This window comes from Primulina tabacum, chromosome 6 (genome assembly GCF_025594145.1).
Source record: "Primulina tabacum isolate GXHZ01 chromosome 6, ASM2559414v2, whole genome shotgun sequence".
Taxonomy (NCBI): Eukaryota; Viridiplantae; Streptophyta; class Magnoliopsida; order Lamiales; family Gesneriaceae; genus Primulina; species Primulina tabacum.
The window spans coordinates 37,688,003-37,744,630 of record NC_134555.1 but is presented as its reverse complement, the minus strand read 5'-3'; the positions used below and the strand labels follow the sequence as shown (position 1 = coordinate 37,744,630).

General features: G+C 35.4%; 2 protein-coding genes, 1 long non-coding RNA gene and 1 pseudogene across 18 annotated transcripts; 2 read left to right on the top strand and 2 right to left on the bottom strand.

Moving 5' to 3' along the window:
* The first annotated feature begins 11,212 nt into the window (after positions 1 to 11,212).
* On the top strand, positions 11,213 to 15,438 carry LOC142548182 (biotin carboxyl carrier protein of acetyl-CoA carboxylase 2, chloroplastic-like). Its single transcript, XM_075656505.1, has 7 exons — positions 11,213 to 11,545; positions 11,984 to 12,046; positions 12,170 to 12,303; positions 12,388 to 12,721; positions 13,809 to 13,880; positions 14,579 to 14,644; positions 15,106 to 15,438. Exons 1-7 carry the CDS (start codon positions 11,408 to 11,410, stop codon positions 15,127 to 15,129), a joined length of 831 nt encoding a protein of 276 aa, XP_075512620.1. The 5' UTR covers positions 11,213 to 11,407; the 3' UTR covers positions 15,130 to 15,438.
* A 76-nt stretch (positions 15,439 to 15,514) lies between these two features.
* On the bottom strand, positions 15,515 to 17,246 carry LOC142548181 (UDP-glycosyltransferase 83A1-like; annotated as a pseudogene).
* A 1,451-nt stretch (positions 17,247 to 18,697) lies between these two features.
* On the top strand, positions 18,698 to 45,912 carry LOC142549355 (uncharacterized). 16 transcript variants are annotated; one of them, XR_012821188.1, is made up of 9 exons: positions 18,698 to 18,817; positions 22,768 to 22,826; positions 38,893 to 38,996; positions 39,082 to 39,247; positions 39,930 to 40,094; positions 41,829 to 43,400; positions 44,326 to 44,476; positions 44,572 to 44,679; positions 45,120 to 45,912. XR_012821188.1 is itself a non-coding variant. In XM_075658270.1 (6 exons), the coding sequence occupies exons 3-5, from the start codon at positions 39,152 to 39,154 to the stop codon at positions 42,015 to 42,017; spliced, it is 450 nt and encodes a 149-aa protein (XP_075514385.1). In that variant the 5' UTR covers positions 18,698 to 18,817; positions 22,768 to 22,826; positions 38,893 to 39,151; the 3' UTR covers positions 42,018 to 42,048; positions 43,675 to 44,319. The 16 variants fall into 16 exon arrangements, 2 of the variants coding, with proteins under 2 accessions (XP_075514385.1, XP_075514384.1); XR_012821187.1 differs by lacking the exon at positions 38,893 to 38,996; XR_012821186.1 differs by having other exon boundaries at positions 38,893 to 39,247; positions 44,326 to 44,492.
* On the bottom strand, positions 36,086 to 38,964 carry LOC142549356 (uncharacterized). Its single transcript, XR_012821198.1, has 2 exons — positions 38,882 to 38,964; positions 36,086 to 38,851 (listed from the first exon to the last, which is right to left on the bottom strand). It is a non-coding gene; the product is annotated as an uncharacterized LOC142549356 (long non-coding RNA).
* Positions 45,913 to 56,628: the final 10,716 nt, after the last annotated feature.

The window sequence follows — 56,628 nt, the reverse complement described above, 5'->3', positions numbered from 1 at the left end:
GCCAAATGAAAGAGGGGATTAGGGGCTCTACTATATTAATCAAGAGGCAACTTGAGGGTCAGATTTTTTTGTTTCTTTATTTTGGGTGGCAAAATATAAATACTTTTTAATTTAGAAAAAGTATACATGTATAGAACCAGACACACATGTATAAAAATAAAAGGTTTAGTTGTTTACAGTGTGTCTAGGGATGGCAATGGACGGGGACGAGGGCGGGGGCGGGTTTGCCATCCCCATCCTCATCCCCGAATTCGATCCTCACCTCAATCCCCACCCCAATCCCCGTTTTTTCGGGTTCAGAAAATCCACAAACCCGAAACTTCGGGGATCAACTTACCATCCTCGTCCCCATCCACGTTTCAAAAATATTAATATTGTAAGACGATAACGAATTCGGAGATTTTCTCAAACCAAAACTTATTATTATCTATTATTATTAGAAATAATATTAATATTAATATCAATATCAATATTAATAATAATAAGATTATTAATATTTTAAAAAAAATAATATTATTATATTATTAATATTAATAATACTCGGGGATTTAAAAAAATCCCCGAACCCAAATTCGAAAAAATCGGAGATCCTCATCCCCTTTTCGGGTTTTTCCTGCGGGGCCCCAAACCCGTGGGAAAAGTTGTCATCTCTGAGTGTGTCTGATATCAAAATCTCGAGATTGAGTTAAAATCTGTGATCTAATCTAATTATAACAAATCACTCACTCATCTGCTGAACAAAATCAATAGTATGTATCTTGTAAGATGGGCTCATTGATCTTTCTTCGTGAGACTGATCAACACTGTTCATATTTACAATGAAACGTAATATTTTGGCATAAAAGTAATTTTTTTTATGAATAACCCAAATAGAAGATTGTTTTACCAAATTGACACATGAGATATTTTTTTTGTTTTTTTGGAAAATCAAATAACATCAAATTTTAAAAAACAACCATGAGAAATATTTAATCAACCCCTTGTTAAAATGCTCTTATGAGTGCCCTCGATTCCACTCTTTGTCGTCGACGGTTATACTTTTTGACTTTTTGGCTCTATTCATTTTAAATATATTTTTTTCAGTTTATTTATATAAATTAAAGAAAAGATTAAAAATTCTGGGTGGAGCCCACCTCAACATACTTATTCTTGCTTCGAACCCCAACAAGAAGGCATGAGAACAACTTCTTCCTATGCATATAATATAATATATCATTTGGTATTTTAGTCTTTTTTTATGTATATTGACGTGTTATCAATACTGCGTTGATGTAGAGTTGATATATGAAATCGTATATTAGTATTTCGATGAAAATAATTAAAATTATAAAAAAACAGAAAATACACGACTAAAACTGAACTTTAATAAGTGATATCACTATTTCGTTGATGTATAGTTAATATATGAAATCTTATATTAGTATTCCAGATTAAAATAATTAAAATTATAAAAAATAAAAAAATACATGATTAAAACTTAAATTTAAAAAAATAGACGATCAAAATCACAAAGAAAAAAACACACATTACCAAATATAAGAATTGTCCTCACAAAATTATTGGAAAATGAATTGAATAAACCAATGTAAACCAAATTTATATAATGTCGTTAAATTACGTTATGCTTGGGTAACTTGGTTCAAAATATTGTAATATATGTTTGACTATAACTTATTCCAAATATCATTTCATAAGTTTTCCAGAACTTAGAAGGATTTTTAAATAATTTATAGTCTATTTGACTATAAATTATTCCAAATATCTTATAAATTATTTTGTTAACTTGTAATTAATTACTTGCATCTTATATTTAAATTAAGCTCTCGATGTTTGATATGAAATTATGAGCTGATTTTAAATATGTATTTTTGAAGGAAAAAACCGATAAATATTGGTAATATTTTGGTTATCTTGTATAAATCAACCAAACAACCTCAATAATTGAGCCTAACAAAATAAGTCACTTCATGTATTTTGAATAATGTCAGCAAATTTGTTTTAAAAAATTTTCGAGTTAGTGGAATAGATGAACATTTAATCAATAATAGTGAGTTGAATTCTTCTCACCAGCATTTTCTTGGACGAGATTGTTGGTTATTGGTTCCCACATTAGAAAAAATAATAAGAATGTCACACTTTCGTATTTTATATGTTTTGATAACGATAAGTGTAAATTCTGGGTAAATGTTTTTCACCCATGTAAATATTCATCTAAATATATAAAATAAGAGCCAAACATATTTAATTTAGATGGTGTCAGAGCAATATTTTTCTTTTCTTGATCAGTGGAGGAACCTCCACAACTTACGTACCCAAAAATGGTGGTGGCATAGTGCATCGGATATTACGATTTATATGTAATTTTGAGTAAATTTATTTAAAAAAATGAAAAAGATCTTTATTGGGGAGATCAGCGAGAGATTTATTATGTAAAATTTGAAGCAGAAATCATATATATTTGGATTTGTTGAAAAATATATTTAAAATGTGTGTATTGAATATTTGAATGTTGAAAATAAGAGTTGTAAATATTGAAAATTAGTGTGTGATGATGTAGGTAATGATGTATTTTATTTTTAGATTATTTATAAAGATTTCCTATAAATAGATCTCTCATTTGTGAAGAAAATCACAATTGAGTAGAGAGAAAAATATTGTAAAGTGTGTAGTTTGGTAAATTTTGAGAGTTTGAGATTTTTACTTTTTACTATAAATTTTTACTTTTTCACAACACGTTATCAGCACGAAGCTCTAAAAGTCCTCCATCCTTTTCCAAACTCCAAACAGAAGAAAAAGGTAACAAAAGTAATAATATTTATTTTACCGTTATTTATTTATTGTGTATATATTTAATATATAATATAATGTTATTAGAAATAATAAAAATAATTTTTTCAGAAACTTGTTATAAATCCTGGGAGGATGTTAAGACGACATCCCACACTCCCGGTAAGGGATACGACAAGTATAAAAGCCTATAAGATTTTTAAATAAAATATCTTATGACACATCATTATAATAATATGATATGATATACATAATTATTTAAATATGTCTAATATTATATACACCATATTATTACCATAAAATTATACAAATACATACCTTTATTTTTTTATACACCAACGGTCATAAACGGTAACAAAACGGCTAGTTTTTGCCCTATAAATATGATCTCATAAACACATTCAATCACTCCAACTTTCTCTTCTTCTCTAAAAATTATTCTTCACTAAATTTTCGAAGAAAAAAGAAGATGGTTTTCTCAATGTTATTTTTAATTATTTTGGTTATCATACTCACGAGTCTTTTATTTATCGGAGAATATCCTCCTCGTGTGTTTTCTTTATTTTTACAAATGCTTGTACTTGTTGTTTATCCATTACTTTGTATTGCAATATTCATTAACTAATAAAATGCATCGTAATTTTTTTAGTACCACCATGTCAAATTTGACAAAGCTCGAATTTGTTGCGCTCGACATCACGGGAAAAAATTATATGCCATGGACTCTCGATGTAGAAATGCATCTTGAGTCATTGGGTCTAAGTGAGACAATAAAAGAAAATGGCATATCGACATCACAAGAAAAGACAAAAGCCATTATATTTTTGCGTCGACATCTCGACGAGGGATTGAAATGTGAATATTTAATTGAAAAAGATCACATGGCTTTGTGGAAAGGATTGAAAGAAAAATTTGAACATATAAGGGAAGTTATACTTCCGACCGTCCGTGATGAATGGAATATGTTAAGATTCCAAGATTTTAAGAAAGTCAGCGATTATAATTCAGCGATGTATCGAATAATCTCGCAGCTAAAATTTTGTGGACATGAGGTCACAGAATCGGAAATACTTGAAAAAACATTTTCCACGTTTCATGCATCAAATATTACTCTACAGCAACAATATAGAGTACGTGGATTTGTGAGATATTCTGAACTCATCGCCTGTCTTCTTGTGGCGGAAAAAAACAACGAGCTATTAATGAGAAATCATCAGTCCCGACGCACTGGATCAACAGCATTTCCAGAAGTAAATGCTGTAAGTAAAAATGAATTTAAACCTGGAAACCAAAATCAAATTCAAAGACAAGGTTTTGGTCGAGGTCGAGGTCGTGGACGTGGACGTGGAATTGGCCGTGGTCGTGGTCGAGGCCGTGGTTTTGAAAACAATAGAGATAGTTATTTTATAATTCATCTCAAAAGAGCGTCCCAAACCATCCACAGAAAAGGCATCATGAGAATACAAGTGTTAATGAGAATCACTCAAAAAGATATGAAAGTTCTTGTTTCAGATGTGGTACTCCAGGACATTGGTCCAAAATTTGTCGAGCCCCTGAACACCTTTGTAAACTTTATAAAGAATCATTAAAGGGGAAAGAAAAGGAGACCAACTTCACTGAACGCAGTGACCATTTGAGTGATTCAACTCATTTTGATGCTGGTGATTTTATGAATGATTTCTCTGGAAATGATCAATATGTTGGTGGGATAGAAATGAACAATATTGATACTGCAGATTTTCTCAATGATTTCTCTGAAAATGAACAATATAGTGGTAGAATATAAATGTACAATAATTTATTTTTCATGTATCCATATAATGTTTTATTGTATAATTATGATATGTGTTATATTTAAATATTTATTGTCAGTAATTTTATTTCATTGCATATTTTTTTGAAGTTCAAAAAAATGGAAAATGCTATGAGCAAAGCTGAAGTTTGCATACCCGATAGTGGTACAACGCACACTATCCTCCGAGATAAAAGATATTTCTTGGAACTAAAACCAACAAAAACAACGGTGAATACAATATCAGGTCCTGTAGACTTGATTAAAGGATGTGGTAAAGCACAATTTTTGTTACCTAATGGTACAAAATTTTTGATCAATGATGCTTTATATTCACCACAATCGAAAAGAAATTTGTTGAGTTTTAATGATATATATTCCCATTGGTATGATACTCAAACAATGAATGAAGGGAATGAGAAATATATGTGTCTTATCACATATAAATCAGGAAAGAAATATGTGATTGAAAAACTACCACTGCTCCCTACTGGATTGCATTATACACATATAAGTCGGATTGAATCAAACATGGTAGTTGATAATTCCTCAATATTAACCAATTGGCATGATCGATTGGGACATCCTGGTTCAACAATGATGCGAAGAATTATAGAAAATACACATGGTCATCCGCTGAAAGACCAGAAGATCTTTCAAAATAATAAGTTTCAATGTAAAGCATGTTCTCTTGGAAAACTTATTATAAGACCATCACCAGCCAAAATCCAAACTGAATCACCAATGTTTCTTGAACGTATTCAGGGTGATATTTGTGGACCAATCCATCCACCATGTGGACCATTCAGATACTTTATGGTATTGATTGATGCCTCCAGCAGATGGTCACATGTATGTTTATTGTCAACTCGAAATGTTGCATTTGCAAGATTACTTGCTCAAATAATAAAATTGAGGAATCAATTTCTCGATTATACAATCAAGAAAATTAGACTTGATAATGCTGGTGAATTTACTTCCCAAACTTTCAATGATTATTGTATGTCTATGGGAATCATTGTTGAGCATCCTGTTGCTCATGTACATACACAGAATGGATTGGCTGAATCATTGATTAAACGTCTGCAAATGATTGCTAGACCAATGATTATGAAAACAAAGCTCCCTATTTCTATATGGGGACATGCAATTTTACACGCTGCTTCATTAATTCGCATCAGACCAAGTGCATGTCATAAATACTCCCCATTGCAGCTTGCATTTGGTAAAGAACCAGACATTTCTCATCTGAGAATTTTTGGATGTATGTTGTATGTGCCTATTGCACCACCGCAACGAAAGAAAATGGGACCTCAAAGAAAGGTTGGAATTTATATCGGTTATGATAGTCCATCAATCATTCGATATCTTGAACCTCAGACAGGCGACGTGTTCACAGCACGTTTTGCTGATTGTCATTTTAATGAGAAAATCTTCCCAATGTTAGGGGGAGAACATAAACATAGCGAAAAGAAAATTACATGGCATGTATCATCATTGTTACATCTGGATCCAAGAACAAAACAATGTGAAAAAGATGTACAACAAATTGTACACTTGCAAAGAATAGCCAATCAAATACCAGATGCATTTGCTGACACAAAAGGGGTAACTAAATCATATATACATGCTGCAAATGCCCTTGCTCGAATTGAAATTCCAAAGAAACAAATTGAAGATACTCATGATGTCATTAAACGCCTGAAGCGTGGAAGGCCAGTCGGTTCCAAGGATAAAAATCCTCGAAAAAGAAAATTTATAGAGAAACACGATGATCACAAAATAAAGAATGATGTTCCTGAAGAAACACATGATGATCACAAAATAGAGAATGGTGTTCCTGAAGAAACACATGATGATGAAAATATTCTGTCAGAACCACAAACTGACGAGAATCGTGAAATCTCTATCAATTACATTAATACTGGAAAAATATGGAATCGAAAAGATATAGAAGAAATTGATGATATATTTTCTTATAATGTGGCAATCGACATCATAAATGATAATGAAGATCATGAACCAAAATCTTTTGGTGAATGTAAAAATCGGCAGGATTGGATAAAATGGAAAAAAGCCATCCAGGTTGAATTGGATTCGCTAAATAAACGTAATATTTTTGGACCTATAGTCCTTACACCTGAAGGTGTAAAACCTGTTGGATACAAATGGGTTTTTATTCGAAAGCGAAATGAGAAAAATGAAATAGTGAGATATAAAGCTCGACTTGTTGCACAAGGTTTTTCTCAAAGGCCTGGAATTGATTATGAAGAAACGTATTCTCCCGTGATGGATGCAATTACGTTTCGATATTTGATTAGCTTGGCGGTATCTGAAAATTTAGAAATGCGTCTTATGGATGTTGTTACAGCTTACTTATATGGATCACTTGATAGTAATATATATATGAAAATCCCTGAAGGATTTAAGATGCCTGAAGCACAAAGTTCAAAACCCAGATAATGTTATTCTGTGAAATTACAAAGATCATTATATGGGTTAAAGCAATCTGGTCGAATGTGGTATAATCGACTAAGTGATCACTTGATGAAAAAGGGATATGTAAATAATTCAATATGCCCTTGTGTTTTCATTAAGAAAACAACATCCGGATGCGTAATTATTGCTGTATATGTTGATAATTTAAACATCATTGGAACGAATAAGAAAATTCAAGAAGTTGTGTCATACTTGAAGGAAGAATTTGAAATGAAGGATCTTGGAAAAACCAAGTATTGTCTGGGTTTACAAATTGAACAAAAAGAATGTGGAATGTTTGTTCACCAGACAAATTATACAGAAAAGATCCTTAAACGTTTTAATATGGATAAATCAAATCCTTTAAGTACTCCAATGGTTGTTAGATCATTAAACATAGAAAAGGATCCATTCCGACCATGTGAAGAAGATGAAGATATTCTTGGTCCAGAAGTACCATATCTAAGTGATATCGGTGTCCTTATGTATCTTACAAATTGTACAAGGCCTGATATATCTTTTGCCGTAAATTTGTTGGCAAGATTTAGCACATATCCAACAAAGAGACACTGGAACGGAATTAAACATATATTCCGTTATCTACGAGGAACGACAGACTTGGGACTTTTGTATTCAAAATATGCTAATCCAAGTATAATTGGTTATGCCGATGCTGGATACTTATCTGATCCACACAAGGCACGTTCCCAAACTGGATATGTTTTTACTCGTGGAGGCACTGTAATTTCTTGGCGTTCACAGAAACAAACGCTCGTAACAACTTCATCAAATCATGCCGAGATTATTGCACTACATGAAGCAAGTCGTGAATGTGTGTGGTTAAAATCAATGACCCAACATATCCAAATCTCATGCGGATTATCATTCGACGAGAAGCCTGTGATACTATATGAAGATAATGCTGCATGTGTTGCTCAAATGAAAGAATGATACATAAAAAGCGACATAACTAAACATATTCCTCCTAAGTTCTTCGCATTCACCAATGAGCTTGAGAAGAATAAATGTATTGATGTTCGTCACATTCAATCAAGTGAAAATTCATCAGATATCTTCACAAAGGCGCTTCCTACGTCAATATTCAGAAAGCATATATATAATATTGGGATGCGCAATCTACGAAATTTGTGAAGAATTGTTCGTGTCAACATGAGGGGGAGTTTACGTGACTGCACTCTTTTTCCCTTGCTATGGTTTTTATCCCACTGGGTTTTTCCTAGTAAGGTTTTTAACGAGGCAGTATAAAAACACGTAATGAAGACAATCATTATGATCATCATCACAAGGGGGAGTGTTGAAAAATATATTTAAAATGTGTGTATTGAATATTTGAATGTTGAAAATAAGAGTTGTAAATATTGAAAATTAGTGTGTGGTGATGTAGGTAATGATGTATTTTATTTTTAGATTATTTGTAAAGATTTCCTATAAATAGATCTCTCATTTGTGAAGAAAATTACAATTGAGTAGAGAGAAAAATATTATAAAGTGTGTAGTTTGGTAAATTTTGAGAGTTTGAGATTTTTACTTTTTACCATAAATTTTTATTTTTTCACAACAGGATTATATATATATATATATATATATACAGATTAAAATTAATCCAGCCAACAGACGAGCTACGGAAATATCAACTAACCATAAACAGTGACAATGATTGCCGCTTCTTTATAAGCCGGTTTTCTTATTGCACAAATCCAACTTTTAAATTTTTATTGTTATTGTTATTAATATACCCATTTTCAGCCTGCCGTTTCTCTTCCAAGATTTACAATCTAATGTTACCTTTGTACTTTTTCATTTAAAAAAAAAAACATCTGAGACGATTTTATTTGTCAATTTTATGAGACAAATATTCTAATTATGTCACATTTTCAAAAATATTATTTTTTATATCAAAAATATTATTTTTATTATAAATGAAAAGAAAAATTGAATTATCTCACAAATACAGATATACAAGAACGTTGAATCAAAATACATCAGCGCGTAGCTGGAGAGCAACAACCGGGAAATATCTCACATGATGCCATGTAATAATGAGATGCATTATTAATGGTCTGCATGTTTGTGTGTGATTTAAAAGTAAAAGATTTAAAAATTTAATTGATCTCAACCTAATCATTAAAACGCCTCGTACAAATTTTATTTTATCATTGCATTAATGTTTTGCAATTTTTTTAAGCCTTTTCACTGGTTTTTTTTTTTTTTAAAGAAAAAATCGCACCTCTTTCTCTCTCCATATTTATATATATATATATATATATATATAGATAGAAATATATAAAAACAGAAAGGGAGACTAGACTAAGTCCTCGTCGAACGGTCATACAAATCCATAACGAATAAAAAAACATATAGTTGCAAGAAATGAAACTACACATAGGTGAAATCTCTACATATTATCGCAAGTAAAGCAGAATTGGAAACTCAAGAGTGATTTACTTGGCTTTTGCGTATAATATTTAGTGCCAAGTCAAAGCAATAATGTCTACCAAGTGTGAGATCTCGTTTTCAGGCTTGACCTTGACATTTAATTTCTTCTTTTTTCCCGAAACATATTGCAAGTGCACTAATCGATTTATAGAATTACAAATTATTTTTTTTTAATTTATCGACATGGAGAGCAATTAGTCTAGCTATATGAAAACTCAACATAGAGAATATAACATAAACAAATAAACTAATCTAGCTTAATGAATGCATTGATTGTTTGTTCATACTAACATAATTGTTTAATATATTTAGTATCATTTTGTTATACTCAGATTTAAAATGGCTACAATAAATAGAAACAATATCTAAATAAAACGATTATAAAATTTGTTATAATTTGACGTGTTTTCATAAATGACAACCACCACGACTACTGTTTTTGGTTTCTAATAATAAGGACTACTATTTTTTTTTTTTTTTTGGTTAAATACTACTGAAATGTATGCATCATAAATGTTACTGTTTCTTCTGGTCAAGTACTACTGAAAATGTAAACATGCGGAAGTGTTTTACCATTTTATCCTTAAAACATGTTTTGTTTTTCTTGAGTTATCAAAGAGTTCGGATTTTTCTTTTAAGTCGTTCGAATCACTGCAATTAAGATATTCCTAATAAGATCAATCACATCTCAAACGAGAAAAAAGAAAATTATTTTAAAGTTGGCAAAAACAATTATTTAAACGAATAGTAAATAACACAAGTGATTTTGTATCGGTTAAATCGACCACCTAAAATAACAAATCTTAGCCTAGAAACATCAAGCTAAGGAAGATTTATTCGATGGTACTTCTAGAACACTCTTCAAAGAAAGCATCAAGATATGATCATTTAAATACGAGGTCTATATTTTGTTTTGTTTTCTACGAGCCCGGCCCATATACAAAATGCATACGGTTTGTCATATGCTCAATCGTAGCATCGAACGATCGAACTATGAAGCTAATGAATCTACAAGGAACTCTAACACGGTGTTGGGAACATGTTGATGAAACTAACCCTCGAGCATCGAGTTCGGTTTAATTTGATTTTATTGAGCCACTCTTTTAGGTATTGTAGTGGTGGTAGTAGTAGTCATAATTGATTGCTTTTTAAATTTGAAGTATTAGCAGCTTAGACTTTTCTCATTTCATCACAATCTCTCTATCGTTGAAAAACAAATGGTTTTGTTTCTTCAACAATCTACAACTATCCACCTAATACACTACTATTACAAAATCCTCGACGTGACACAATGCTAACCACTATCAAGAAATATATATATATATATATATATATATATAAATTATTAACTAGAACGAACGATGAATTTGAAATAATATTAATATAGGATGAATTTGAAAAAATATTGATTTTGACTCGATTCAAACATATTAAAATTTAAAGTCCGAAAATATCGAAGTTTAATATAAAATTCGTGAATTTTATATTTATTTTTATATCTATACTGCATATATGACCAAAGCTTAATTAATAAATAATTTATAAAATGGGGCTACTATATATAAACAACAACTATAATATTTAAATGTGATACAACCATTAATGTTAGGGGGTTATATTAATTTCACATAGTTTGGAGGGGTGGGCGTGAATTTATTGGTATCCGTTGGTTTACCGAATGAAGAACGAGGAGAGGAGGGAAAGTAACGGAGTTGCTGAGCATGCATCCGAAACGGCGTCGTTTTCGTGGGGCTTTCTTTGTTTGTATCGCCCACTCTTCCCCCGCTTCGTCTTTGGGCTTTTTCTGCCGATTTCTCTCCAAATTCATCGCTTATTTCTCTCTACAAAAACCTTACCATTTTTGTCCAGATATTCACCCAAATTTGATCGTCCATGGCTTCTTTTAGTGTTCCGTGTCCGAAGATATCGCCTTTGTTATCTGATTCATCGCATTCCAGGACTGCTGGCAGCAGGCATTATACTGCTTCGTTCTCTCGATCCGATTCCAGACCAGTGATCGTTCCATTGCAGGTTCTCGTTGTTATTGGGTGCTTTTTTTACTGCCGTTAGACTCAATCCCCACATCTTTGTAGCACGCTCTGTTTGTGATCTTTGTGATATTGGAGCTCAGATTTTGCTTGCTTGCGTTGCGTGCGCTGAATTTTATGTCTCTGTCAAATCTATGATCCGTATTTGTATGTGCTGCGTTTGTTGCGGATTTATCTGCCGCCTTTATCCACCCATACCATGCTTCCTCGGTTTTCTGGTGAACTTCGCATTTCATCGATGCCATTTTTGTGCTGGAGAGGTTTATTATCAGTTTCTGTTGCATTAAATGATAAATGTTTCATGTTTGGTATGAGTGGTTCTTTCTTTACATCGGAATTAGATCACACACTATAAAATTGAGCTTCTTTGGTTCTGATTATTGTTACCCAACACCTTAACTTGATGATACATTTATTCCAGCAAGGGCCTACCCATAACCATAACCATTCTGCAATCTTTAAAGTCTACGCCCAGCTCAGTGAGGTAAGATGACACTTATATGCTACTATTGAACCTACTATTGCCTTTTTGTCTTTTGGTTTTGGTTCTAAATTATTTATCTTTTTATGCATTGAATTTGAGTTAAGGTTACACTACCTTATCTAGGTTGCTGTTGAGAAGCCATCAAATTCAATTCCGGCACTCGAGTTAGTTTTACCCAAAGAATCTGAAAGGAAACTTGAAGTTCCAGATGCATCATCGATTTCAGCTTTTATGAACCAAGTGGCAGATCTTGTTGGGTATGTGAAGGACATTGCATAAACATCCCATCAATTTCTGATTGGGTTCTGAAAAATGATCTTTTGTTTATCTGATGCGTCTAGGCTTGTAGATTCAAGAGATATTGTAGAGTTGCAGCTTAAGCAGATGGATTGTGAACTCCTTATCAGGAAGAAGGAAGCATTGCCACAGCCATCGGTTGCAGCTCCAATTTTTTACCCATCACCTCTTACTCACCAGGCTATGCTTTCACCACAAGCGCCTCACGCAAATGTTCCGGCTCCTGTGTCTGTGGGTTCTGCTCCGTCAACTCCAGCTGCAATGCCAACACCGCCACCTGCACCAACAAAACCAAAATCAGCACATCCTCCATTTAAATGTCCAATGGCTGGAAACTTTTATCGTTCTCCTGCTCCCGGTGCACCACCTTTTGTGAAGGTTAATGCCTTTTCTTTTATGGCATTTGCATTTATTCTTTCCCCTAAATACCTCGTGCTTTGAATTTGTGGACTGTGGTTGTATGATGCATAGTTGTCAATAGCCCCCGTAGCCCTCGCTATAGCGAATAGGTGTGGCGAAGCGACGCCTCATTGCTACAGACCGCTACGCGCCATGGACTTTGCAATAGCGCTCGCTATCCTCGCTATTGACACTATAGCAACAATCGCGATAGCTGAAATAGCGGCGCTATTGCAAAACGAAGCTACATGCTTATTTTTTTCTACCTTTTTTTTTCTAATTTTGGATTTTTTGGCATGTACTTACTTAGGTTTTTGCTGGAAATTATATTTTTCTGCATTTCTTGTTTTATTTTTGTGTCTTCTATGATATTTCAATGAAAAAACTTAAAATAATTTCAGGTTTTAGTATTTTTATAATTAGAATTGATGGAATATTATGATGGAAATTAAGATTTTTGAATTGATGTTACTATATGCTATATATTATAAATTTATATACTTATGGCGCTATACTTTCAAATAACCTTCGCTACGCTATTCGCTATGCGCTATAGCCACGAGCAAACTTTGCGCTACGGGGCGCTATGCGCGATTGACAACTATGGTATGATGGAATGGTGCCGATATCAACAATTATCATTTTTCGTTGGTTCCCAAGAATTTATCAGATCCTTCAACCAGTTAAATCCTAACCAACCTCTCATATCCAGATGAGTTGCAAATTGCAAAATTTAATGTAACTGGTAATATATGCTTCAGTCTCTCAGCAAACCAATAAATGAAAAAATAGAAAGATAGGTGTAGAACTTTGAAAATATGGGCTTCTCTGTTTGAACTTGCACACTGTTTTATCTTTCGCAACTCAAACCTTCAACTTTTTTTTCCTTGTTGAATTCTTGAGTAGGCTTCTAAACGGTGGAACTGGGTAAAATTAGGCACTACTTTCTCAGTCCACACCACCTAATAGTGGTCATACTCCCTGTGATTTTATTTTCTGTTCTTGTTTTTGTTCTTCATGCAGCAACGCGGTTCTGTAATTCTAACTCCGAGGTCTGATTTTATAGGTTGGCGATAAGATCCAGAAAGGACAGGTTATATGTATCATTGAGGCCATGAAACTAATGAATGAGATTGAGGTGAGCTGCTCTGTTTGATTGTGTTAGTTTCTGACACAGACTAATGATGAACATGGAAGAGGTTTCAATTGAGAAAAGTGCTTATAGGAGAAATTGTGTCACAGCTTATGCCTACATTCTTATATCACACAGTTTAGGATTACTGGAACACAATTGATAATGGTAGCTTTGGGAAAAATGAACTATGAAAGAGCTATATGGCTCTGTTTCTCCAACCCTGTCAACTCGAAATTTCTCAAAATTCAACATTTAAAACTAGAGTATTATTTTCAAAATTTTCAATTTAATTATTCTCGCATGCATCAATCAACAATGGAAAACACTGCTTTTTACACATTTTTTTATCTCCACGTTTTTCATCAACCTATTAATTCATTTCATCTTTTTCGTTCAATCATGACACAATATCACTCCTTTACATATCATTTTTATTTTTAAATTCATATCTTACCATTCAGAGAAACTTTAAAAATTCCATTTTTCTGCTTCGATTTTTTTTGAGTTGAAAAACGAAACACCGCCTATCTTTTTTTTTTTTTGATGTTGGTGATAGAAGTAAAAGAGCTCTATGTGCCAAGATTCTAAGCTCCAGAATTCGTAGCAAAATAGTTTGTTTTCCATAACTTGGTAAATGATAGTTATAACCTTTTCTATGTACAATAAGATCTAATACATTTTATGGTGCATCTTTTTTCCAGACCGACATATCTGGCACGATAGTCGAGATACTTGTAGAAGATGGGAAACCTGTCAGCGTGGACATGGTATGCATCCTCTATGCTCCCTGCCTTCTTTCATCACTCCTATAACAATTTCATAGTAGACTTTCAGACTTACTTTGGGCGCTGAGCTAGTAATATCACTGCTACCGAAGCTTTACTGCTTGGTTCATATTACTACCACATAATGGTTCTGAACAGGACCATTTTTCGGAACTCTCAAACAACTCTCTGTTTTTTTTCATTGCGCCAGCGCCCAAATGAATGTGGGCTTGTCCAGGAGTAACCCAAACGCCAAGGCCTTGTTTGTTTATATTTATGAAAAACAAATTTTTTTCATATTTAATAACGAAAGCGATTAATCTATAATTTTGTTATCTCAAAGTCTTTAACATCTGCTACATACTCATCACTTTTATTTTAATCACCAACAACAACGGAAATATAACCAAACAAAGCCGGTACTTTATTTATTTTGTTCATAACCTATTCCATTTCCTTTGCAGCCTTTGTTTACCATCGAGCCATGATGAACCAGGTTCAGAGCAGTCACATATGTAAGAAAGTACGAGATCTCTTGGCCCTTTGGGATATTTATTCCAACGTTAAAATGATGGTGTTTTTAGAATAATAGAGTTTTCGTCGCATGTTGATTACGTCTTGTTAATGATGAATAATACATTTTTTTTGGCGACAAGATAGAAATTCTTTCCCTAAAAAAAATCTCAAGTGACGTTGGCTTTGGTCTATTTCTAATTTTGTTCCAATGAGGCTTCATGTCATTAATTTATGTTCGAATACAAACTTTTAAATATGCCAGATAGAATGTTATATGCCTGAAAATTGCGTACATTTTGAAATTAATATAATTCTCTTATTCATTTGCTATAGTTCACACTCACATACGTTATTTTCTCTATTTTCACACACATTCTTTAAAACCAGTGCTGGTAGCTCTCAACACCTCATTTGCTTCACTAAATATTCCAAATTGGCGAAAGAAAATCCTCCTTCATCAATACTCTTCTGGCAATTTCCTTCAAATTGAGCACATTTTCCTTGATAATGATACTGGAGAGAGAACTTCATCCACAGTTTCTTTAATCTCATTCCTTGATACAATCCCACTTTCATTAGGCTTAAACCAAACGTCAACTTTCCAAGCGTCACAGATACAACTTTTTGTATACATCTGATCCCCAAAATAAGGCCAACAAACCAAAGGAACCCCCATACTTACACTCTCCATGACTGAACTCCAACCACAGTGAGTTATAAAACATGCGATCGAGGGGTACCCCAAAACAATCTCTTGTGGTGCCCACAGTTTCATATACTTGTTGTCGTAAGAAGGGTACGACTCGTCAGTTAGACCAGACCACGCCACCCATAGAAAGGGCCGGTTCATTATCTCGAGTCCTTTTGCCAGTTCTTCTAGTTGTTGCTGATTGAACTTCGATGTACTATCAAATGCAACATAGACAACTGAGTTCTTGGGTTGTTTATCAAGCTATTTTAGGCAGGTTGAGTATTTTGGGAAAAAACTTCCTGCAGATTGGCCTTTAGCTAGTAACGGACCGATGGATAAAAGATTTGGCGCTAAGTTGCAGGCCGTGGGATCAGGTTCTTGGATCCAGTTGCAAAGAATCCAATCTGCATTCGTCATGTTATGAATTATACCATTGACGACATGTAATATTTCTCCCTCTGTGTTTTTGTCTCCTGGAAAGTACCACGTGAACTCGGTAATGGCCATGGCTGGCATGCTCTGCAGGTTGCAGCAAATTGATCTTCTGATCATTTTTAATGGAGTCCCTGCAGAAGCCATAAATATCTTATTTCCATGATAAAAAATTACATAATATATACAATGGGACAATATCCCTGCTTAATATAATAACTTTCTCGAATTCTAAACGTGACAATCTAAAAGATTAGTCTTCTGCCTGTGATACTTAAATGTGGATATACAGAATATTGAAACTAAAATGAAAAAAGCGCGTCCGCACACATTTTCTTACTATCTTTGTCGATCAACTTAGCCTCGATAAGCTGTGGAGTCTTGAGTCCCAGAGCTAAGCATCCAGGATTTGTCGATCCATCATTCGACCCGATGGTGAATCAATAATCACGCCACTTATCCTGTTATGACTCCCACTGTATTGATTAGTTTTCTTCAGCAAATCTTCTAAATAACCAGGCATCACTTTGTTCACGCTGTCGCGCACTTTCTTCGGATCCTTCTTGTCCTCTTCATGTTCTAGGCCATCCGGAATCGCCACGACCCTTATCCCCTTATTCCAGTTCTCCGACCTGGCTACGGCTGAAGCTGCGCGCGCATGCATCAAATCTGTCGGAAAAAACCTAACCACGACTCCAAAATTGGTGAGTTGAGGGGTGCAGCATGGCCCTGGAAAGGACAGGACACAACCAAACATTTTGGACTTTGAGATTCATGTATCTTCCTGATCACCTTAAACTCTACAAGACTGTTTTCAATGAAGAAACACCTAAGATTTATGGCAATTCAAGAGCAAGATCAGACAACTTGTTAAGCTGTTTTACTGTCTTTTGGGTTCCAACTCATGCATTATGTTCACTCCTAAAAAATCGACCATTTCCAGACCGATTCGGCTTCGATTTCCTCGAGTCGCTTTCAATATTGCCTTGCATGATATGCATACATTGCAAGATATAAACAAACTAAGGTTACCATACAGTTTGTTTAAAATTTTACGTAGAGTATCATGTATTTTCATTTTTACATCTTATTATATCTTTGTCGACGATAAATTAATATTGAGAGGATCAAATATGTCTAAAACTCAGTTAAATAGTTTTTTTGGTATATTGCAAACAAGAACCAAAATAGTTTAAACCTCAAATAATAAAAACGAGACAAAAGCAGGCTGCCTGATAATATATTTTTAAGTTTTGGATGATAATAAATTTTTAAGCATGAGTCAGTATCCGTGAGATGAGTTGATCCGATCCATATTAAAAAAAAAAACTAATACTTTATGAAATTTCAAGTAGTGTACATATTTGCAATAAGTATTTTTCAAGAGATTTCTACCCGAGCATTCTACCATAGACATCATTATTGTTGTTATTATATTATTATTGTAGAGATTAAAGAGGTGGCTATTAGGGGTGTACAAATGCGACACGACCTGTCAACCTGACACGACCCAACACGAGGGTTGGGTTCGGGTTGGGTTGATTCGGGTTAGTGCCATGTTAGGCGGGTTTCGGGTTGGGTCGGGTTGGGTCGCGGGTTGACCCGCAAACTTTTTTTTTGAAAATACTACCTATATTTTTATATATTGTATGCTTGAACAAAATTTATTGTATATTTATATGATAAATTTTCATCATCTAATATTTATTTTACATATTTTTATTTTTTTAACAATTTTTTATTTGATTTAGTAAATATACTTTTAATTTTCTACGATTAAACTTTCAAATTTAAATCGGAAATTTTGTTATTATGTGTTTAAATTAAAATAATATTATTATTTTTTATTTTTTTGAATTTTTTTGATTAATTTTTTTAAAAAAATTTTAAAAAATAAATAAAATTCGGGTTAGGCGGGTTAGACGGGTTGAGTCGGGTTATACGGGTTCGTGTTCGGGTTGGGGGTTTTCGGGTTACTTCGGGTTCGGGTTGAAAAAAAAAAAAAAAAATTTCGTGGGTTGACCCGAAACCCGATCCAAGCCACCCGATTGACACCCATAGTGGCTATGGTTCTTTTCCCTTGTATTTTGCCACGTACAAAATGCTTCCATCGAAATAAATTTTTTTTAATCTTACGTAATTATGAGATTGAAATTTTAATTTTTTAAAAAGATTATATCAAATCTCAGTGTTTTCATTAAAGAAGTGTCGCCAGTTATGCATTATTTAAATTAAAAGCCATTTAAAAAATTTGAATTATAATTTTTAGTTATATGGTGTACATTTAAAAAAAACATGCAAAATATCAATTTTAATCCTATATATATATAGAGTTGTGATATTTTTAATTTTTTAATATTTTTATTTAATTAATTTTGATTTTATAATATATAATACACACACTGTATCTACATATCAAAACCTCGATGGACGCTCTGATGTTCGGCCATGGCGAGCTAGAGGAGTGAAGGCCGGAAGACATTCTATGCATACAATACCTTTTGGATTAGGTGTTCTTTTGCATCGTTCATCATAAGGTGTGCTTTGTTTTCAGATGTAATCCCCTTTGTTTCATATAATAAATAATATTTTCGATCTATGGAGAATTTCTGTACCAATTTTTGAGTTCTTTGAAGTGGTCGATTTGTTGTATGTGATGCATCAATTCCCTTCTCAATATGGACAATATTTCGTCTTATGTTTTACTCTGTCTTGCCAACGGGTTGATTTGTGAGAAATTAAAAAAAGTTTTGTCCTGAGTGGGGTAATTCGAGATAAGCCATATTTTCTTGAGAACTCTTGTCGATACTCGTACTTTTTTTTGAAGTGCCTTTTAATATCACATTTAAAGCAATAAATATTTTTCTTCTTGCTTCTCGACTTTGATCTACCTCGTCTTTGGTTGCTTCTGGAGTCACGCTGCATGAATATTCCTCTTATCATTAATAAAGCCTCTGCTTGTTTCGAGGTTACCAACCTATCTTCCTTATTCTTGCGTCGGCTTTCTTCTCCGAGAACCGCAGTTAAGACATCGTCGAATCTTAAAAAGCCCATAAGAATATTGTTGGTAATGTTGATGATAAGTTGATCATATGAATCTGGTATACTTTGAAGTAGAAGTTCCGCACGTTCATTTTCCCATATTTTATGCCCCATGGAAGTGAGTTGGGCAAATAGAATATTTAGTGTGTTGATATGGTCAGTCATCGATGATGATTCCGCCATCCGAAGAGTATAAAGCTTTCTCTTTAGGAAAATCATGTTGCGTTACCAGTAAACAACACAGATTAAATTTTGGTACTTCTACTGCCAAAAACAAAAACATATTAGAGCTGATTCATTCGGATGTTTGGCAATCACCAGTTGTATCCCTAGGAGAAGCGATATACTTTGTCTCGTTCATTGATGATTTCTCTAGGAGATGTTGGGTCTATTCAATCAAGAAGAAATCAGATGTTTTCCAGATCTTTAAAGATTTCAAAGCGCGGGTTGAACTTGATTCTGAAAAGAAAATCAAGTGTCTGAGGACTAACAATGGAGGAGAATATACCAGTGACGAATTTGATGCATATTGTCAACATGAAGGCATCAAAAGACAATTCACAACGGCTTACACACCTCAACAGAATGGAGTGGCGGAGCGGATGAATAGAACCTTGTTGGACAGAACAAGAGCTATGTTGAGGACTGCGTGTCTAGACAAATCATTTTGGGCGGAGACAGTCAAAACCGCTTGTTATATTATCAATCGTTCTCCTTCAGTGGCGATTGATCTGAAGACTCCGATGGAGATGTGGACTGAGAAGCCGACATATTATTCTCATTTGGATACATTTGGAAGTCCTGTGTACGTTCTGTACAATGAGCAAGAAAGATCGAAGTTGGATTCGAAATCCAGAAAATGTATCTTCTTGGGCTATGTTGATGGATTAAAGGGGTTTCGATTGTGGGATCCTACTGTTCACAAGCTTGTCATCAGCATGGATGTTATCTTCGAGGAAGATAAAGTAAAGGGGGAGACAAAGGCACATTGAATTCAGAAACTACTATATTTCAGGTGGAAAATAAGACGGACGAAGGTCAAGTTTCTTGTGAAACAATACCAGAACACGAAGAACAATAACATGTTGAGTCTGAGGATTCCAATGTGAGGCAGTCAACTCGAGACAGAAGACCACCAGTTTGCTTTCAGATTATGTCACTGAAAGCAATATTGCATATTGTCTATTATCAGAGGATGGTGAGCCATCGAGTTTCCACGAGGCTACTCAAAGCTCGGATGTATCCTTGTGGATGATAGCAATGCAAGAAGAGTTGAAGGCATTAGACATGAATAAAACTTGGGATCTTGTTACACTACCACAAGGAAGGAAAGCCATTGGAAACAGATGAGTCTATAAGATCAAGCGTGATGGCAATAACCAAGTGGAGCGGTATCGTGCGATTGGTGGTAAAAGGGTATGCTCAGAAAGAAGACATTGACTTCAATGAGATATTTTCTCCTGTGGTTCGGCTTACAACAGTCAGAGTAGTGTTGGCATTGTGTGTGGTGTTTGACCTACATCTAGAACAACTAGATGTGAAAACATCGTTTCTTCATGGAGATCTTGAAGAAGAAATCTATATGCTCCAGCCAGAAAGTTTTGTTGAAAAAGGCAAAGAAAACTTGGTTTGCGGGTTGAACAAATCTCTGTACGGTCTCAAACAAGCGCCGAGGTGTTGGTACAAGAGATTTGATTCCTATATCATGAGCTTTGGTTACAACAGACTGAGTGCAGACCCTTGTACATATTTCAAGAGGTCTGGTGATGATTATATTATTTTACTGTTATATGTGGACGACATGTTGGTAGCAGGCCTCAACAAAGATCAGGTCCAAGGGTTGAAGGCACAGTTGGCTAGGGAATTTGATATGAAGGACTTGAGATCAGCAAACAAGATTCTAGGGATGCAAGTTCACCGAGATAGAAGCAACAGAAAGATTTGGCTTTCCCAGAAAAATTATTTGAAGAAAGTCTTGCAACGCTTCAACATGCAAGATAGTAAGCCAATATCGACCCCTCTTCCTGTTAACTTCAAGTTATCCTTCAAGATGTTCCTATCAGTGAAGCAGAGAGGATGGAGATGTCTCGAGTTCCATATGCATCAGCAATGGGAAGTTTGATGTTCGCCATGATATGTACAAGACCGAACATTGCTCAAGCAGTGGGAGCAGTTAGTCGGTATATGGCGAATCCTGGAAGAGAGCATTGGAGCACTATTAAGAGGATCCTTAGATACATTAAGGGTATCTCGAATGCTGCATTATGTTATGGAGGATCGGATTTTACACTCAGGGGTATCTACAACAGAGACAGAATACACGACAGCTACTCAAACTTGCAAGGAGACAATATGGATTAAAGGGTTATTGGAGGAGATCGGACACAAACAAGAGAATGTTCCTTTGTTTTGTGCTAGTCAGAGTGCCTTGCACATCGCAAGGAATCCAGCCTCTTATTCCAAGACGAAACACATTGGAGTCCACTTTCACTTTGTGCGAGAAGTAGTAGAAGAAGGAAGTGTGGATATGCAGAAGATCCATACAAAAGATAACATAGCTGATTTTCTGACCAAGCCAGTGAACACTGAAAAGTTCGAGTAGTGTAGTTCCTCAAGTGGCCTAACAAAAACGTAAGCAGCATGCAATGACAAGATTGAAAGGATGTGTGGAGATGTGTTTGATTCTCAATCAAATCTCCAAGTGAGAGAAATGTCGGCAGAACAACAAGTTGGCAAACACAATGCCAACACAATAAATGCAGCAGACAAGTTGGATGAATTTGTGAATTAGCCAACCACCACGTTTTTTTTAATTCACAAATTCAGCCAACTTGTCTGCTGCATTTATTGTGTTGGCATTGTGTTTGCCAACTTGTTGTTCTGCCGACAAAAAGAAAATGAATGCAGCAAATGTAATTGGTGTATGCGTGGTGAAAGTTTTATAATCTTAACTTTGTTACTATATTGTTCCTCTGGTATATCCTTCAGCTAACTTCATGCCTGTTTCGTTCCTGGACTGGTTTGAATAATTTGTTCAATCTCTGATATTTTTGCCAAGAGTTTCCCCTATGCGATACTTAAGCATGATGCAAAAACTTAATAAGTGAATGCAGGAAATGCAGATTTAGTGATTTACATCGTTGAATGATAAAATGCATAAAATTGGCTTTTGATGAATTTAGGGAAAGTATGGATTATTAGCAAGCGTTATTATGAGATATTTTTAGAAGTTAATAAAATTGGATTAGGTTAAAGTGGCGACCCCTTTGATGCACTTGGCTTGGAGTCATTTTTATTATCGTATTCTTTTGGAGACATCGAAAGAATTTTCTTTGGCTCGATGTTTCTTGTGGTTGTTTTCAACTTATATTGGTGATGGTTTTGCTCAATTCATGAAAGGGTTGAAAGCTAACTTGGAATTGTTTAACCATGTGCATTTTTGAAGGTTTAGAGATCGCTGGAGCTAGAATCCCGAAAGGACCGGTTTAAAAAAATAAATTCAAGGTGGAAAATTATTTCTATTTTAACTCTTCTAGTGAGTTTATACCTTCAGCAATCTTGACAAATAATTATAGAAAATTTAAAAAACAATTCTTGAAGCATGGCTTTTGAGAAGGATAGTGGTAGAATCATGGATTTGTTTTAGTAATAAATTTAAGTTTATGTAGTTTTATTTCTGTGATTGAGTCATTTTGCTTGTTTATTCTCTTCTCATGTGATCAATGTGGTCCATTTGGTAAGTTTTGCATCTACAGTCATGCATCTGTTATTTTATCACGTAGCAAAGACTGGAACATGCAAACTGTTTACCTGGTAGAACAATATTTTCCACTTTTTTGTCATCAGACCAAGACTCATGACGACCTTTGTGTGTGGGGAAGAAGTGTTTGAAGAATAAGAATAATCTATGAAAGATATCTGTTACTTAAGTAACTCTATATGAGCTGCATTTCGAGATTTAAAATAACTTTTGAAAACTTGATTCATAGTTGACTTTGAATCGTAGTTTGTCTCACTTTTATGATAACATGCAATGTTTTGTAAACACTGTGTCCCAGATGATATGTGTTAGAATTTAAAACTTGGATAGTGGACATAGTTATAGGTATTGGAAATGACTAATTAAAGGTGCACTATTGTGAGTTCCATGCCATGTGTTTCGTTGGTGTGCCTTAGGCATGTCTATTGACTTTGGAGCTACTTGTGGTGTTATTCAATTAGACTAAGGTTGACAGCCATTAAAATTACCCTGCCCATGGATTGCCAATAGAACTCGAGGAAATGAATATGTTTTTACCATTCTTGTCAATTGGTAACAAATGCCAATGGTTTGCAAGTCGCCAGGTTATACAAGTCACGAAGATGATTGTCTCACCGAAGGTGTGGACTTAAAGTTTGAGGAGTTTGTGTGGCATATATAACATTGTACTTAGCAGTTGTGAACATGATCGAGCTACTTCCTAAGCTGGTAGCACCACCCTGCCTAGATTTCCTAATTGTCTTAGTGATGCAGTAGGAAATAAATAATCAATTGAAGGAAATGAGGAATTTTAGATTTTGAAGAAATTGAGTCCTGAGTTTATTATGGAATGAATCAGTTTTCCATCTAAACTATATGGAGCTAATTGTTAAATCAAATAAAGCACCTCCAAAAATATCATATTCTTTACTCCTTGTTTACAGATATAATGAAACCACTTATTTCCTAATTGAGTTTTTTGATTCTGTACAGTCTCCTTAAGGGTTTTGTCTAGTTTGTGCTAGTTCTGATGTGAGGTTATCTAACCTATTGAATTGGTCTTGGTCATCAACCATTCAATCATCAGCACACTATATTCACCAGCTTGCCCAATTTTTATTGAGAGTGTTGCTGCAGGAGAGAATGTATATGGTTCAGATAGAGAATGTGTTGAACTTTGAGCTACCTTGTTGGGTTTTTTATTTACAAATAATATAAATTTAAAAATTATTTATTAAAATATTGCAAATTTGGGAGTCTTATGAAAGTAGCACAAACCGGAGGACTAACTTCTGGATTCAAATTTTTTTTTTTTAAAAAATTTTGAAAGTGGTTGGTCCGCTGATTCAGAATACAGAATCCGTGACAGCCCCCCTACACCACCGTGAATTATTGGAAAATGGGAGTTTTTGAAGCCTTCAAAATGCATGCATTCTACTTCCGATTATGCAAAATTCATTCGCGCATAATTCTTCCTTTCTCTGCTTTAGATTCTTCCGAAGTCCGACGCTGTGTTGGTAATATTTTTTGTTATCGAGCTCATTGTATTTTTGAAGTATTTGACATGTATTAATTTTATTTTTATTATTATTGAAATAATTTTGTTTTGCAATGTTATTTTTTGATCAGAATGTTTTAACATTGTTAGGTAATAATATTATTCGTTGATTTTGTCATTTATTTCATACGAGCGAGATTTAAAAGGTAACATTATATTTTTGTTGATAATATTTAAATTATTTTTGTATTTAGCAGTGTTATTATTATGAGAACAATAAATTTTTTTATTTAGAGAGTTGTTAGTTGTACGAGATAAATTAGAATTGACAAATAATTAATTATGAATCATTATTTTGTTGCAATATAGTTAGAAATTTTGTTTTTTCTTGTTTGAATGACTTTAATAATATTTGACTTAGATTAAAATATTTTGGATTAACCAATATCAATGTATGACTCAATCACCCGTGATTTTCATTCCTACACTATTAGTAAATGAATTATTTGTTATGTCGTGGTATACCAAATTATAAAATGTACTTGTTTAAATTTTCGTTATAATATTTTTATTGAAATGACATTCTTATATTTTTTAATATATCCAATTTTTTTACTTTTTCGGGGAAGTTTTTTTTTTTTTTGTTTAAAACAATTGATATATATTTTTGATATTTAAAAAAATCCTACAAATGGAAGAGATATATATTTTTAATTATAGAAGGTTGTATTGTGAAATATTTAGCAAACTATAGTAATTTTAAAATAGCATATTTAGATAAGGTATAATAATCATTTTTCAAAAAAAATGGCTTTTACTATATTTGTTAATCATAATTAGGAATAAACGTAAATATATATTTTTCTATAAATAAGATTAATTTTAATATCTGTAATATTTTTGAATATATTATTATCTAATTCACATTTTTTAAAATTTGATTGACTAAATCAAATTTTGCACAAGATAATTATAATAACAATATTAAATTTCTTTTAATATTCTTTTTGTTATTCTTTAGTTAATTTTATAATGATATAGTATGATATACTACAATAATATTTTAAACTAATATTTTTTAATTAATATGAGTTAAAATTAGTATGTTTTAAAGTGGAATAATTATTAGTTTCATATATTGTTTAAAAATGTTATTGAACCAATTAATATTTGCTTAATGTTATAATAATAACAAAACTAAATTTTTTTTAGTATTTATTTATTATTCGTTAAATAATATTATTATCATATAATATCATCCCACTACAAAAATAATATATACCAATATTCTTTAGTAAAGACAAGTTAATCTCTTAAAATAATTAGCTTATTTACGTATTAAGAATTATTAATTATTTTTAAAATAAATTATGCACCTCTATCATGTTTATCAATTCATCATCAGCATCTACGTTTTATTATATACAGCCGAGAAACAAAATAATTTTATTTAACATAAAATATGTAATTACATTTTGTTGATAAAAAATATAATATTTGTTATATCCTGATTTTGTATTTGCAAGATGGCTGAAAATACAAATAATGTGTTGTATTTGCGGGGTAAACACATTTCAAATAATATCAACGCTGAAAGCATGGATGCACTCGTACCTCAACGCCGGTCTGACAAATGTCTTTGAAGATTGCATAATGCTGGGATTCACCTCCGTGTCCGCCTATGTCTAGCACACATGAGTTTCTGTGGTGTCATTCAGTGTGGTCTTATTAATAATTATGATAATCACTTGCTTACAGCCATAGTTGAGAGATGACGTCGCGAGACACACACATTTCACCTTACAGTTAGTGAGGCAACAATCACCCTACATGACGTTGCGCTTATTTGGGGGTTGAATATTGATGGCATGCTCATCACTGGTGTAGATACCGCGTACCACAAACATACGTTACAACAGCGCTGCGCAACTTGGTTGGGTTTTACGCCTACTTCTTCTCAGATTAAATGTGCACTTTATCTGACCGTTTTGCGAGACCACTGCCTAAACAATATGATCAATGATCACAACACTGAATAGGACGTGGTTCAACATTCCCGTTGTGTGGCATTAATGATCATTGGTGGTTGTATGTTTCCAGACTCGGAAGGTGCTGCTGTGAAACTTATGTATTTGCAGTTTCTCGAGAACATAGAAATGGTGAATACCTTAAGATGGGGTTCTGCTGTGTTGGCATATCTTTACAAAGAGCTGTGTGACACATCAATGAGTTTAAAGGTCGATTTGTGTGGGCCTGTTCAGATACTGCAGGTATGTTACACATCTACGCTCATTATATTTATTGTACTTAATTTTTCTTATGATGAGACAATTTATGTTGTATGTCATTGCTGATTTGGGTCTAGTCTAGAATTACTCTTCTTTGCCCTGATAGAGTGCAACAAGTATTTTGTCAGTAGAGCAGGGTGGAGATGTGCTTCAGGTACCATTCCCACCATACGACGTACAGTACTCCCAGAAATATTTAACTTGTAATATTATTTTGTTATGTATTTTTAATGACTATATTGTGTACTTTTTTAAATTGCAGGCGCAGACGTAGATTCTCTTGGACACACACGGCCCATCATTTGGTCCGTATCACTAGAGATATGACATTGACAGGATGGTAGAAGGATAGGTAGACAAATTATTTAGTTATTTAAATTTTTGAATGCTTTAAAAATATAATCTAAATGTTATATTAGCAACTTGATAATCTTTTTTATTTTATTTGCTACAGTTTCTACGGACCGTTTATGATATGGAATCACCTGAAGTTGCTAGAATTCTTGATGGAAATAAAATTCATCTATGTCGGTCGGCATGTGCATTGATCAATTTTCATATAGTTGAGATGCATAGACAAGAGCGGTGTCTTCGACAATTTGTAATGCGTCAGGGTATTCGACCACCTGCTACTAACTTAGATGATTTCCATAAATTGATCCGACAAGGGCGAAACAATTGTGATTGGGCGACGTATCACAAATATTATGTAGATATGTGGAATGACAAATATAATTTTGTGATTGGTGGGGATTATGTCATAACTGGTACACCCGGCATCACAATAGATTATATTGGTTGGTATCATCGCATTTGACATATATTTCTCTCTCCAACAGTGGTATCTTCTAACGTTATTGGCTATCATCCTGTAGATGCAAACAACTGACAATTTATCGTAAGAAATGTTCAATTTATCTTCATATGTAAATTTGGATGCCATCCTGTGGAAGCATTTTCGACCGTATGACCATCCACATAAAATTTTTAACTTTGTTTTTGGGCCTTCAAACCATGTATAGATGGTTTTCGGCATTGTCGCAACATAATCAGTGTAGACGGTACTCATATGTGCGCCAAGTATAAGCACAAACTACTAAGGCACCGTTTGTCTCGAGTACTTCTCAGTACTAATATAAATAGTCCTATCTTACCACTTGTTCTGTACAAGTATTATTTATCTCGATCAATCATATTATTAATTATTTATCTCACATCAATCAAATTCGTAAAAAATACGATATTACCCTTAATAAATAATATTATTAATATTCTATTAATATTTTCAACAAGGACAAAATGGTAATATCATATTATCTCAAATTTAATCAAACAAATCAATCAAATCAAACTCTATATTAACTATCATTTTCTATTTATTTTATTATTACAAAGTATTACTTATCCCTGTACTATATATCCCATACCATGAACCAAACGGTACCTAATATTATTAACTTTGGATGCCAATAACCAGGTTTTGCCTCTAGCATTTGCGCTTGTTGATGAAGAAAATTATGAGTCTTGGCATTGGTTCCTAAGTAATGTTGCACGACATGTTACAAGAGGGTGCAGAGGTGCGTGCCTTATATCTGATATACATGCGGGTATAACAAGTGCAGTGCACGACCTAACATCTCCTCAGCATCTCCATGTGTACGTGTTTGTGTTGCAGATGTACTGGTATCAACAATGTTCCCTCCAACCTGATATCCTTCTGTTTATGAATATTCTTGAAATGGTATGGGCGACATGTTTAATGTAGGGCTACTCTTATTCATAAACGGTCGAAACTCACTTTGTAAAAAATGTGTAAAACTACCTGCAAATTGGGTGTGGTAACCATACTCATATGATGGAAAGCGTGAAACCACGGGCGGAATAGTGTATGCAATATTTGAAGTTGATGGTCCAGGGTCATACTTATTTTGTGTCCACGTCGGTGGAGGTTGCATATGATCTGGGCATGTCTGTGACATAGATGCATATATTATGTCAGCTATATTTAATACAAAAAATAAATATATTTACATATGTAGATAAATTGAACACGTCTTACGATAAATTGTCAGTAGTTTGCATCTACATGATGATAGCAATAACGTTAGAAGGTACCACTGTTGGAGAGAGAAATATATGTCTAATGCGATGATATAAACCAATATAATTTATTGTGATGCCGGGTGTACCAGGTATGACATAATCCCCACCAATCACAAAATTATATCTGTCGTTCCACATATCTACATAATATTTGTGATATGTCGCCCAATCACAATTGTTTCGCCCTTGTCGCATCAATTTATGGAAATCATCGAAGTTAGTAGCAGGTGGTCGAGTACCTTGACGCATTCCAAATTGTCGAATACACCATTCTTGTCTATGCATCTCAACTATATGAAAATTGATCAATGCACATGACGACCGACATAGATGAATTCTATTTCCATCAAGAATTCTAGCAACTTCAGGTGACTCCATATCATAAACGATCAATAGAAACTTTAGCAAATAAAATAAAAAAAATTATCAAGTTGCTAATATAACATTTAGATTATATTTTTAAAGTATTTAAAAATTTAAAGAACTAAACAATTTGTATACCTGCCCTTCTACCATTCTGTCAAGCATATCTCTAATGATAGGACCGAATGATGGGCCATACGTGTCCAAAAAAATCCACGTCTTCGCATGCAATTTAAAAAAGTACACAATATAGTCATTAAAAATACATAACAAAATAATATTACAAGTTAAATATTTCTGATTAGTACTGTGCGCCGTATGGTGGGAATGGTAGACTCTGAAGCACATCTCCAGCCTGCTCTGCTGACAAAATACTTGTTGCACTCTATCAGGGCAAAGAAGATTAATTCTAGGCTAGACCCAAATCAGCAATAACATATAACATAAATTGTCACATAATAAGAAAAATTAAGTACAATAAATATAATGAGCGTAGAAGTGCAAACATACCTGCAGTATCTGAACAGACCCACACAAATCGACCTTTAAACCCATTGATGTGTCGCACAGTTCTCTATAAAGATATACCAACACAGCAGAATCCCAGCTTAACGTATTCACCATTTCTATGTCCTCGAGAAACTGCAAATACATAAGTTTCATGGCAGCACCTTCGGAGTCCGGAAACATACAACCACCAATGATCATTAATGCCACACAACGGGAATATTTTGCCACGTCCTCTTCAGTGTTGTGATCATTAATCATATTGTTTAGGCAAAGGTCTCGTAAAGCGGTCAGATAAAGTGCACCTTTAATCTGAGAAAACCCAACCAAGTTGCGCAGCGCTGTTGTAACGTATGTTTGTGGTACGCGGTATCTAGTCCAATGCTAAGCATGCCATCAATATTCAACCCCCAAATAAGCGCAACGTCATGTAGGGTGATTGTTGCCTCGCTAACTGTAAGGTGAAATATGTGTGTCTCGCGACGCCATCTATCAACTATGGCTGTAAGCGAGTGATTATCATAATTATTACTAACATCACACTGAATGACACCACAGAAACCCATGCGTGCTAGACATAGGGGGATACGGAGGTGAATCCCAGCATCAGCCCAAAAAACTATCATGGATTCCATACCTCACTTTGATGATGTTTTTGACATAGAAGAGCAAGGAGATGATATTGATCCACACGGGGATCCATCCTCTCGTGGAAAGCGGTCGACATCTATTTCTTTCTTGGTCAACTCGTCAATATTAATGCCCAAAAAATCACGGTCGTTGGGTCCTATAAATGCTTTCTTTAAGCTAGACGCAAAGAATCAAAGTGGTAAAGCACCCCAATTTAATGAAGTTCAGAAAAAAGTTGAGGTCTGATGCAGTTCAAAAATTTGCAAGGTGGATGTGTGATGCAAGGATCGCATTCAATGCGCTTGAAGCCAATGATCGAAGCAATTGGACAATATGGTCGTGGGATGAAACCACCTAGTTACCATGAGGTGAGAGAACCACTTTTAAAGGAGGAGATCAACCATACAAAGCTGATTTTGAAACAAAATGAAGAGGAGATGGCGAAGAATGGTTGTACTTTGATTGCTGATGGGTGGAGAGATAGAAAGGGGAGATCACTTATCAATTTCTTGGTGAATACCCCAAAAGGCAACATGTTTATTGAATCAGTTGATGCATCTAGCTACTCTCACACTGGTGAGAAGATGTTTGAGTTGCTTGACAAGTCTGTGCAAAAAGTCGGGGTGAATAATATTGTTCAAGTGGTAATCGACAGTGCATCAAATAATGTTTATGCGGGTTAGAAAATCTAATATACTAAGTTACAACGTCTTTTAACTTTTGTTGATTAGTTTCATTAACTATGTTTTTATTCTCTTGTTCTTTATAGGAAATAAGTTGATGGATAAATATCCAAACTTGTATCAGGCCCAGTGTGCAGCACATTGTTTGGATTTGATGTTTGAGCACATATTCAAAATGCCAGATTTGAAGAGGGCACTTGAGTGGGCAAGTAATGTTGAGTGGGCAAGTAATGTTAACGGATATATTTACTATCGAACTATGTTGTTGAACATGATGAGAGAGTTCACCGGCCAAAGAGACCTTATCAAGCCAGCTAAAACTCGTTTTGCCACCGCTTTCTTGACTATGAGAAGCTTTCAGCAGCATAAGCAACATTTGAGAAAGATGTTTACTTCAGAAAATTGGAGTAAAAACAAATTTGCGAAGGAACATACTGGTAAGCAAGCACAGAAAACTATTTTGATGCCTTCGTTTTGGAATTCTATCATTTATGCTATGAAAGTTGGTGGCCCATTATTGGAAGTACTTCGGTTGGTGGATGGGGAGAAGAAGCTTGCCATGGGTTATATATACGAGGCAATGGATAGGGCTAAGGAGAAAATAGCAAAAGCCTTTGATAATAATGAAGATAGGTTCAAAGAGGTTTTTGAGATAACTGACAATAGGTGGCAACTGCAACTCCATCAAGATTTGCATGCAGCGGGTTATTTCTTGAACCCTCAGTTCTTTTGCTCAAATTTTGAGATAGAACAAGATGAGGAAGTAGTTAGGGGTTGTACAATGCAATCAGTAGGTTGACTTTTGATGCCAAGACGGAGAGAAAAATACACAGAGTTGTTAAAATGCAAACAAGCCGATGGTGTTTTTGGGAAGGAAGTTGCAATCGAAATGAGAAAGGTTGTATCACCAGGTATGAAAATATGTTACAAGGACAAGTTTGTCCTTATTTTTTGAAATAAATTCAATTAGAAATATTAATATAACTATTGTTATTAACTAGCTCCATGGTGGAAATCATATGGAGCTTCGTTAAATAATATTATTATCATATAATATCATCCCACTACAGAAATACTATATACTAATATTCTTTAGTAAAGACAAGTTAATCATTCAAAGTAATTAGTTTATTTACGTATTAAGAATTATTAATTATTTTTAAAATAAATTATTCACCTTTATCACATTTATCAATTCATTATCAGCATATACGTTTTATTATTTACAGCCGAGAAACAAAATAATTTTATTTAATATAAAATATGTAATTACATTTTGTTGATAAAAAATATAACATTTGTTATATCCTGTTTTTTTGTTTGCAAGATGGCTTAAAATACGGATAATGTGTTATATTTGCGGGGTAAACACATTTCAAATAATATCAACGCTGAAAACATGGATGCACTCATACCTCCACGCCGGTCTGACAAATGTCTTTGGAGATTGCATAATGCTGGGATTCACCTCCGTGTCCGCCTATGTCTAGCACACATGGGTTTCTGTGGTGTCATTCAGTGTGGTTTTATTAATAATTATGATAATCATTTGCTTACAGCCATAGTTGAGAGATGACGTCGCAAGACACACACATTTCACCTTACAGTTAGTGAGGCAACAATCACCCTACATGACGTTGCCCTTATTTGGGGGTTGAATATTGATGGCATGCTCATCACTGGTGTAGATTCCGCGTACCACAAATATACGTTACAACAGCGTTGCGCAACTTGGTTTGGTTTTATACCTACTTCTTCTCAGATTAAAAGTGCACTGTATCTGACCGCTTTGCGAGACCATTGTCTAAACAATATGATTAATGATCACAGCACTGAAGAGGACGTGGCACAATATTCCCGTTGTGTGGCATTAATGATCATTATTGGTTGTGTGTTTCCAGACTCGGAAGGTGCTGCTGTGAAAAACTTATGTATTTGCAGTTTCTATAGAACATAGAAATGGTGAATACGTTAAGATGGTGTTCTGCTGTGTTGGCATATCTTTACAGAGAGCTGTGCGACACATCAATAGTTTAAAGGTCGATTTGTGTGGGCCTGTTCAGATACTGCATGTATGTTTACACATCTACGCTCATTATATTTATTGTGCTTAATTTTTCTTATGATGTGACAATTTATGTTGTATGTCATTGCTGATTTGGGTCTAGTCTAGAATTACTCTTCTTTGCCCTGATAGAGTGCAACAAGTATTTTGTCAGCATAGCAGGGTGGAGATGTGCTTCAGGGTCTGCCATTCCCATCATACGGCGCACAGTACTAATCAGAAATATTTAACTTGTAATATTATTTTGTTATGTATTTTTAATGACTATATTTTGTACTTTTTAAATTGCATGCGGAGACGTGGATTCTTTTGGACACGCACGGCCCATCATTCGTTCCGTATCATTAGAGATATGCGACAGGATGGTAGAAGGGCAGGTATACAAATTATTTAGTTCTTTAAATTTTAAATGCTTAAAAATATAATCTAAATGTTATATTAGCAACTTGATAATCTTTTTTTATTTTATTTGCTAAAGTTTCTATGGATCGTTTATGACATGGAGTCACCTGAAGTTGCTAGAATTCTTGATGGAAATAGAATTCATCTATGTCGGTTGGCATGTGCATTGATCAATTTTCATATAGTTGAGATGCATAGACAAGAACGGTGTATTCGACAATTTGGAATGCGTAAGGGTATTCGACCACTTGCTACTAACTTCGATGATTTCCATAAATTGATGCGACAAGGGCGGAACAATTGTGATTGGGCGACGTATCACAAATATTATGTAGATATGTGGAACGACAGATATAATTTTGTGATTGATAGGGATTATGTCATACCTGATACACCCGGCATCACAATAGATTATATTGGTTGGTATCATCGCATTTGACATGTATTTCTCTCTCCAACAGTGGTATCTTCTAACGTTATTGGCTATTATCCCGTAGATGCAAACTACTGACAATTTATCGTAAGACCAATATAATTTATTGTGATAATGGGTGTACCAGGTATGAGAGAGAAATATATGTCAAATGCGAGATACCAACCAATATAATATATTGTGATGTCGGGTGTACCTGGTATGACATAATCCCTCCAATCACAAAATTATATCTGTCGTTCCACATATCTACATAATATTTGTGATACGTCGCCCAATCACAATTGTTCCGCCCTTATCGCATCAATTTAAGGAAATCATCGAAGTTAGTAGCAGGTGGTCGAATAACCTGACGCATTACAAATTGTCGAAGACACCGCTCTTGTCTATGCATCTCAACTATATGAAAATCGATCAATGCACATGCCGACCGACATAGATGAATTCTATTTCCATCAAGAATTCTATTAACTTCAGGTGATTCCATATCATAAACTGTCCATAGAAACTGTAGCAAATAAAATAAAAAAGATTATCAAGTTGCTAATATAACATTTAGATTATATTTTTAAAGCATTCAAAAATTTAAATAACTAAATAATTTGTCAACCTATCATTCTACCATCCTGTCAATCATCTCTCTAATGATACTGACCAAATGATGGGCCGTGTGTGTCCAAGAGAATCTACGTCTGCGCCTGCAATTTAAAAAGTACACAATATAGTCATTAAAAATACATAACAAAATAATATTACAAGTTAAATATTCCTGGTGTACTGTACGTCGTATGGTGTGAATGGTAGACCCTGAAGCACATCTCCAGCCTGCTATTGACAAAATACTTGTTGCACTCTATCAGGGCAAAGAAGAGTAATTCTAGACCAGACTCAAGTCAGCAATAACATACAATATAAATAGTCACATCATAAGAAAAGTTAAGTACAATAAATATAATGAGCGTAGGAGTGTAAACATACCTGCAGTATCTGAACAGGCCCACACAAATCGACCTTTAAACTCATTGATGTGTCGCATAGTTCTCTGTAAAGATATGCCAACATAGCAGAACCCCATCTTAACGTATTCACCATTTCTATGTTCTCGAGAAACTGCAAATACATAAGTTTCACAGCAGCACCTTCCGAGTCTGGAAACACACAACCAATAATGATCATTAATGCCACACAACGGAAATATTGTGCCACGTCCTCTTCAGTGCTGTGATCATTAATCATATTGTTTAGACAATGGTCTCGCAAAGCGGTCAGATACAGTGCACTTTTAATCTGAGAAGAAGTAGGCATAAAACCAAACCAAGTTGCGCAGCGCTGTTGTAACGTATGTTTGTGGTACGCGGTATCTACACCAGTGATGAGCATGCCATCAATATTCAACCACCAAATAAGGGCAACGTCATATAGGGTGATTGTTGCCTCACTAACTGTAAGGTGAAATGTGTGTGTCTTGCGACGTCATCTCTCAACTATGGCTGTAAGCAAATGATTATCATAATTATTAATAAGACCACACTGAATGACACCACAGAAACCCATGTGTGCTGGACATAGGCGGACACGGAGGTGAATCCCAGCATTATGCAATCTCCAAAGACATTTGTCAGACCGGCGTGGAGGTATGAGTGCATCCATGTTTTCAGCGTTGATATTATTTGAAATGTGTTTACCCCGCAAATACAACACATTATCCGTATTTTCAGCTATCTTGCAAACAAAAAAACAGGATATAACAAATGTTATATTTTTTATCAACAAAATGTAATTACATATTTTATATTAAATAAAATTATTTTGTTTCTCGGCTGTAAATAATAAAACGTATATGCCGATAATGAATTGATAAATGTGATAAAGTTGAATAATTTATTTTAAAAATAATTAATAATTCTTAATACGTAAATAAACTAATTACTTTAAATGATTAACTTGTCTTTAATAAAGAATATTAGTATATAGTATTTCTGTAGTGGGACGATATTATATGATAATAATATTATTTAACGAAGCTCCATATGAGTTCCACCATGCAGCTAGTTAATAACAATAGTTATATTAATATTTCTCATTGAATTTATTTCAAAAAATAAGGACAAACTTGTCCTTGTAACATATTTTCATACCTGTTGATACAACCTTTCTCATTTCGATTGCAACTTCCTTCCCAGAAAGACCTTCGGCTTGTTTATATTTTAATACTCTGTGTATTTTTCTCTCCGTCTTGGCATCAAAAGTCAACCTACTGATTGCATTGTACAACCCCTAACTACTTCCTCATCTTGTTCTATCTCAAAATTTGAGCAAAAGAACTGAGGGTTCAAGAAATAACCCGCTGCATGCAAATCTTGATGGAGTTGCAGTTGCCACCTATTGTCAGTTATCTCAAAAACCTCTTTGAACCTATCTTCATTATTATCAAAGGCTTTTGCTATTTTCTCCTTAGCCCTATCCATTGCCTCGTATATATAACCCATGGCAGGCTTCTTCTCCCCATCCACCAACCGAAGTTCCTCCAATAATGGGCCACCAACTTTTATAGCATAAATGATTGAATTCCAAAACGAAGGCATCAAAATAATTTTCTGTGCTTGCTTACCGGTATGTTCCTTCGCAAATTTGCTTTTACTCCAATTTTCTGAAGTAAACATCTTACTCAAATGTTTCTTATGCTGCTGAAAGCTTCTCATAGTCAAGAAAGCGGTGGCAAAACGAGTTGTAGCTGGCCTGATAAGGTCTCTTTGGCCGGTGAACTCTCTCATCATGTTTAACAACATAGTTCGGTAGTAAATATATCCGTTAACATTACTTGACCACTCAAGTGCCCTTTTCAAATCTGGCATTTTGAATATGTCCTCAAACATCAAATCCGAACAATGTGCTGCACACGGTGCCCGATACAAGTTTAGATATTTATCCATCAACTTCTTTCCTGTAAAGAACAAGAGAATAAAAGCATAGTTAATGAAACTAATCAACAAAAATTAAAAGACATTGTAACTTAGTATATTAGATTTTCTAACCCGCATAAACATTATTTGATGCACTGTCAATGACCACTTGAACAATATTATTCATCCCAACTTTTTGCACAAATTTGTCAAGCAACTCAAACATCTTCTCACCAGTGTGAGAGTAGCTAGATGCATCAACTGATTCAATAAACATGCTTCTTTTTTGGGTATTCACCAAGAAATTGATAAGTGATCTCCCCTTTCTATCTCTCCATCCATCAGCCATCAAAGTACAACCATTCTTCGCCATCTCCTCTTCATTTTGTTTCAAAATCAGCTTTGTATGGTTGATCTCCTCCTTTAAAAGTGGTTTTCTCACCTCATGGTAACTAGGTGGTTTCATCCCAGGACCATATTGTCCAATTGCTTCGATCATTGACTTCAAGCTGTCATATTTGAACACATTGAATGCGATCCCTGTATCGTACATCCACATTGCAAATTTTTGAACTGCATCAGACCTCAACTTTTTCTGAACTTCATTAAATTGGGGTGCTTTACCACCTTGATTCTTTGCGTCTAGCTTAAAGAAAGCATTTATAGGACCCAACGACCGTGGTTTTTTGGGCATTAATATTGACGAGTTGACCGAGGAAGAAATATATGTCGACAGCTTTCCACGAGAGGATGGATCCCCGTGTGGATCAATATCATCTCCTTGCTCTTCTATGTCAAACACATCATCAAAGTGAGGTATGGAATCCATGATAGTTTTTTGGGCTAACTTTTTTTCAAAGTGATCTTTCATTTCTTGCTTAACACACATGCTAGGGCTTTTGGACAAGGTGTTGTATTTTTAAATCCTCCAGCAAGATGTTGTTAGAGCCTTGTTATCCTACCCTTTGTAACTTTTTGGCAAAAGTTGCATAATATTCCATCAGAAATCTGGTCTGGATTAACCATCCTCCCATAGTTCCATCCAATATTTATTTTCATATATCTTTTTGTAGGTTTTCCATCTTATAAACTCTGAAATTAAGAAAAAAAATTGATTATACATTGAGGAAATCCAATAAGCAAATGGCAGTAACTAATATTCCAGAAATAGAATCAATCTGTTATATACCAAAAATTGATTTCCTAAGCAAATGGCAGTAAGTCAGTAACTAATATTCCAATAAGCAAATGGCAGTAAGCCATTAATATTATAGAATCAACCTATAAGCAAATAGAATTAATATGTTATAGAGATTGTTCTTCTCAACAAGGTGGCCAAAAAAATAAAAAATCAGAAAAAAAGGAAAAAAAGAGAAGAAAGTAGGAAATAGAGCAGAATATTACCGAAGTGCGGCGATGCAAAGCGGCGGCCAGAAGTTCGGCGGTGCAAGGCAAGATGTCGTGCGCGTGTTGTTGATGTTTACGTAAGCTTGGAGAAGTGGAGAAGTGGAGAGAAGACGCGCTGCAGAAAATATTCTAGGGCTGTACAGAATGGGCCTAAATATTTAAATTGGGCAGTCTAAAATGGGCCGAAAATTGGGCAATATTTGGAAAAACCGTCCTTGGCTTTTCTTCAACGTAGCGCGCCAATTCCTCGCTATAGCCACGCTGAAATAGCGCTGAAAGCGACGATAGCGCTCGCTATATGGAAGTGGCTTGCGCGTAGCCCCCTGTATCGACGGGTCATCGCTACGCGTCGCTACACGCTATAGCGAGCAATACAAGCGCTAGTGACAACTATGAGACAAAGTCATAAAACGTATGATTTTAATAATATTCGTTTTTGTTGATCTATTCTATAATTCTGACAGTTACTTCTTTGCCTCCCCTTGTTATTTTTTTTTTTTATTTTTATCTTTATCTTTATCTTTATCTTTATCTTAACGTAAAGAGCAGTTTTAATTACAATGATGACGATTGACCTCCTGAGCCTGAGAAGGGAGGCAAAACCAAAAGTAATGGAGACACCAAGCTCGAGAATGAAGCTAGAAGCTCAAAGTGTTGCACTGAAACTTGTTTTGCACTTTCCGATTATTAAATTTGTTCCATGGCTCAAGATCTGACTACTCATATTTGGTTGAACAGGGTTGAGTTCTCATGCTAATGCACATGGCTCAAGAACTGACTACTTTCTTCTGAACCGGGTTGAGTTTTCATGCTAATGCACATGGCTCAAGATCTGACTACTCATATTTGGTTGAATTCTCAAATAAATTTCTTACAGAGCATTTTCTGTGTGTTGCAGTCAAAGGTAATGTTGCAGTCAAAGGTAACATAAGTTGTTATGCTTGATTTTCCCTTGTTGACACCAGAGGGCAGGGGTCACGTGCATCCTACTTTAATTTGTTATATTTGTGTTGCATTGTGCTAACGGAGGCATGATTTCTCCAATTATGCTCTCCATGTTTACTAATGCACGAACATATTTTTCAACTTGCTCTTGATGCTGAATAAATTTATTGGCAAAAAATCAGAAAATGCAAAATGCAAATCTTGTACAAGTGCAATTTTCCTGGTCCTGGGATCCATTTTTCCTGAAAATAAGATGAGATATTTCTGCTATTCATATCTTTCACAGTTATATGTATTTAAGGTATTCTTTTTCTCCTCGGGTTTTTATGTCAATACCACGGTTTGTCTAAATTTATTTTTGGTTCTAATATTTGCTTTCTACATAGACTGCTTGAAACTTAGAAAGACGAGGATCTAGATCTACATCTTGCAGCTGTAATTCGTGATGTTTTTGGGGATTCAGAGAATGATGAACAAGCAGATTATGGAGTACAGAATCAGATTACCCAAGGGGTTAATGCATAATATTTAAATAATATGTTAAAAAAGAGCTTCATTTTTGTTTTTGTTGTTTTTTATGGTGTGGGTAAATTAAAATATATACCTCCTACTATCGGTTTCACATTCTGCTCATCTCATAGATTTGTTCTGAGAAAGAATTGAGGTCAGGGATTGTTGAAACTGATGGAGAAGTGCCTAAGAAGGCTGCAGAAGAACATGATGAGACTGAACTCAAGGGGAAGGAAGCTGGAAACCTGCTGCTGTTCGAGATTCCAATTCATCCTTCCCTGGCTCACCCAAATCAGGTATAACTCATATCATGTTTTCGTCACGCAGTATGTTTCTTTCCAAGGTTTTTCATTTCGTCGTTTGGTTACATCGTCATCTAGCTTACACGATTATATCATATAACCTAATATGAAATGATTTTTCATAACTAGAATTTCATGGCTGCTTAGAGCTTTTTAGAGTGGAACTTGAATAAGAATAACATCTTTTGCGAGCATTGGATGGAAAACTGAATGAGTCCCAATATTAGAGCTTGTATTCTTTTAGTTAATCTTTTATTTTGAGTGTATTTGGAAGTTCTTTCCTTATGAAGATTTTTCCTATTTTTTGTTGTTTCCATTACCTTAGGTTTTCTGTCTGTACTATAAGGGCCTTTGAATATTGAATTTGATATGGTAAATAAACCAGTATCAAATAATTCTTTCCATTTAGTCTCTGCTTTTTAAATGTTTTGACTTTTGTAAAGGAAAAGTGAAAAAGATTGGTCACATGTGGATATTGACCAAGCGTGTTGCTTGGTGGAGTTTCTGTGCAATTGCATAATAAGTGTGTGAAGTAATATGGCCAACTGTGTTGATGTAAGATTTACATTCCTTCGGAAGAACCAATGGAGGTCTATAGCCACAAATCACAATAGGTCAAACAACATTAGCATTGCTCGTAATTGCTAGAATAAAGTTTTTTTGCATTGGCATAAACTTCATTAATTAGTGAAAAATAGGAAAACATTTTGTCTACAGTATTTGAGAACAAGATCATGAGAAACATACATTTTAACAAACTCCTTTTTGAAGTCTGAGATCTCAAACTAGGAATTGTTTTTTATTCTCCAGGTTAAAGTTGAGTGACGAAAAGTGGAATGATTTGCAAATTCCGTTATGTGATATCTACCAGCTAACAATTTATTATGGGTTTTGTGAGTTTCATAATTATCTTGTTTCCTTTATCTTATATTTTTATTTTTATGATGGGGGCTATACATGTTGTATTCAATGACGCTGAATAAAAAAATAGAGAGAATTAATTCTCTTTGATTTCAGGTTCCAGTGTCGTGTGTTTTTAAAAATTCAATGACATATTTGAAAATATGCAACAAATTGGGTCCTTTGCATTCTCTTAAACATTTGGTGCTAACTATTTCGTTTCTCGCGGATAATGCAAAATTTTACATATCTTTGGGATCAGTGGAAATTGACAATTTCATAAGTGTGATCGCATCTAAAATTATTTAGGTCTTGTTGCTTGTGTGATATTTTAGTTTTCTACTTAAGTTTTTTCTAAATGAGCTATCTTTTGCACTAAAATATTAAGGCATGGAAATCTTGTTTCTCCTCCATAATAAGTAGTGCACTATTGTGAAGTTTATTATCTGAATAGATTATAATATAATTGTTCATTTTCTAATTTCTGGTATGAGTACCCTCTCTTCGTTTCTTGTTTTTTCTTGCTTTTGACCCTAGGAAAATACGCGCTTGTGAAAATTTCAGTTACGTTGTTGTATCACTTATATCACATCTGTTATATGGTTTATAGATCTTGATTCTTGTAAACAATCTTCTGTTCCTTTTTTCTACTAATTCGCGTGCTTTTGTCCATTCTAAGAGTCTGTCTCGTCCAGATAGATCTTCCAGTTTTGTTGGTTGAATTTTAGTTCTGTTCAAGTATGCGGACTCATCCTTCTAGGCAGCTACAAAATATGTTTTTCAGGTTCCTATATATCTGGATATCATGCTTTTTTTAATACTTTGCAGATGGCAAATCTCGACTTTCCCAACTTAATTGCCATTGACCTATATCATTTGACCCCGCAACATATGTTGAACAAGATTTCTATGGAGAAGATGCTTCTGGATTTAAAAGGTGTATCCCATTCTCCAATATCATTCGGTGGAGAGAAGTCAAAAACCCTGATGGAACTACTTCTGCAAGTGAATATGTGATGCTGTCTTACCAATTTAAAATAAAAAACAGGTATCTGATGAATTGATCTCAGCCTTTTGTAAAGTTTCTGTAAAACGAAGCTGAACGGAAGAAGAAAATGTTATGCATGATAATCGAAACATATTTCGAGTAGATGTTTTGATCTATTAATTAAATGCCTCTGCTGAACGGATGCTGTCACAAATTTGTCGGTTTTTCATCCTGTACTAAATTCATACCTTGTGGGTGCATGCTTGAGAGAATAGAGGGAAGCAACATTGTCCTTCTGGTAGCAATCGGAAATGAAAAAATTGGTTTTGTATATGCAATACAAAAATCTGAATGTCAAAAACAAAATTAAGAACCAGGAGAGAAGGAATTGATTCTGTAGAATGGGTTTAATGCGGTGACCTTTTTGATGAACTACTTCCTTTAGATACTTCGTCATCAAGATCCGGTTTTCTGGTCATTCGTGTGGTTTATTTAGGGTTAATCACGCTAGTAATTCTCTGTCAAAAAAATAATTGGTCCGACTTTAATGGTATGCCCATGCTTTTCTGCAAACAAATTAACTGCTGTATGTTTATGCTCAGTTGCCTCCATGATGTCAATCAAAAGATTGAACAGATGACAGAGGGAGCATTAAGCACAAATAATTAGGAGTTGGCTTACTATAAGTGAGAAAAAACAGAGGGAATCATCACTTGGGAGAAACAGTCAAATGTGACACCTCCATCATCAAAACTTGTGGATATGTGGAAAACTACCACTTTCATTCTCCTGTAAGGGATTTGACTTGGACCATATTTGGTGTTCTTTCTCATCCTGATGTTCCCAGCGCATTATCTTGTACCGATCTATAATGGTCTTGTTTTATCTAAAATAGAGTGGTTGATCAACTTCATTTCTTTCAGGTCCCAGTGGCCAGTTTTGCTTATAATTCCATGATTCTCTTCACTCACTATTTTGCATTTGATAATGCAAAGATATTATCCACTTCGGCTAATATTGTTTAATGTCATTGCTTCTCAATAATTATGCATACAGTTACGATGAAGAGGTCAACCTTTCTGTACTTGACCTCTCCAATATTTAAGCATGCAGCTACTTTAGAAGTAAGATGGATTTGCATGCCATTTAATAGAATGGAACAATTCGAAAATAGTTTTGTGCTGATCATTCAACCGATGTTAGTTATGAAGCCTGAAGGAAATATAGTTCTCGTGAATGGAAGCTGTAGGATCAGAAACATAAATATAATCTAGGAATCAGATTTAGGCATAAGGAAATCTATGCAGGATTTTGTGAATTGAGCGAACTAGTGGAAGCTGGGAAAAGATAATGAAAGGGGGATCTCCTGACGCATCAGTAATTCTCAATACAATCCCCTATCAGAGTGGAGTGTAAGTAGCAAACAAAGAACTCAACTTTTTGTGTTTTCAACTAATGTTTACTTTCCAGGTTTTAATTTTTGATTACATGATATATATGTGACATACAACAATTAAGTTTTAGTTATATTTTTGGTTTTTCTAGTTGCTGTGTGGCTCCTTGATGTTTAGAATTCCATGACCTTGTTTTGACCTCCAGATCTATTGAGTTTCTAGAATTGTAGGTTGAATCAGTAACGAATGCACGATATTGTTTTGACTAAATTCTTTCCAATCTATGACTCAGTAACAGATGCAAGATATTGGTTTGATCTGCTCAAATCTGGGCAATCATTCCCAATGTTGAAGAGCCACAGTTATTGCATATTGTTTGGCCACACATCGTGCATATATATGCACCCGGACATTTTTGCTTGTCCAATGCACGCTTTGTTACATGGTCTGATGAGAGTCTATATAAAATAGATTGCTTGACAGCTGTCAAGTTAGTTACAGTAGCTAGACTAGAAGTTAGAGTTACACATCATCTCATGTATATATATTAATATAGACTCTCTGTATAAGTGGCTTGAGATATTTTTCTTCCATTAATCAATAATTGATATCTTCTTGAGCTCAAAGTTCATCAATGGCTGCCAAGTATGCACATTCTAACAGTTTACAGTTATTAATTGGAAACAAAGCGGTTGATGTGTCTGAGCATGACGTACAGGAAATTTAATCACATTTGTTCCTTGAACATTGGAAGGTGCCTTTTAAGAAAACCGCCACATCCACATTGTCGTTAAACTAAGTGAAATTTAGATTGGAACCCATATACCAGTGGCGGTTTTCATTTATAAATGGAACTTGTTGAATATATCCTATTAGTATCGATTGTAACAACTATTTTTCTTAGCTTATCAGTCGCCTCCACAATTCTCTGACAACCATGCAGGAAACCTCTCAGGCTCAGGGGAGAATCTCTGGAAAGATGAAGGTTATTCCTTCATCATCATCCTCAAATTCCCGTAGTTTTTTTGCCTGATCATGTTGATTCATGGAATAAAAATGCGGGCCCTGAAAATCTGACGGATCAAACTGAGATGGTAAATCACTAATAAGGTTCTGATTTGTTAGGCGTGCGTCCTTCAATTTTAAAATCTTTCAATTTTAAAATTTTTTTGATTCCATAACTTTGTAGGCTGAAGGAAAACAGCTAAAGCTAATAAATTCCGTAACCAGAAAAAGAACAAAAAGAATCGTAAGAGCACTGCCAAGGACATCAACAAGTTCGATGAATATTCTTGAGGTAACTCATGTTTTTCTGTTTTGTATCCATACAAGTCCTAGAAATGTATCACATATGGGTAACAAGATAGTTTCTCGATATTGTTCTCTTGCACAATCTGCATCAAGAATAATTGTTCTCTCTCTTTCTTTCTCTCTGAGCCCCCAAAAACAAATGAACTATAGATAAATAAACCAATAAATCAGTTGACGAAATAATGAGAAAAACCAATTGTAATATAAGCTTATCATGTTATTTTTTCATCAGAATAGTGAACGATTTTACTTTGTATCCCCACAATCTGCTTCTCCGCACCAGATTGAATGAGGTCTAGAGAAGGGAGCCGATGTTGAGAACAGCATTATTAATGTGGCAAAAGGGGTCATAGCTTCATGTTTTTTAAAAAAAATCTAAAAATTTAACCTCTTCTACGTGAATTAAATCTATAGCATTATTCTCAGGAGACAAAACATCATCTGATGCATCTGCTGAAGGATCATTTGGCTTTTCTGAAATTGAAAAGGTGGAGTCAAAACATGAATCCAGAGCGTATGAAGATCAAGATGCCCCATCTGATGGTAAGCCTGACGCTATGATTGAACAAGTAGAGGAAAAGTCGAAACTGAAGCTGAGGTAAGTGACAATTTCACAAAATAAATTTTGTGAAGACGACTTCCAGCAAGTTCCGCATTGGGATACATGGTTTTCGTAGAACTTCCCTATGAAGCCTCGTGAAATGGTTGTTTTTGGGTTGAATCTTAAATTTATCTGACATGATACTAAATCTCCTTTCTTTTCTTGAAGTATACTGCTAAAAATTGATGACCATGATATTTTATGACTACAGCGTGGGAGCTCTTGGACATCTTTTGAATTGGTCGTTTTATTATGATTGGGATCATGATTATTCTCTTACAAACAATTAACTCATAGCTCTAGCTCTTAGCAACAGGGAAGGAAGATCTTGTACTCGTAGGACTCGTCAGCTACAGACATATTCAATTAATCCCTTATACTCCCTGTAAGCTACGAGAAGGCGGCTGTTGTTAGGTTATACATCAGGAGAGTCAAAGAACCAAACAAGCCTGGAATGAGTGGTAACATTATTACAAGTATCTCACTTGCCTTGAAAACAAAGTATTTTGATGGTATTTTTATTATATTTATTTAGTTAAAATATCGATCATGTAAACAATCTATTATACATAATTGGATTGTGTTTTAAATTTTAGAAACTTTATGAAGTGAATTATTTCCTGACGACATTAAGTTGTCGTTGAACCTTTTAAATGTATCTTTTTAATTTTTTTTATATGATAAATTATTTTTTTTAAATGTATTCGATTTAAGAATAAATAATTTATATCAGGGGTTTAGATGTAGGAGATGTGGGATTTCAAATTTTACTCGTATGGATCAACAAATAGCATTTCTTAAAATGTAAATTTGGAAATAAATCATCACTCCTATTATTTTGAAGTAGAGTTCCCAGTATCAATATGTTACATTGATTTTGCATATACATGATTGCCTAGCATCCAGGTGTAACCAGAATTTCAAAATTAGATGGAGATAAGTTCAAGTAATATTTCTAGTGGACAAAATTTTTTTTTATAAACATTAAACCTTTTTATTACAAATAAAAAGTTTATAATAAATAAAATTATATTATTTTTAAAACTTTAAGTCGGGCAAATGCTATTTTAATAAATAGCATGTGAGTAAAATTTATTTTAGAAGTCGAGTTATTGGCTCATTATTAAATTAATAAGCAAAATGTTGAAAATTATTTAGTTGGTACATATGGATAAGATATTTGTTGAGTAGATTGAGTAGGTCTCCTATGCGACGATATGAAGATCTGTCTCACACTCATCTCGATCTGACATAAAAAATAATTATTTTTTTTATAGGTCGTGTTAAATGAAGAAACGAAAAAGGAGAACAAGCTCTACTCTGGTTGAGTTGAATCTAAAATCAATTGATTGAGTACTGAAGAATACATGCATTTATATGTCGAAAACTAAAAACCGTAAAAGTGCTAATCTAATATCTAATAAGGGAAAAGAAAGCGTATTAAATGTAAGCATGTTTCTTTTACAATAGTATAACCAACACACTCCTCTCAAGCTTGATACAAGTTTTCAGTACCAAGCTTGGATAGAAGATGATGATGCTGATCTTTCCCCAATCTCTTTGTAAAGATATCAGCAAGCTGATCATTGGAAGATACGTAAACCGTTTGAAGGACGCCCATTGTGATCTTCTCACGGATCACGTGGCAATCGATTTCAATATGTTTGGTACGTTCATGATACATCAGATTAGCAGCAATGTGAAGAGCCGCTTTATTGTCACAGTAAAGAGTGGCTGGTGAATGAATTGGGACTCCCATATCAAGCAAAATCCCACGGATCCAAACGATTTCATGAGTAGTAGCAGCCATAGCTCAGTATTCTGCTTCAGCGGAAGATCTGGACACGGTTTGTTGCTTTTTGGTTCGCCAGGAGACTAAAGAATCACCGAGCTTGACAGAAAAACCAGTTAGGGACCGTCGAGACATAGGACAAGAAGCCCAATCAGAGTCACAATAGGCCAAAAGAGACATAGAGTTCCGGGCTGCCAACAATATGCCCATACCAGGAGAGCACTTGAGATATTTTACCACCCGAAAAGCAGCATCCATGTGAGATTTTTTTGGAGAATGCTTGAATTGGCTAAGATGTTGGACTGCATAACAAATATCTGGCCGGGTGATAGTAAGATAAATCAAGCGACCAACCAACCTTTGATATGAATCTGGAGTGCTCAGTAAAGGATCAGTAGGACAGCTGGATGTATCTTGGGCGAGTATGGTATCTAACTCCACAGATGTCAACTTCTTATTTTGTTCCATAGGTGTGTATCACACGATTTACTACGAGAGACACCAGAATCGACAATGAGTTCCAGTGCATATTTACGTTGATTAAGATAGAGGCCGTGAGGTGATCGAGCAATCTCAATCCCCACAAAATATTTCAATTGACCAAGATCTCGAATTTGCAAACGAGAATCTAAAAAACATTTTAGCTTAGCAATCAATTCCAAGCTACTCCTTGTGATGACAATGTCATCAACATAAAGCACTAGAATGGTGATATGCTGATTCTCGGCTGGTGAAGAGGGAATGATCATGATGAGATTGGGCAAAACCAACAGCTTGCATGATACCCACAAATTTATGATTCCACTGCCGAGAGGCTTGTTTTAGACCATATAGTGATTTACGCAAGCGACATACCTTATGAAGTCCTTGAACATGATATCCAAGTGGAAGCTTCATAAAAAATCTCCTCGTCCAAATCACCCTGGACAAAAGCATTTGCAACATCCATTTGTGTCAAAAACCAGTTATTTGTGGCAGCCAGACTAAGCAAGCATCAGATGGTAACTATCTTGGCAGTGAGAGAAAAAGTATCATGGAAGTCAATGCCCGATTGTTGGGTATACCATTTTGCGACCAAACGGGCTTTAAATATATCTACTGTCCCATCAGGATGATACTTGATCTTATATACCCATCGACAACCAATCGGTTTAGCATGAGTGGGGAGATCAACAACATCCCAAGTATGATTAGAATCCAATGCTGCAAGCTCTAAATCCATAGCCTTTTTCCATCTAAGATCTGTCACTGCCTCATGGTAAAAGAGGGGTTCCGTGACTGATGATATAGCAGCCACAAATTGTTAATATGCAGGTGTAAAATTAGAATAAGAAAGATATTGAGAGATGAGATATGTGCAATGAGCATAATTACTTTGAGGTAATGTAGGACAAGAATAATCTTGTGTCCACTGAGGGACCACTCGTGTTCTATGAAACCGTCGGAGTGATGGTTGGGGATCATCACTAGGTAACGGAAGGACTGAAGACTCATTTGGTCTGTTGGAAAGGGTTCAGGACAATTGAATGAGGGTGGAAATGGAGGAGCAACGGGTAAACTTGAGGCAAATGGGAACAAATCCTCATGAAACACAACATCCCGAGAAATAGCAATTTTGCGGCTCTGAAGATTCATAACTCTATATCCCTTTTGGACATTGGAATATCCCTAAAAAACACAAGCTGTGGCACGAGCAAAGAATTTGTGTTCAATGGTTGGGGAATTAACGTAGCAAAGACATCCAAAAACTTTAAGATGATTGTATGCTGGAACTTTCTTGAACAAAACTTCGAAAGGAGCTTTGGTTCTTAGGATAGGAGTTGGTGTTCTGTTGATGATATATACGGATGTTGTAATGCCCGAGACTTTATCATTGTAATCAGACATAAATTAATTGACAGAATTGAGATTTCAGGAGCTAAAGTAAGATGTGAATGGAGAAGCTGAGCGCCGGTGCATTACAAGACCAAATATTTTACAGAATGTTTGGCGCCCGAGCGGTAGAAAAAACCGCCCGAGCGCCAGGGCACCACAAGTTGAGTACTTGGACAGAACGTCTGGCGTCCGAGCGGTAGAAAATGACCGCCCGAGCGCCAGTGTACAACAAGTAAAATGCTTGGACAGAATGTTCCGCGCCCAAGCGGTAGTTTTTAACCGCCCGAGCGCCGCCTGAGATACAAGAAGAATAAGCCAGGTGGCTTTGACATGCAATATAAGATGTAAATCTCTTTCATTTCCATTCAGACTTCCAGCAAAGAATGAGAAATCTCCATGGGAAGCTTCAAGTCATCTTAAACTTGGAAATTTGATGTACGCAAGATCCGTCCGTCTGATTTTCAATCCTAGTTCAGTATCGAACTCCTCGCGACAAAGGCTTCACAAGGACGTAAGTTTTCTTATGTTTTGATATGATTCGAAAATTTGGTATTGAAGAAATCATGATATGATTAATATATGGTGTTCTTGAGATAGTAGACATCGTATAATTGAAATCAGATCGAAGAACGAATACCGTATGAAATTGTTATGATTTTTCAGATGTGATTTGATTGGGATTATACAGATTTGATATCAGATTGAGTTTGTTATTGATTGATTATGAGTTGTTGATATTGATATCTGCGGATATTGTATTGCTGGATATATCGAGATTGTGCAGTTATGCCGTCGAAACAGAATTAGATTGAGTTCTGATTATATCCAGTATTGATTTGAGTTGTATATTGATATTGTACTCCTCAATAATGTCATTGTCAGATTGAGTATTGACAGCTTCGAATTCAAGACTTCGACTTCGTCAGACTGACAAAAGAAATGTATAAATCAATGTTGAACCGGAAAGATACGACTCGAATTAGATCTGACTTGAGTTTCCCAAAACCACATACTTTATTTTATTGCATTGATGTTTGCAATCCATGAGATTGATATGCTTAGTCTATTGAGTTATATCAAAGCATGAGTTAGAATCTTGGACAGATGTGCCTAGTCTTTGGCAGAACCGCCAAGTCACTGGATTTTTGGGTGTAAATCGATGTGCTTAGGAGTAGATCGACTTCTATTGCAGATATTCGATATAGATAGCCAAAGTCTGGGAATAAAAACGTACCACCATCTAGCTGAGGAGAGTAGGTGGGAGAACGTTGTGTTCTTATTCGACCGGGATCCCTAGATTAGAGAAGAGTCGAGTCAGAGATTATGAGTCAAGAGTTTGATTTACTGTTTTATATCGATTCATGTTTTCAGATTTGATACATGTTATTGATTACTGTTATATGCTTTTATATGAAATGCATGTATACGTGGTTTATACTGAAAATTATATTCTCACCGGAGTTATCCGGCTGTTGTTGTGTTTGTATGTGTGCATGACAACATGTGGGACAAGATCAGGGTCAAGAAGAGAATGAAAGATCAAGATTAGCGTGGAGATCCGGACTTAGAAGTAGATTTGGCTTTCAACACTTTATGTATAGTTGTTGTACCCTAGTTTAATACAAATGTATTTGGTACAAAACTTGTACTTTACTTTTGATGTTTATATCAGATTGATTATCATATGTTCCGCACTTATGTATTTTACAAAAAATTTAGACCCAGATTAATTAATTGATCCACTTAATCCCAGAAGATGAATTAGGTTCGGGTCCCCATAGCAGGTGGTATCAGAGCCGTATGTTCCTTAGACTGAGATAGACGCTAGTGAGCGGGGTAGATTGAGTTCTCTTTCCTGCTTTTATGTCCTAGCATGTTTTACTGCTTTAATACATGTTTACCTGATTATCTGATTTAATTGGAAATATGTATTATGAGAAATGAATCAGAACCGATTCTGGATCAGCAGTAAGATGATCGGAGGAGGATTGAAATAGATTTGTTGTATTTGGTTGCTAACCATTTTGATAATCAAATATGCCTCCTCGAAGAATCCCAGAACAGGGTAGTACCTCGACTAATCCAATGGATGTTACAACAACTCCTATGGAAACACTGCTGAAGAGATTTCAGTCGTTTAAACCACCGACTTTGAAGGGCACAGAGAATTCTGTTGAGTGTGAGAGTTGGCTCGATGATATAGAAATGCTGTTTGATTCACTGGATTATACAGACGAGCGCAGAGTTAGATTGATTGGACACCAGTTGCATGACATTGCAAAGAATTGGTGGCTTACGACCAAGAGGACTTTGGAACATCGAGGTACGCTCATTACTTGGAAAATCTTTAAGACTAAATTTTATCAAAGATTTTTCCCAGTATCGTACAGGAAAGACAAGGGGGCAGAGTTTGCTAATCTGAGACATGGTCAGCTGAACATTGAAGAATATGTTGCCAAGTTCTCTACCTTGTTGCGATTTGCTCTGCATGTTGCTGAGAATGACGAAGCAGTTGCTGATCAGTTTATCAATGGGTTGAATCCTGAGATTTTTACTTCGGTGAATACTGGAAGACCGAATAATTTTGCTGACGCCCTGAACAGAGCAAAAGGAGCAGAAGCTGGGTTGATGAGACAGAAAGGAGTTTCGTATGTTCCTCCAGTGTCGAAACAGCAACAAACTTCTACTCAATTCCACCAACCCCCTCCCAGATTTGAAAGTGGAAATAGTAGCAGTGGGAAGAAAGATCAGTTGAAAGCCAGAGAAAGACAGTTCAAGAGGCCTGGTAGTAGTTCATCTAGCTCCAGTGGTTCACGACAGAGCCAGAGTAATACCGGAGTTTATTGCAGAACTTGCGGAGGGAGACATCCCACAGAGCAATGACAAGGAGTGTCTGGTAGTTGCAACATCTGCAGACAGCAGGGACATTTTGCTAGAGTATGCCCACAGAGAGGTTCCCAGAGATCCCAGGGAGCAGAATCATCTGGATCAGTGGCTCAGACTGATAGACGATCATCAGCTGTTCACAAAATCAGCCACCACCGACTACTCAGTCACAGCCGAGGCCAAGAGGAAGCCAGACGGTTAGCCAGCCTCCGAGACAGCAGGCCAGAGTATTTGCTTTGACTGAAGAACCGGCACATGAAGCACCAGATGATGTTGTTGCAGGTAACTGTTCTCTTTGTGGTTATCCTGCCTATGTATTGATTGATACATGTGCATCCCATACATTTATTTCTGAAAGATTTGCATTGATTCATGCATTGCCTGTTGAGTCTTTTTCTGCTGTAGTATTTGTCTCTTCACCTTTGGGGAGAGGTCTTATATCAGTGAATTCTGTGAAACATTGTATGCTACAGTATGACGGGCATGAGATTGAGTTAGATTGTATTGTACTTGGGTTGTCTGATTTTGACTGCATTATTGGTATCGATATGCTGACCAAGTACAGAGCTACCGTAGATTGTTTCCAGAAGATTGTAAGATTCAGACCTGAGATGGCTGATGAATGGAAATTTTACGGTAAGGGTTCTAGATCAAGAATTCCTTTGATATCTGCATTATCTATGACTCGATTATTACAGAAAAGAGCAGAGGGATTCCTTGTGTATTCAGTAGACGTACTGAAATCGAGCCCATCATTTGCAGATTTGCCAGTGGTATGTGAGTTTGCTGATGTCTTCCCAGATGAGATTCCGGGTTTGCCTCCAGTTCGGGAGATAGACTTCAGCATTGAATTGGTACCGGGTACAGTTCCGATTTCTAGAGCTCCGTACAGAATGGCACCGATTGAACTGAAAGAATAAAAAGATCAGTTAGAAGATTTACTGGCCAAGGGTTACATCAGACCGAGTGTTTCTCCTTGGGGTGCTCCAGTATTGTTTGTCAGAAAGAAGGACGGTTCAATGAGAATTTGCATTGACTATCGGCAACTGAACAAGGCTACGGAAAAGAACAAATACCCTTTGCCTCGTATCGATGATTTATTTGATCAGTTGCAGGGTTCTTCTGTTTATTCCAAGATCGATCTGAGATCTGGATATCATCAGCTGAGAGTCAGAGAATCTGATATATCGAAGACAGCTTTCAGAACCAGGTATGTCCATTATGAGTTTATAGTCATGCCATTTGGTTTAACGAATGCTCCAGCTGTGTTTATGGGTTTGATGAACCGCGTGTTTCAGAAGTATCTCGATGATTTTGTGATTATTTTTATCGATGATATTTTGATTTACTCGAAGAATATGATTGATCATGCTGAACATTTGAGAATTTTGTTGAAAATTTTGAGGGCTGAGAAATTGTATGCAAAACTGTCAAAATGTGAGTTTTGGCTGAGACATGTTGTGTTTTTGGGACATATTATATCTGGAGATGGTATTTCTGTTGATCCTAGCAAAGTTGAGGCAGTGATCAGTTGGCCTAGACCGACATCAGTGCCAGAGATACGCAGTTTTATGGGTTTAGAGGGATACTATCGTCGATTTATTAAAGATTTTTCCAGTATTGCAAAGCCGATTACTCAATTGACTCAAAAGAATGCACCATTTATTTGGTCAGAAGAGTGTGAATCCAGTTTTCTAGAGCTAAAGAAGAGATTGACCAGTGCTCCAGTGTTGACTATTCCGTCAGGTACTGGTGATTTTGTTGTTTATTGTGATGCTTCTCACAGAGGATTGGGTTGTGTTTTGATGCAACGAGGACATGTCATAGCCTATGCCTCGAGACAATTGAAGATACATGAGACTCGCTACCCAATTCACGATCTTGAATTGGCTGCCATCGTATTTGCACTAAAGATATGACGACACTATCTATACGGTGAGAAGTTTGAGATCTATTCTGATCACAAGAGTCTGAAATATTTGTTTTCACAGTCAGAACTGAATATGAAGCAACGAAGATGACTTGATTTATTAAAAGATTTTGATTGTGAAATCAAATACTATCCGGGGATTGGTGTTTCAAATTTGATTGAAGATTGGTGTTTGTCTGGATTAGCATTTGAAACAGATTGTAGAACGTTGAGATTGTATACTGTTCAAGTTGAACCAGAGCTGATTTTGAAAATTAAAGAAGCTCAGAAAGTTGATCAGAATGTGAAGAACTCTATTTCGATGGTCAAAGCAGGGGATCGATCAGAATATCAGGTTCGTGGTGATGTATTATATGTGAATAATCGTCTTGTTGTGCCAGATGTTTCAGATTTGAAACGACAGATATTGTCAGAAGCGCACAATAGTCGATTCAGTATTCATCCTGTTGGCAGAAAGATGTATAATGATTTGAAAAGACAGTTTTGGTGGAAACAGATGAAAGCAGTTATTGCAGAGTTTGTATCAAAATGTCTGAATTGCCAACAAGTGAAAACAGAAAGAAAGAAACCAGGAGGTCTATTGCACAGCTTGTCTATTCCTGAATGGAAATGTGAACACATTTTTATAGATTTCGTGACGAAGCTACCGCGATCCTCCCGAGGTTGTGATGCGATTTATGTCGTTATCGACAGATTGACCAAATCAGCATGTTTTATTCCGTACAAGATGACATACAGACACGACCAGATGGCAGAGATTTATGTCAGAGAAGTGGTCAGATTGCATGGAGTGCCGAAGTCGATTGTATCAGACCGTGATCCTCGGTTTACTTCGCACTTTTGGCACAGTTTACAACAAGCTCTAGGTACTAAATTACATCTAAGTACTGCATACCATCCTCAGACTGATGGACAGTCAGAGCGGACTATCCAGACATTGGAGGATATGCTTAGAGATGTAGTGCTAGATTTTGGCACTAGTTGGCAAGATTCTTTGCCCCTTTGTGAGTTTTCATACAACAACATCTATTAGACGAGTATAGAGATGGCTCCGTTTGAAGCGTTGTATGGCAAGAAGTGCAGATCCCCTTTGTATTGGGATGATATCTCCGAGGTACCTGAGATTGGACCTGATATGATTCGAGAAATGACTGAGAAAGTGAAGCTGATTCGACATAGAATGAGAACAGCTCAAGACAGACATGCCAAATATGTCAATATACGTCGTCGACCTCTAGTGTTTGAGGCGGGAGACAGAGTATTTTTGAAGATTTCTCCTTTCAGAGGTGTTGTCAGATTTGGCAAGAAAGAAAAGTTGTCTCCACGATATATCGGTCCGTATGAGATTCTCGAGAAGATAGGAGATTGTGCCTATCGACTCGCCTTACCGCCTTCTCTATCTGAAATACATGATGTCTTTCATGTATCTTTATTGCGGAAATATCTTCCTGATGCATCTCATATTCTTCAGCCAGACGAGGCAGAACTTGATGAGACTCTGAGTTATTTTGAAAAGCCGATCCAGATTCTTGATCGTAAAGAAAAGCAACTCAGAACGAAGACTATTCCGCTTGTGAAAGTTCAGTGGAGTCGTCATGGCATTGAAGAAGCTACCTGGGAGACTGAATCAGACATGAAACAGAAATTCCCAGAGTTATTTCACTGATGTGAGTTTCCTATCTAGCTTCTGTTATACATTTCTTATCGTATCTGATTTGATTGCTCGTGATTTCGAGGACGAAATCAGATCTTAGGGGGGGAGAAATGTAATGCCCGAGACTTTATCATTGTAATTAGACATAAATTAATTGACAGAATTGAGATTTCAGGAGCTAAAGTAAGATGTGAATGGAGAAGATGAGCGCCGGTGCATTACAAGACCAAATATTTTACAGAATGTTTGGCGCCCGAGCGGTAGAAAAAGACCGCCCGAGCGCAAGGGCACCAAAAATTGAGTACTTGGACAGAACGTCTGGCGCCCGAGCGGTAGAAAATGACTGCCCGAGCGCCAGTGTACAACAAGTAAAATGCTTGGACAGAATGTTCCGCGCTCGATCGGTAGTTTTTAATCGCCCGAGCGCCGCCTGAGATACAAGAAGAATAAGTCAGGTGGCTTGGACATGCAATATAAGATGTAAATCTCTTTCATTTCCATTCAGACTTCCAGCAAAGAACAAGAAATCTCCATGGGAAGCTTCAAGTCATCTTAAAGTTGGAAATTTGATGTACGCAAGATCCGTCCGTTTGATTTTCAATCCGAGTTCAGTATCGTCGTGACAAAGGCTTCACAAGGACGTAAGTTTTCTTATGTTTTGATATGATTCGAAAATTTGGTATTGAAGAAATCATGATATGATTAATATATGGTGTTCTTGAGATAGTAGACATCGTATAATTGAAATCAGATCGAAGAACGGATACCGTATGAAATTGTTATGATTTTTCAGATGTGATGTGAGGCCCATTTACTCTAATGACAATTAATGATCAAACAATAATAGTTTTATTTAGATTTGCAGCGTAAATGGTTTAAAATAATTTAAAACAGACCTCAGGGCCTAGAAAAATTTCGACATGACCTCCTCGTAAGTAGGACATCCCAAAAACTCAAGCAGCAGTTTATATTAAAATATACTCCAATATACTCTTCTCTTCAAGACTCTTGGCCTAAACAAAACCACAATAAGCCGATCATGAAAACTACATTCCCTACCAATGTTCGATTTGGCACAAAAGAGCATAAAATTCGTATCTCGCTCAATATTAACTCAAATCAATATCCGCCAATTGGAAATGAAAGATAACTCAATTATCTAAGTTTCTTTAGTTGAAACCATCTTCAGAATCTCAG

Coding starts and splice junctions, on each gene's coding strand:
- LOC142548182 (XM_075656505.1), top strand. CDS start 11,408: ATGGCTTCTTTTAGTGTTCCGTGTCCGAAGATATCGCCTTTGTTATCT. Junction 12,304..12,387: donor CAAGTGGCAGATCTTGTTGG/GTATGTGAAGGA, acceptor TGATGCGTCTAG/GCTTGTAGATTCAAGAGATA. Junction 14,645..15,105: donor AACCTGTCAGCGTGGACATG/GTATGCATCCTC, acceptor TTTCCTTTGCAG/CCTTTGTTTACCATCGAGCC.
- LOC142549355 (XM_075658270.1), top strand. CDS start 39,152: ATGCTAATGCACATGGCTCAAGATCTGACTACTCATATTTGGTTGAAT. Junction 39,248..39,929: donor TCTGTGTGTTGCAGTCAAAG/GTAATGTTGCAG, acceptor CTCATCTCATAG/ATTTGTTCTGAGAAAGAATT. Junction 40,095..41,828: donor CCCTGGCTCACCCAAATCAG/GTATAACTCATA, acceptor AATACTTTGCAG/ATGGCAAATCTCGACTTTCC.